The following is a 63961-nucleotide window of genomic DNA, read 5'->3' on the forward strand; positions in this document are numbered from 1 at the left end:
ATTACTTGGTGGGGTTGTTTTGCTTGGTACACCTTGTAAGCCCATGTGAGTAGTAGTATTTCCATGCCTTTCTTTGTTCTTCTATCTTTTTTTTTTTTTTTTATTGGTTTTTGGTTAAATGTTAATAATAATTTTCATATGGTTTACTTAATCATCATGGAATGGCAATGGAAATGGATAGAAAGCTTGAAAACAGAAGACTGTAGCAGAAAAAGTGTACCGGAGCACGCAATCGGTTGACATTCCACCTATGTACTGGAGCACGCAAACGAATATTTCTAGTTTTGCTGTAGAACTCATAAATGTGTGAATTTAAATATATGTATGAATCATGATATGTTCTGAATTGAATAAGAACTATAAGATTAAGAAGGTCACTAACCCAAAAAATAGTAACAATAATAAGAGAGAAAAGGTTAGGAAAAGGAAACTTTCATTCATTCATTCCCTAATTTGATACATTCTCAAATCCCATTTAAAGGCAACCTCCTCATTCTTAGCTAGTGGAAGCTAGAAAATAGAAACTGCTATTAACTGTTACAATAATGGGCAAAATAAATATGACTAAGTAAATAACATATGCTCTTAGAGGTGGCATGCTTGGTCCGTTAAGAGGACCATATCAATGTAATCCCTTGAAGATGTGTTAACGGATTATATACAAACTATAGAATATATATCAGTGACTATTTGTATTTTGATGTGCTCGCCCTCAATAGCATAGGGCAGTGTATGTTTTTTATAACAAAATTATTGTTAAAAAATATGACTTTAATACCATAATTAATGATTTCTAAGGTTTCCAATGAAATTGATTTTATAACAATGGTTTTGAAAAAAAAATTAATTTTGTAGCAGCCAAAATGGCTATTAAATTGGGTGTTATATATTTATTATTGTTTGACTTGATTTTTGTAATTAAATTTTGTAACCATTTGGGATTAAAGTCAAGTTTGAAACTCCCCATGGTTGAAGCCTATATATATATATATATATATATATATATGTACACCTTTCCTGTTTGTTTTGAAAGCACACAGCAGAAGCCTTAGAATATCTAATCTTGTCCTTCTTTCATACTGTATATATTTCTCTTAAAAGTTTCAAAGGTTTCTAGTATATCAGGGTTCTAGCATGGTTCAGTTAAATTTCACTTTCTATTTTAACTTTTTAATTTAAAATGGTTTATTAGATTTATAAAAAATAGATATCTATTTTAACATTTTAAGTTAAAAAGTTTATTATATGTATAAAAAATAAATATGGTGGTTGTTTAAAATAAAAAAATAAAAATTTTAAAAGCCTATTCAAATAAAAAGACATTTAACCATCGCATCTTCATATTCAAAAATTGTTATTTACATCTTATTGACAAACTCCGGTATTGTTAATAATAAAAAAATAAAAAATAAAAAGGACTCCATCATTGCCTCGAAAAATAACAGGCTTATGCCACACATATTAGAGGAAGCATTTTCTTTATTAAAAAAAATTAAAAAAAAAAAAAAACCTTATCTATTGGGGGCGTGAATCATTTTTTAAATGAAGTTGAGCAATCATTCTCTTAAAAGCTATTAGAATTTCTTATAACATGTTCCTAAAATCTAATTTGAGCAAAATTTGTGACCAGGAAAAAACTGACAGAGAGACATTCCGTGATGGACATGGGGTCATAATTTTACAAGCATGCCATGTGAATTTTTGTCGCCTAATCGATTGTTGTTTTACACCGCATTATAAGTAAACATTGCTTTTTTTTTTATTATTATTTTTTATAATTTTTGGACGAATATTGCCTGTTTTCATTAGGTCACATATGCATCTTGTCACTTCCTGGTTTGCTGTAATTTGCTTGATATTTTTAGGCCTCTAGTTTAAATTTTCTCTCCCTCTTCTTTCCCATCCACATCTTTCGTGGGTCCAATACATACATTGTAAACAATCTGACCGACATAATATTTTTAATCAAACGGCTCATATAAGTAAAGAAGGTCACTGCAATAAACATCCCCTCATTCTCTGACACATGTACGGTAGGAAGAGACCCAGAAAATTTAACTCATAAATGTGGGTCAGCTGTCAAAATTGGAGTCAAAATGGTTATCAACATCACTTGTTTGGAGGTATGCTAACAGTGTTATGCTTATAAAAATGACCATGTCATGATTGGTCCCAGTCAATTCCTTTCATATCAGCTAATGTACTTTGGTTAATGTGAGCCAATAATGTACCTCTGGTTTTTTATTGACTATGATTTTTCTACCTAATCAAAAAGAAAACCATGTAATTTCCACCCTTTTGATGTGTATGCCCTAGTAACAACACTTGATCAAGTTGCCTTTGTTTTCTTTTTAAGAATCAATATTTTAGAATTCATTATGATAGACCATTTGCTTTGAGTTTGAGGCTGGCATTAAAAACTGAAAAAGCACATCCCATTCCCGCTTCCTTTTTCTCTAGCAACATATATATATTTTGTGGGTATAAAATGCCAAAAATGTTCATGCAATTCAGAATAAAAATAATATATTTTCACATAGTTGTACTTGTATCACTAATATATTAATATTAAGTTGAAAAATTGAAATTATAAACTTGGATTATAGTAAAATAGTGATTTTGTCACTTAATATCTTTCAACAATGAAAATACTTGAGTTACTTGTCCATATCTTATTAGTAAATTCATTATTTATTGAGAACGACAATTTTGAATCTTTTTACTTTTGATATTAAAATAATAATATAATATTAACTTATAATATCAAATGTTTTTTAAATGTTAATTTCATTTCACAATAATAATAATAATAATAATAATAATAATAATATTTGAGTTAACGTCCACTCACCAAATAAGGAGTAAAATTCATTTGAAGATATATATATTTTTTTTTCTCTTAATTTTTGATAGGGAAGGTAGACACAATATCAATATCATAGTTTTTACTCATAGTATTTATTATTAAAAATAGTATTGATTGTCATTTTAGATGATGGAGCACATATCCATATATCTTTCAAAAATTTAAATTGTTATCAAAACGATTCGTTTTCCATATTAGATATTACATAAAAAATTAATACATATACAATTAAATACATTCAATTAATATTCTCATTTTAACATAGAATTTGTAGGTTTACATCGTTAATTATAACAAATAATAAATTTTTTATTGTTAATATATTTATTTGGGTTTTGAAGATGACTGTTGGCGACACTAGGAAAGAGTGAAGTTGTCTGTATCATAGGTAGAATATGAGCGGCTTTATGTGGGCAAGGTTCGTGGACCGTTGATGCATGAAGTGGTGGACCTGACGAGGCCCGGTGGCTTATGGGGCCCACTAAAATATCATGTGGGCAGTACTAGGAAAGAGTGACGTTGTCTGTATCACAGGTACAATATGAGCGGCTTCATGTGGGCAAGGTTCGTGGACCGTTGATGCATGAAGTGGTGGACCCGACGAGATCCGGTGGCTTATGGGGCCCACTAAAATATCAACTTGATGGGCCTCTCTACACTTAATAAGAACCGTCCAATGCTGTTAGGTGTGTATGTAGGACAATTCAGAGATGATCAGCACTATTACCAACGTGATTGAGGAATCTACTTGCTGGAACAAGCCTCCTCAGTTGGTCCCACTAATTTATCTTTCGAACATATTTCCAAAAAATAAAAAGCTGCTTTGAGAAAATAATTTTAATTATAATAAATTTCATACAGGGAGTTCTTCTATGTTTGTTTTTCTTTTAATGTAGTAGATTTTGGGCGCAACAAGTTTGTGGTTGAAGTTTATAATTATTTACTTTTTTGTTTGATACATATCTGTAGAATGTTTAGGTAATGACAACTTAGTGGTAATTTAAAATTTATTAAAAAAGTAAATTTTTTTTATTTGAATAATTTTTTAAAAAAAAAATTTGTGAATTTCAGTAAAAAATAAATATTATAATGTGAAAAATTAAGATGAAAAATGTATTAATATGTCATTTTAAAATTTATTAAAAAATTAATTTTATGTATTTTTTTAAATATAATTTTATTTTTTAATTTTAATATATAAACTTATTTAATTATTTATAAGTCATATTTTATTCTATAATCAATCAAACACTTAAAAAAAATTCTAAAAAAATTTATTTTTGAAAAACTGAATCCTAAAATATTAATTTTTTAAAATCGATTTCCTTTAATATTTTTTCTTTTACCAAACAGGCCACTAAATGAAATTAATTTTTGGGAATCAAGTTTTTTTTTTTTTTTTTTTTTGGGGATTTTGCTCTCTTATATGTATATGTTTCAAATAAAGCTATTAGTAAAATAGAAACAAATTTTATTTTTACCTATTAGCAAAATTAAAAATAAATTTTTTCCTAATTTTTTGTGATCATTGTGTTTCTCATTCTGCATGTTGAGAACTAAGGCCTAGTCCCCACCAGTGTGATTACCTAATTTTCCAGAAAATAAATAACCAAAATAAAACAATCCATTTTTGGTTCCAAAGCATTCAAGAACTCCTTCATGTATATATATATATATATATATATATATTTTTTTTTTTTTTCAAAAAAAATTTATGTTGTTCTCAAGCCAAGAGAAAGAAAAAGCATGAATAATTCCGAACCGATCATAGGATAAATATAATGATATTCCTTGCTTCTAATAAAAACAAATAATAACTTAATGATACTCCTCTATAAAGCTAGAACTGTAAAAAAAGTATAGGAATATCACCTAACTCATGAAAAACCAAATTGTATAGGCAACCTAGTTTTACAATTCAAGGGCCTTTTTCTTTACCGAAAATAAAAAAGTCATTTTTAATTTTATTTTTTTTTCCTATATATATATATATATATTTTATGAATGAACAGATTATTACTCAAAAACAAACTCCAACTACCATTTTGAAGCCTGAAAAACAAGTACATACAGATACAGGACTTGTTATATGCACAAATTATCACTTCCAAAAAAAGCAAAAAAAAACCTAGACCAATCATGTAGTACATACCTTTTCCATTTTCGGTAAGATGATCAAACTACTACTTATTATGATTTTTTGTTTTTTTAATAGAAAGTACTTATTAGGTTCAGTCGAACACTAAATAAGCTAGATTCATGAACACAAAATTTTCCATGACATAACTTTGCAATACATGGAGGTTTTAACTCATGGAAAATATTTTTTTTTTTTTTCCTTTTTATGATATATGAAAATTTAACTCACATTTAAAACCAAACAATACGAGCTATTATAAATTTTGTGAATTCATAGTAAAAAAACGTCCCACACCAACTGCAATAAGAAGAAATTCTAATCATTTTTACATTAAAAAAAAAAGTTAATTAAATTAAATTTTTTTTTATTATTCCTTTTTTATCTTCTTAATTTTCCCTAATTCTAACAGCTAATTATCTCCCTTTTTTCCACTGACTAAACAACACATTATTTCCATGCCAATACTAATAAAGTATTTTGTTTTATTTTTCTTTTTCTTCCCAAGTTGTGAGAACATGATAATTTTGCTACTTGATGAAAAAGAGATTCATAATTTGATCAACTTGCAACAAATAAAAAAGGTGGTTTGAGGAATGAATCTAACTAAATTATAATCAACATTTTGAAATTTTGTTAGCAGTCTTCGTCAATTAATACAGGGTTAAAACACAATTTGTCCACAATTTGTCCAAGTTGCAAGCAAAATCTGCAATTCCAGCCGTCAAAACAAGAGACTACAAACAAACTACAATGATATTTAGACAAATCAATTTCTTTTTCTCTATTCTTATTAATCAAACTACAATGATATTTAGACAAATCAATTTCTTTTTCTCTATTCTTATTAATCAAACAACTAAATTGTCTTCTCAGCAATAATAGTATTAGTTCTAATAATTAATAATTAATGTATGGTTTGGCATGAAATGAACAGGTGTTTGGCTGCTAAATGGTCATCTCTGATTGCAACAAGGAGGAGCCTAGAAACTTGGACTGTGGAAGGAAGCGGGTGATGGAGTCGGATATGCGATGATGAACTGTGGCAAGGCCACGTGAATTCATGCCACTAAAAATAAAAAAAATAAAGATTTTTTTTACTCTCTCTCTCTCTCTCATACTCATTGTATAATTATAAATACGCAACACCTAAATTGCAGGATTTCCCGTGAGGCTCTCAAAAGCCAATAAAGTTGTCAACTTTTTTATCAAATCATTCACGCATTTCACCCCATCATCTTTCTACGTCAATCGAAATATATCGGCTCCCGTGTGGACTGCCACTACTCTGTCTCTCCCATATTCTTTGAAGCTTTCCACCACCTTATTTGGTGTGTTATTTCTTCTACTCTGGTTCTGATTCATCTTTCAAAATATTTTTTTCTTGGGGCTTGTTGTTAGTGATATTTCTGATCTGGGTCTTTGAATTTCATCAAGATCTTTCATCAGCAACTGCCTTTAGATTTGGCTTTGTTTTGGGTTGCTTGTTTATTATTTTAAGTTTTTATTTTTTATTATTGAACGTTTTCTTAACTTTGAGCATGTGACACAACTGAGAATCACTTTGTGTGATCTGTACTTAACTTGGTTGCTTAGACTAGAATTCTGCTTTACTGGGATTCGGTTTCTATAAGTACTCATTTGGTTGTAAAAATTTTGAACCATTACCATTCTAAGCAGCAAGGTAGCTGGAATGGATTTCTGCTGTGTGTCCTTGAAACCCAATAGCCATTTGGCAAAAGCTAGCCAAGGTGATCTCAGTAATGGAGAAAATCGGTTTCTTGGAGAGAAGATCAGAGGAGGAAGCCTAAATAACAGTATTTGGGGCAAGCAGATGCCAAATGCTTGGAGAACTGAGAAGAGGGTCAAGAGGGTTAATCCTGGTGTTGCTTTCTCTGTTCTTACATCAAACACCCCCAAGGAAACTCTGGTAAGTTTTTGCATTCTCTCCATGATCCATTTGAAATTTCTGAAAAGGAGTGTATTTTTCTGTATCCACCATTATAGAAGTTCTAGGAAATATGGAATTGTTTCAGTTCCTGCTTACGAAGTTAATTTGATGTCGTTGTTTGGTAAATGGTTTCTTAATTTTGGATTCAATTTCAGACTCTGCAAGTTCCACAGTTTCATAGACGAAGAATGGACCCCAAAAATGTCGCTTCAATCATTTTGGGAGGAGGTGCTGGGCCTCAACTATTTCCTCTTACCAGGAGAGCAGCAACACCTGCTGTAAGATATTATTTCTTGTTTGGGATTTTTGCTGGCTGGAAAAAATGGGATTCTACTTCTTGAATTCTTCAATTTGCTTCTGCTGGTCATCCATATCATGGATCATACATGAAGTAGAGCTATTGAAGTATGTGAGTTTACATATAAAATCCTTGAGGTTATACCATTTGAGTATGTGGTTTGATATGCAGGTACCAGTTGGAGGATGCTACCGTCTCATAGACATTCCAATGAGCAATTGCATCAATAGTGGCATAAACAAGATTTTTGTGTTGACCCAGTTTAATTCTGCTTCACTCAATCGTCATCTTGCTCGCACATATTTTGGAAATGGTGTTAACTTCGGAGATGGGTTCGTGGAGGTAATGGATTGTTAAAGGCATATGGATATTTGATATGTTTGTTAGTTCCTTGTACTTAAAATTCCCAATATTACAAGACATATTATTTTAAAATCTATGTTATTGACAGAGGAACCTAATGCCTAATCATCATATATTTTCTCATTTGTTGAAATTAAAAGGCAGTAAAAATAACTAGCATGTATGTATCTTGTTAGCATGTTGCAGTTTCTTGATTATTGGGTGCTAAAGTAAAAATCATTTCATTAACAGGTTCTGGCAGCCACTCAAACATCTGGAGAAAGAGGAATGAATTGGTTTCAAGGGACAGCAGATGCTGTGAGGCAATTTATATGGGTATTTGAGGTGAGGATGAAGTTTCCAAATGTACTAATATCATCTTGAAATGGGAATTCAAATGATAGGGGTCCCTTCTGATTTCACCTATAAGTAGAGTTTTGAATATGATAATTTTTATTAATTCTTGAAGGATGCCAAGAACCGGAACATTGAGAACATTCTGATTTTGTCGGGTGATCATCTTTACCGAATGGATTATACGGAATTTTTGCAGGTATACATTTATATCCTATAAATTATAGACCTTTTTTAGTTCTTGCATTATGCTTACACGTTTGCAATAATGTAACAGAGTCATGTTGATAGAAATGCCGACATTACGCTTTCATGTGCAACAGCGAATGAGAGGTCTGTTCAGTTTTCTTATTTCATGTTTTTACATCTTCTACTTCTAAACTAAGGTGTTTAAATGACATCTAAATTTGGATGGGTGCTTTCCAGCCGTGCATCAGATTATGGATTGGTGAAGATTGACAGCAGAGGCCGAATTGCGCAGTTTTCTGAGAAACCAAAGGGTGCTGATCTGAAAGCAATGGTGAGAAACACATAGCAGATGTCGTCCTTAAATCTCTTTTGTGATTTTAGTTGCAAGATTGTTTTCATCCCCAGTTCAATTGTACTTGAATTCTCTCAATCCTCATACATCAATCTAGTTCTGTATATTGTGTCGATGAAATACTGCATTAGAGCCGGCCTTGTTTATATCTTTATGAACAACATTATGGACTGGCCTTCACAAAATTGAGGAGTTGTTCTTTTCCTTGCTGATCTTTTATACAAACTAATAAGATGGAGATGCAAGACTTTATTATTATTTTATTTTATATTTTGGTGTGCTGGACTTGATGGTTAGGAAGACCAAAAGTTGCATTTTTATATCATTAATCCTTTCTTTTAAGCGAACTGCATACATCAGGACCATATTGATTTTGAAGGTTTACCTTCTGAATCATTCAAACAAGCCATTATGACGGGATTTGAGATTCATGTAATAAAGTTTTCTTTTCTGTAGTCTTAATAAATTTATATCTAATATGAGCTAGTTTGTTGTTATTTCTGCAGAGAACAGATACCAGTCTTCTAGGTCTTTCTGCAATAGAAGCCATGGAATCTCCGTACATTGCATCAATGGGAGTTTATGCATTTAAGACAGACATTTTATTAAAGCTCCTGAGGTGGAGGTACCCTACATCAAATGACTTTGGATCTGAAATCATTCCTGCAGCTGTTAAAGAGCATGATGTTCAAGTAAGATAACTGTAGTTCCTTTAGTAGATTCATCTTGCAAATTGTTTCTCCATGGTTTTTGGTATAAGTAAGACGGTTAGTCTTCTAGGCCTGACTAGTATTATGTAATATGATTAGAAATAGAAACAAGAGATGAATAATCAAAATTTAATACATTTTATCAATTCATGTTAAATTCTCAATCATGTTCATTAAGAAAATGTGATACTAATATGTATATTTTGCTTTTTCTTTGACAGGCATATATATTCAGAGACTACTGGGAGGATATTGGAACCATAAAGACCTTTTATGATGCTAACATAGCTCTCACTGAAGAGGTAGGTTTATGTTGTTATAGATATCAACCTTGGGAGTAAGATATTTTGGATGAATTGTTTGAGTTCCGATTCTTATCTCAATTTAATACCAAGAAAAGTTGAGATTTCTTCTTGTCAGTTCTTTTGCCTTGTCATTTCATGCATGTATTTCCATACACCATGTTGCAGACCTCAATGCTTTTGCCAATGCTAACATGAAATTCGTAGGCAGAAGAATTTTTGCAATGCTGACTTTAACATCTATATGTGAACCTGACAGCATTCTTTTCTTTTCCTTAAAATTAGATAAATTCTTGAAATAAGAGCACTTATATCTTGCAGAAACCGAAGTTTGAGTTCTACGACTCAAAGACACCTTTCTTCACATCACCTCGGTTCTTGCCACCAACAAAGATGGATAAATGCCGGGTACACTTGCAAAGTTTGGCTAATATTTGTCACTGCATTGAGAGGGGTATGGCTTCTAATACTTCAGTTTTTTGTTGTGCAGATTGTGGATGCAATAATCTCACACGGGTGTTTCCTGCGAGAATGTATTGTCCAACATTCAATAGTGGGTGAACGGTCTCGATTAGATTACGGTGTTGAGCTTCAGGTGAATCATCATGGTTTCCAGAAAGAATCCAATTTATACATCTTTTTCCTAATGAATGATGACTTTGTTGATTTAAGCGTTTATCTATCTTTTACAGGATACTATAATGTTGGGTGCAGACTATTACCAAACTGAATCTGAGATTGCATCCCTCCTGGCAGAAGGGAAGGTTCCTATTGGGATTGGAGAGAATACAAAGATTAGGTAATTACACTTGAACATTCTCTGATGGGATTTCAGAATATCATGTAGTACTGACCATGGCTTTTTGGTTTTCATTTGAAGGAATTGTATAATCGATAAGAATGTAAAGATAGGGAAGGACGTGGTGATCGTGAACAAAGATGTAAGCACAGCTTCATGCTCTTATCATTTCCTGGTGGGAATGATAAGTTCTTCATTTCCCTTTACCTTTCATGGAAATCTGAATGCTCTGGCTTTTTGCAGGGTGTTGAAGAAGCAGACAGACCAGAAGAAGGATTCTATATCCGTTCAGGGATCACCATTATACCAGAGAAGGTAACCATTAAAGATGGCACTGTCATATAGAAAAAGAGGAATTAGATGGGCAGCTGAAGAGGAAAGTTTTTTCCGGGATTTTGTCTTTTAGAAGAGGGAAGCGGAGCTTTTGTCAATGTATGTAAAACTGGAAGATCCCTCAGGTTACTTATCCTATAAGAGATGGTCCACGCGGAATGTATATAGATAAAAATCAGAGGGGGCTTGTTTAGCTGGTACTTTTTTTTTTTTTTTTTTTTTTTGCCCTTTCATATATCTATAATAAAAAAAAACCTGGAGAATCATGTATTATATTGTCATCAATAAATGCTTACTTTTCAATCTTCTCAGAACAATTAGCAACTTCCAAATTTCAACTTCCGTTCAGTTGCTCTTTTGGGATTGTTAGATTCTGTCATATATCAATTATTGTAATCCAGCAACTTGTTTTTCAAATTTAAACTTCAACCTTTGCAAGCCTTTTGTCCCTAGGATTTTGTTTAACAAATTCTATACCAAGAAGAAAATTCCAGGGGTTCTCTCGGTACAATAACTTTTTTTTTTTCTTTTAAAAATGAAACTAACAAGTTCTTTATATTGTTCTTGTTGGGTTTACACGTTGTAAACAAATCAGACAACCTTGGAAGAAAATCCTAAAAAAACACCCAGTTTTCCTTTTGAATCCATATACCAAACAAAGATGGTAAATTCCCAGATTAGATAGTTCTAGGATCCGGAGATAAAGCCATTTCAAACGACAGAGAAAGGACATAGTAGTCAAAGGGGAAAATACATTTTATGTACAGAAATATGTGCAACCGGGTCTTTTGCTGCTATATGGCACTTGATGCTTCACCATTCTCCAAAAAAAAAAAAAGAAAAAAAAAGAACCGCCACGTGGAGTTCTTGGACATTGACACCTCTCCCATGCACGCCGCTGCGGGTGTTTTGGGAGAGAAAAGAGCAAAACAAACGAGGATCAGAGAAGATATCACAGGCAGAGAATTTTTGTCAACAAAGAAAACAAAGGTGTTGATTTAAAGGAAAATGGAGAACATTATGAAGAAAGACACACCCAGTTCTACTATCAGCACTCATCAAAGCAACCAAAATTTTGATTCAGGCACTGCTCTCCAGCTCTTCTTTGATCACATTCCCATCAGTTCAATCCCCGGCATCAGAAACTCACCTGGTATACTACTACACTATCTTTTTGTCCAATTTTGGTTGAAGTTTCTATGTAATATATATATATATCTATATATATATATATATATATTTTTTTTTTTTCTGATTTTTTCGTTTTGTTTTAATTAAAGTATTGGAATTGAAAACTGGTGATTGTGTAAGAGATGCCATCAGTTTGCTGTATGAGAAGAATGCATTTGGTGCACTGGTTGCAGATAATGCAACAGATGAATTTTCAGAATGTTATATTGGTTTCATTGATTTTGCAAGCATGGTTCTCTGGTGTCTTGAGGTAAATTTTTTTTTTATTTTTTTTATTAGTATTATTATTTTTTATCTTATTTTATGTCTCTAGCATTTTCCAAACAATCAAACCAACCCATAAAACTTTTATTTTTATTTTTATTTTTTACTTCTATCTTAAATGGATGCAAAAAGCTTCTCATGAGAATTTCACTTCAGGAATTTGAAAAGGTGAGATACCATAACAGACACAGACACAAAGGAACTGAAGAGACTGACCACATTGCTCCATTTTTCTCAATACTTGAACGGTACCCACATATTGGGCATACTAAGGTCATGTTTCTTTTTTCTTTTCCCTTATTTTTTTCAGATATCAAACTTCATAAGCAAAAAGGGTGATTCTTTAAGTTCAATACTGTTAGGACTAATATAAATGAAATAACTTCCCCGAAAAAACAAAAAATTTGTTTAGTGTTTTTGTGTATGAAAGAATTACTACTTTATTATACACTTCCAAGGTTTTTACATTTTCGATAAACTACTTCCACATTGATTATTACAGATTGGAGAGCTGGCTAAATCATTCTTATTGGATCCATTTTTCCCTGTTAACTTAGATGACACACTCTTCCATGTTCTGCTGCTTCTTTCAAAGCATCGGCTGCAAGTTGTTCCGGTCATAGAGCAACCCAATTCTCAGGTCATTGGTTTTATTACACAGGTATTCTGGTAGCTTTAATTTCTGCTTAGTAAATTGCATTGGCAACTGCAGATACCAATTAAATTACTAACATGCAGCTAGAATATCAAAATGCATATCTATCAGCTTAACATGAATATTTGTATCATTTTTATTAAATTAAAAAAAAAAAAAAGAGAAAAAAAAAAAGAAGGAAGGAAAAAATGAACGTTTGTATCATCATCTTCATCATCTGACCAATGAATAGAATAATTGTTGCTTGTCTCTCTGGTAGAATGCAGTTATGCAGTTCCTTCTTCAATCAAGTGGTTTAGACTGGTTTGATCGCATTGCTGACAAAGCTTTGACAGACTTCTGGTATGTATTTATTGTATATTTTATACATCAATACAATAATATATTCCAAATTTACGACTACTTGGTTAATCTCCACCCATTTTTTTCATACAGGTTTGAGCACAAAGAACATGCTGTACATGTATATGGAGACCAAAGCATAACGGAAGCTCTACATACATTGTGGAAAAATCGAACAGGTGTAATTGCTGTAACAGATCGAGAAAGCAAGAGGCTCATTGGCAGTGTGAGAAACAGTGATGTCTACCTTCTTCTTGAGAGTGAAAATCTCCTTCACGATAAAAAGTAAGTTACCTTTTTTTCTTCTCTTTTTTCTTTTTTTTTTTTTTTTTTTGGGTGGGGGGGTCAAAACATGATAATGCAAGTTTGCAGGACTACCGTGGAGGAATTCATTCACATGGAGAGTCATAACGGAGCCTCTGATCTGAATGTTGAACAAGACCTTGGGATTCTTCTCTCAAAAGAGATTCTTCTTCTAAGGAAATACTTCCTTCCGAAAATGACCTTGCCGGTCACCAACAAAGAAACAGATACACTGAGGCAAGCCATGAAGAACATGTCAGATACAAAAAGCAGCTTCAGCCTTCTAGTTGATGATACACAACAAGCCACGGGGCTGCTCACATTGAGAGATATAATCATTCAGTTTGCTCCTCCTTGCATAGACTCGGGCATCCATGGAGTTGGTTTTTTTGAATTTGCTCTGGAACAAGCTGGGTGTCATGTAAACAATGGACATGTAATTTGTGATCGATAACTTCATTTATATAGCCATTAATTAATGTATTTCTACTCCATAACAAGATATAAACTAAATCTTAAATGAAAGATGGGGCAGTCAATAAGGTTGGGCATGGGTGGAGAGGTTTCATGTAAGTTATAGCAGGGTCTTGGAGGGTCATCTGCAAAGGAGAAGATCTATCTGACTTCAACCAACCTCCTTTTGGAGATCCATGAGTTTGTCTAAAGAGATTGCAACAAGAAGGAATAATCAAACCACACTAGGAAAATATATGCAACCAAAAATTTTTACTTCGGGTGACGAAGTTTATAATACAATAGGCAATTGAAAATTAGCCACACTTGCACATCATATAACAAAAATGTATACATCAAGATCATGCACATCATATAACAAAAATGCATACATCGAGACCACCTTAAAGATCGTAAGTAAAGAAAGGCTAACGATTCTCAGCATGATTCTTTTTCACCCTTCTGTATTTGTCCTTGACATTTTCAGTTCATTAAATAACTTCTTCAGCTCCAGAGCACTCTCCTCTTAAGGGCCATAACCACATGCATAGTTCCTGTCAAATTGGAACATTCTCCAGCAGCTCCAGTATTGCAGGCATAATGTATGGTGTTAGCACAGTAAGTTCGCTTTCTCACTTTCTCATTATGCCTAAGACATGATAGAGAGAGTATACAAAGGTTTGTGTCTTCAGCTCAGGTAGAGAGAGAGAGAGAGTACAAACTATTGCGTATTTAGCTGAACTTTTGAGAGTATACCAATATGCAGGCCAGATGCATACCTATGCAACACTCAGGGTTTATAGAGCTCACATTCTGCTCACTGATTAATTTTGATGAATGACCAAAAAGCATTGTTTGTCCTCGAAAAAAACAATGCTGGCCAGCTAGAACCGTCATGATCCCATTTTGACCATTTAGCTCACTTTCCATTCTAAAACCTGACTTGTTCACTTGCAATTCCAAACTACTAAACCCCCCTTTTTAGTAAATTCGCAAGGTCTGAACCCAGTCATGGCCTTTCCCATTAATGCCATAGCAGCAAGGCTTGGAAAATGCTTCTGTTGAACTTCATTCGACATTACCTTCAAACATTGTGGTTCAAAGAACTCCACTGCTTTAGACTTCTTTGGGGGAGCCACAGCAACATTACGGCGCCACCTTTGGATCCAAGGATGTGAAATTTTTATATCTTGATTTTCCCTCTTTGATTCAATAGGTGAGGATTCACTGTTTCTTAATAAGAAAGCAGTTTGATTGCGGATCGTCTGTTCTTTACCTTCACATGTACCCATAGGGGGTTCTGAATTGTTTATGCTGCGGTTCATAATTTTGCTGAAGAACTTATTAACCTTTTCATGGGAAGAGGCTTCTGCCATTTCTGAGCTCTTAGTACCACAGGCAGAAGTAGGACTCAACTTTAGGCGCTTAACCCATATGCTGCTTGGCTCTTGTTCCAGATAACTATCTGAGCGTGCAGAGGATTTTAATCTTTTTGGCTGCACAGCATGGGAAAGGAGGTGTTCAACATCCAAACTCTGGGTTTTTGATGTACTTGTCTCTTTGTCATCTCCATAAGCTGCGAGATCAGGAAGCTCTTGATTTATATCAGGTAAGTTTGTTTTTACCCGGTTGTTTCTAGTTTCTTCTTCAGTTGAAGGGAATACAGGTTGAGACGTTGGTGACTGTGGGTCCAATTCAATGCACTACAAAATTCATATCGTGTAATGATTTCACAACTATTTCAAGACTAAATATAACACAAAATATGTTTATACACTTGATCCTGCATAGCATCACCACTACAAGTCCAATTTAATTAAAAACTTAATTATACTTATGACCTATACAATAGTCCAATTTAATTAAAAACTTAATTATGCTTATGACCTATACACTAGTCCAATTTAATTAAAAACTTAATTATGCTTATGACCTATACACTCAATATATCTTAACCTATTTTAATTGAATAAAACATTTATAGGTTCTAGGCTTCATTTTACCTGCAGTAATTAATACATAAAGGTGAATGTATTTATGACTGTCCATGTATGCAATAAATAGCTAACAATGACAATAATAACAAAAAAATAATAATAGAATGAACAGCAGCAATAATGACAATACCAAACAAGAACACTGGTAAAATCAGTACTTATAACAAAATAGCTAGGATCAATAATGTCCAACAAAATAGAGCTTGGAGCTATGATGGAAACTAATGTACAATGCTTCATAACTTGGGGTTCATGGATTGACCTCTAATAAGTAACAGTAATGAGCTATGGAAAAAAAATATAAACCAACAAATTCATTGTCTATGAAAAAATAAGGACAGCATTTTACATCTAGCAGTAAATGTACAGCGTTTGAGCAAGCAAGTAGATACCCAAATTGATGATTATAACACATTATCAAGGACAAAAAATATGAAGGCTTACCTTATTTGGTGGCGAAGAAGCCATACCTACAAGCAAACAGCCAGAACCCTCAGTTAAAAACAAATCAAAGCAAGGGTAAAAGTTAACAAATGTATAAATAGTAAATGACACTGACAAAAAGCTGCCAATGAAATCCAGTGGTCACCCCTTTCTAAAAAAACATCTTAAAGACTTATTTACTGAAAACCTAAAAAATCCATATAGCATGGAATAAAATTTCAATCAACTCATGACTCATGGAAAACATGAAACTATGTAAATACCAGAAACACGATTCTCCCGGAAAATATCCATGTCCATGGTATCAGTGTCAGCTGATGATTCATTATTTAAATTTGCTGCTGAAGTGTTGAAATCTTTGGCATCTTTCTCTCCCTCACTACTTGCGGAACTTCCTAGAAGTTGTAGCTTCACTCCAGGCTGAACTGGGAATTCATTATCTGGACATAAGCTGAAGAGCTCAGTAAAAGTGCTTCCTTTCAACTTGGTTGGCAGTGACGACTCTTTCAACATTGGACCTCCTTCACAGAGATCAAAATTGGTTTTTTTTGCAAACATAAAATGATGAGTTGTTTGAGAAAACTTGGTTTGACCTCTAGCTGAATCTTCCATGGAGTTGACAGTGGAGCAAATTCTCAAATCCTCCATGTTATACAGATCACATGGCAAGCTTGGTAGTGAAGAACGTCCAAGATATAATTTTTTGGCGCCATGCAGCCCAGAAGATATGCTCCGGCTAGGAAACAATCCATTACCTGAACAATCTGGTATCCTTTGCCTCTGCTTACCAAGAAAATGAGGTTGCTGAATGCTTTTTGAGATATCATGTGGTAAAGCCACATCATTATGCCTCGATAATGAGTTTGTAGATCTTCTAGCCATATTGATTGTCTTCTCATGAACCAAAATCATAGAATTGCTAGGGTAGTTAGTATTTGTGGCTTCATCTTCAGATACTAAAATGGAGTTTATTTTATTAATTTTCTCCTGTGACTGCATCGGAGCTCTGTGGTTACATCCATGTGGCACAATTTTTGAAGTTGATCCCACAAAATCATCCTCGAGGACCTTTCTCTTACTTTCAATAAACTTATCATATTTCGCCAGCTGCTCAGGCTGAAAATGACACTCTCTTGATGATGTATCTGGATCAGGTGGAGACCTTGCGAGCATTGAGAATGGGTACCTGTCACCCCTACTGAGAGAAAAAGGATAATATCTGGAATCAAGATCAATTTGAGACCTTAGATGAGAAATAGAAGCCTGTCCAATCTTTTCAGCCACAAAACTCTCTCCCTTTTGAGGAAGGCCGCACACTGGAAGGGGCTGGAAATCCGATCTGTCACTCCTTAACCTTTCTGAACTCGACATTGGACTTTCATTGCTGATATTGACTGTTTTTCCTTTATTAACTTCACTAAATCCTTTTGCATATTTAGAACTACTATCCACTATCTCTGTCCCACTAAGGAGGTGATGCTGCCTTGCATCATGATTGTCTTCATGGGATTCATAGCAAACTGATAATTGACTACAACCTCGGTTTGCTGATTTGCAGCTTGTGCGCATCCAATGAGCCATCCAAGCAGATTGGTAAGGATGCGCAGCTTTCCCAGTCATTCGATTGCTATTATCATAAGATTGTACAACACGATCAGACATGGTAGGTTATGCTCCTAAATTCAGAGTAAAAAAACTCTCTCAATAGCTTGTCAAAAGGCACCTGAAAATGTACAGTCCAAGAAAGCAGTATTTAGAGTCCATAGACCAATCATATATGGTTATTCCACTTCAACAGTTATAATTGTGAAAAAACCAAACCAATGGATTCAAGCGCTGATCATTCTATGCCTTTTATATAAAGTTAGGTTCTGACAACATAATGGATGGTTTTGAGGCCATGCATATGTATCCTTGTCCTCATAGAGAAATTATTGATCAAAGCTCTTTATTATGAAAATAAAAATTAGAAGCATCAAATACATGTGTTGACCATGTGTACAGTTTTCCAAATATCCAAGATACTGTATTGAAAAGGAAAAGAAGGATGGTACAACATCCATGGCTCTCCTTAGATAAGAAATTGTACAACAGCTTTTCAATTATTTCGATCATGTAAATTTTCTTCATTGTCTCTACTTGGAGAGAAGGGGGGCGGGGAAAAGGTAGAATTCTTGATTCTTGCCGCAGTTATCCATTAAACATACTACAGTTTGATCAATGATAAAAAAGGTCGGAGCTTTATCAACAATGGATATCGATTATTGGGAAGACAACCAAATGCACGACTACAAGGTACAACTTGGAGGCTATAGATGAATCTAAGAAGGTATCGTATCCAAATGAAGCAAAGAAATAACTAGAAAAGTTAAAGATGGTCCAATTGAAATCCACTGTAGAGATTTGTAGATGCTGTCCAATTGAAATCCACTGTAGAGATTTGTAGATGCTCATACCTTCCACCAAACTAAATACTTACTATGCTTCACCCCACCTTTTAATTTTAGATGATTCCAGTAATCACTCTAGTAAGACCTGTAAGGAAAAGCAGTGGCCAAAGCTAGTACTACTAGAGCATACCAATTCCCAGAAAAGGTTAGCATGTTAACTTTTGACTCATAAATCATTTAATTCTAGCTTAAAAAGAAAAGAAAACGGACAAAAAAAAAAAAAAAAAAAAAGGCAGTTTTCCCATTTCAGTACCAAAACGAATTGTAGGACTAGAAAGTAAGGGCCAGAAGGAAGCAAACTGGAAACAATATGAAATTACAGATATATGTGATACATCCAAACCACCCATTAGAGCAAAAGTTTCCTATATCCGAGCAACAAGCTGAAAACTATGGAGTGCCATTACAACAATCACTAAAACAGAGTTTACACCACAGAAGATATAGAGTATTATACAGAATTCCAAACACAGCAATACCCATAAAGCAGAAGTTAAAAAAGAAAGCTTAAATATACAAAAACAAATAAATAAATAATTGGAAACCCACTGAAATCTTACCTCCAAAGGCAAGAACTTTGAAGCCCCAGTGTCAAAGAAAAAAAAAATCTGGGTCTTTTACAAAGTAGTTGTAAGAGCGAGGATTGGTGTTTGAAGAAGCGGATCGAGATGCAGATATGGAGATCAGAGAGAGAGAGCGGAAACACGAAGCATAATGCAAGAAGCAGACTTGAAAAAGAAGCAGAAGTTGAAAGAGAGAAAAAGCCGGAAAGGGAAGGTGAAAGGGAGAGCATCTAAAAGCCGAGCTTAGAGGCTGCTCGCTACCCACTCAGCCACATACTCAAATTCTACTCTCAGCCACCCAGACAGAAATGGCTGCGACTCCCGGGACCCACTCCCCTGCACTTTTTCAATTCCACTTCATTTTTTTTTTCCTCTCTTTTTTTATTATGTTAATTTTTTAAAATTTTAAAATTTTCTAAATTGAAAAGTATATGATTTTCTATTTGATTGTAAGAGGTATATATCAATTGTATTTACCAAAAAAATTTAAAAAAAAGAAAGATATATGTCAATCGTGGCAATAGTTAATATGGTAAAGATCCAATGTTTTTCTTCTTTTTTTTTTTTTTTTCTCCCCCCCCCCCCAAAAAAAAAAAACAACAACCAATACTCTTATTAGTGTGTTTGAATCAACGTTCCTTATCAAAAAAGCTTTTGCACTAGCCAAATGGAATAATCAATGTGAGCAATAAGAGAGCTAAATTTGCTTTTGGTTATATAACTTTGTAGCATTACTCCATTCTTAAACAATTTTGTTATATTGAAATATATATATATATATATATATATATATATTTATATATATATATTGAGTATATTCATATTTTAAAAAGTAAATGTTGGACACAATAATATATATCTCTTTGCCTAGTGAATAAATTTGAACAACCTTTTTATTTTTTTAATAAACAAGTGTTGGAAGTCATCTAGATTAACGATTTTTAAAATTAAAGTATAATTGAAGAAATAGCAAACTTTAATAAGTTGATAAATTTCCATCACAAAATAAAAACTATGTTCCCAATAGCCTACGACACGTTGTCACGAAAAGGTATCATTTGGTAATAAGCTATGCATACATAAAATGTGCAATGTCATCTATTAAAAGAAGAAAGAGTTACCTTTTGATGGAAATTTACCAATATAACAAGCGAAAAATATGACACTTTAATTAATAGATTAAGTTTTAATATCTATTTGGACAAATGCCAATTCCAATAGATTTTCATCATAAAATTATTAATCAAATTACAAGATATCAAAAATTATTAAAAAAAAAAATAGTTATATATAATGTACACGCACATGGAGTGCATTACATTGAAAGAACCTTAAAACGTGATGTCTATGGAATTGTGGAATGCATGAGTGTTACTCTTTTTCTTTTTTTTCTTTTTTTTAATTCCTGATTTCTACGCAGCTCAAAGGCATAGATATTTTCTACAATTTGAGCAAATTGGAAACTTGGACACCATAAATATCTTCTTCCTTTATCTTTTCCCATCCAAAAAAAAAAAAATCTTCTTCTATCTTTGTTTCCTTTTTTGATTTATTAATATATTTGAATGTGATTGTCTCTCACTTTCTGCAAGAAAATATCTTAGGCAGCCCACTTACAAGTTGCAGTACTAGCATATATATATATATAATCTGAGTTTCCCAAATATCTCGGAATTTGTGCAACTCGGTCGGCCGGGAGTATCAGGCCAATGCAACGCAATGGCCCATGTGGAAAATGGGCTCCTCTTGCGGGCCCTGCTTTTCTGGTCAACATTTACGTTTTGATAAGCATTTAAATTTGGAACACACTTTTTTCTTTTTTTTTTTCTAATCTTAAAAAATAAAAATAAAAATTGGAACACACTCTGAAAAACAAAAGTTTGAAAAAAATTATTAAATAGATAAATTAAAAATAAATAAACAAAATAAAGAGGCTGCTGGTAGTTCAGACTTCAAATTGTACTAATAGTAGACATAAGGAGGACCAATGATATCCTTTTAAGATCAGAATTCAGGATATGATATATGCATCATTATCCTTCCTCATACCACTCAAAATAAAATTTTACTATTTAACTGTTCTTTTCATTTTCCGGCTTATGGTAAAATTAGTTTTCAGATAATCGCTTTCTAGAGAATTTATACATATCTATGTATATAACAATAATAATAATAATGCGAAAATACATGATTTGAATATAATTGATAGATTAACACATATTAGGACAATTACCAAACAAATGTGGAACTCTTTTTATTTTTGGTTAAGGTTTTCATAATTTCATTGTATACCAACCAATTAAGACTACAATTCTTTATATCTAAGAGAAAATGCTAGTTTCCCTTATCCATAATATTAGAAAACAAAAAAAAAAAAAGGTTTTTTTAATCATAAAAAAATGTTTTAAATGTAGCATATCCCGGATATTTTTTCAAAATAGAGCCATGAAAAAAAACAAAAGCAAAAGGATGAATTTTTTTAGTGTTATATTTTGGAAGTCTTCCCGAATGAAATTAATCAACAAACTTCATTAACCTCATATTTTCAAGACTAAAGAGTAAGTGCTGTGAGGTGGTCGAGTCAAGGTCAAACGTCCAACTTGGACCACCAAATAAAGCCTATTAATTAAGCAAAACTTAAAATTTTAGATTATGTGGACATGATTTAAAGAATAAAGTACCATCTAGTTGAGCAAAAACAATAAACTAAACATGTTATCTCAACAAAACAAAGACTACACAGACAATGTTAATTAAAGATACATATTAAATGGACAACGAATTAATAGAGAAGTTTCACGATTAATGCTGATCTTTATACCTTATATGACTAAGAAAACTATAGTTAGGATCATACGTGGACATTTATTTGAACAAACACTCATCAAGGCAACCACATGAATATATTTAATTTATATTTTAGAAAATATTCATAACCACAAATTGTGACATTGCCTTATTATGTTTCATGCATGAAATTAAAAGCACAAGATCCTCATGCAAGACAGAGAGAGTACCGAATTTTTGTTGCTTAGCATTAAATATTCTATATTGGAAAATTTGAAACCACAGGAAAGAAAGAACAAATATCTATATGGTATTGGTTAGAAAAAAATAGAATCACTCCAATTGAAAGACCCAACTAATAAAGTCATTATACTATATTGCCATGCAATTACAAGTCTCTCATTTGGCAATAATCACATGCAATTTCAAGTCTCTCATTTGGCTTTTCCTTATGAAACATTTGTTTAAATTACTGTTTGGCACGGCTTTTAAAATGATATTTTTGACTTCTAAAGACTAAACACAATTTTTTATAGTGTTTCGACAGATTCCTATAAAGCTTCACGTTTCATGAAAATATTCCAATCAAAACCAATAAAGTATATTTTTTACTATGAAACTCTTATTTCAAAAGCTGAAGTTTTGAGCAAAGCAAAAAAAAAAAAAAAAAAAGAAGTTAGTCTATACTATATTTCAAAAATTATTTTGGAGTTAGAGGGCATAGATTTGAGTTTTTTTTTTTATTTTTTTAATTTTCCCCTCAAAGGCACATAAAGACACACTACCATAAAAAAAAATAAAAGACAAAGAGAAACAGTAGTACAGTACCATGTTTTAGTCACATCCAAAAGCAGGCTATGGACTGCCACATTCTAAATAAACCGGACCACGGGTTCATTAAAGAACGCCTGTTCAACTGTCGGCGGCTCGGCTTCGGCTTGCAAGAGAGTTGAGCCGATGGAAAGATGGGAAGCTCGGAATGTAAATAGAATTAGAATTTAGAAGGGAAAAAACAATAAAAAAAAAGAAGAATACGTGTACACCCACCGTGTTTGGCCACACAACCTAAGAAAACTTGTGGCCATGGTTTGGACACGTCATCCTATTTTGGGTTTTTATGGAGGTGCTTAGTGCAAATTAAAAATTGGATATGAATGGTTGTGATTGCCTTAAATTTACAAAATTTGATAATTTCGTAGGATTTCCTTCTTATTAGGGACTTAATTGGCATCTTGTTTTTGACACTGACTTCTACCTACTTTAATCCCTACAACTCTAATAATTCCATAATGGTACCAAGAAAAATTTATATACTACCTAAAAATGATTAATAAATTGACAATTTTCATTCACACTTGTTACTATCATTAGTTTATATATGTGTGTATATATATATATATATATATATATAATGAGAGAGAGAGAAGAGAGAGAGAGTGAGAGAGATATTGTCGTTTATCAATTTTTGCGAAAATTTAAATTATGCCATTTCAATTTTATTGCTATTTCATTAAGACACATTTTTTAAAATTTTTTATTTATCTCTTTTTAGTATTCTAAAATTATTAAAAAATAATTTATCAAATTTTATTAATTTTTACAAGTTAATTTTTACAATTAAAAGTCAAAATTATATTTTAACAATGTTATTAATCATCATATATAAATTTTAAATTTATTTTTAATCTTTAATTGCTAAAATTAACTTGAGTATGTTTTGACATCAATAAAAATAAATTTTTAAAAAAATATGAGATTTAAATGAAATAATGATAATATTAAAAAGGAATAATTAAAATTTTTGTTTAATTTTAATAATTAAAGATCATACATAAGTTCAAAATCTATGTTCTATGTTTAAAGAACATTACAACATTATAATTTTGATCTTTGATTTAAAAATAACTAGTAAAAACTGATAAGTTAATCTTTTTTTGAATAATTTAAAAAACTAAAAAACATAAATGAGAATTTTAAAAAAATATAATATCTAAATGAAATAATAGCATGTAAAATAAAATTTTTCCATAACAAATTAATTTAAATAAATTTAGCATGAAGTTTACCGGAAAACGGGCCTAAAACTATTTGAGTTTGAATTAAGTCTTTGAATTGGGCCTGTCAAGTTACTCCTTCTAATATTGGGGTGACCCTTTCCGGTCCGGGGCATGTCTCGGGGCATGTCTCTGGTTTGGATATTTGATGATGTTTTTCTTTAAGAAGAGAGAGGGCAAACCAAGACACAGTGGATAGTTTAGAAGGTTATTGATAATAACGGGCCGTTTAGAAGTGATTTTGAAGCGACTAAAATCATATATAACATTTAATTAAAAATTATAAAATTATTTCTTAGTAATTTTGTTATTAAAAAGTTACCTATTTAATAATTTTAAGAAAAAAAAAATACTATTTGAGAAATTCTTAAAACATTAGTAAATCCTCTAATCACTTTCAAACGGACTCTAAACCTATGAAAAAAATAAAAAATTAAGTCAGTTGTACTTTCTGTATGTGACACTTTCTGTTTCATATATAAAATTCGTTACTAATCAATTTTGTTTTAATTCTATGGAATATATTTTATTATTTTTTTTCCATGCAAAAGGAAAGAAAGATATCTGATTTTCTGGTCCTGCCGATAGGATATATATATGATAATAAACTAAAAAAAAAAAAAAAAAAAAACAAAAAAGGCTATATACGAAATTACAAAAATGGACAAGGACAAAGAGCATAAATACGAGGCATATTCTTTTCAAACGCGTGGCACATGAGGAACAGCCTTTCACACGGCCACGGTGACTCACTGAGTCGCTTCATCTTCTTCTTCAACCCGTATTCAACCGCATCGCAGTCAAAAATAATAAATAAAAACTCTTCTCGCTCACATTGTGGTTTTGTACCTTCTTTTCTTCCATTTCAAACCACCAAAATACAACAAAGGCCCAAAACCCCGCGTAGATCTATCTGCTCCTGTTGTCTCTCATTCTCAGCCCCCTCCTTCAATCAATTTTCTTCCATACCTCTAAGCTTTGCAGTCGGACAAGGTCAGCTCTCGTTTTCTTTTAACTCTTTTCTTACCCATTTTTGGATCTGGGTCTCTTCGATTCCTGCAGTTTTTTTAGTTAGCTTGCATATGATTTTCTGGGAAAATTCATCCAATTTGTTGTTTGTGAATCTGGGTTTTTGTTTTTTCTTTTCTGGAAATGTCTGTCTGCAATTTTAGATCTGCCTTTTGAATCATTCACCGACATTTTTGAGGTCATTGTTATTTTGTGCAAGACCCTAACTAATCGATGTATCGGTTTTGGTTGACGGGAAAATAATGGTCGGAAAAAGGGAAATAAAAGAAAAAAAGGATGGAAGATTCAGATAGTGAATATTTCTTTGTTTGATGCAGTTCTAATTTACCTTAAAGAGGCTGTTGGTTGCATTTTGTTATCATCATTATTATTGTTATTAAAATTTCAGTTTTGAATTTTAGTGGGTCCCAAGCTCCAAATCGTAATGTCCTTTGCAAGACGGCAATTCTAGGGTTTTCTTTCCTTCTTAGAGTAATCTACTAACTTGGGGTTTAGAAGTTTCATCTCGTTTGCTTTGCTAAATAGAACCATTAGTAATCATGCATATATGTTTCTGTGAGCACATGCTTAGAGTACACGCACACCCATTTGCACAGATGGATGTATGTAGTTTATGCTTTTTGTGGTTTAGTATGGTTGATTTGATTGGATCACACTATATATTGGCAGATTGTGAAGCTTCAAATTGAATGGAGGGAGCTGGGGGCGATAATGCTGCCGCGGCAGCACCAATGAACCAATGGGTGCATGACATCTCAAGGCTCTATCAGCATTATTTGGATAAGAGCACTCCTCACACAACGTATAGATGGGTTGGATCCTTTGTTGCGGTGGTGATTTATGCATTGAGGGTCTATTATGTTCAGGGATTTTACATTGTTTCATATGGACTGGGGATCTATCTGCTGAATTTATTGATTGGGTTTTTGTCACCATTGGTTGATCCGGAGATGGGTGTTTCAGATGGGCCTTTGCTTCCAACAAAAGGTTCAGATGAGTTCAAGCCATTCATTCGCCGGCTTCCTGAATTTAAGTTCTGGTAACTAATCATTCATTATTTGTCTTGGTATTTTGTCTGATTTTTTTTCTCATCATTGAATTAATTAAATTTCTTCACGGGTTTTGTTTTATATGGATTGGGTTTTGTTTTGGATTCTTTATCCTTTATTTATTTGTAGTGCAAAACATTTGTGTCACTTGGGGAAAGAGTGGATAAGTTATCGATGAAAATGAAAAGGGTCAAACCTACCCATTTAATTTGGTATAAATTGGAATGTTCTAGAAATATGTGAGTGAATCAAGTATGCGAATTACAAGATATTGCAGCTGTGAATTCTAGGGCGACTACTTTTCATTATTATTTGGAAATACGCAAATAGGTCTAACTTTAATGTAATAATCAATTTTAGTTTTCCAAAGTTTCATTAATGTTTAAGTGGCTTCTAGAAGTAGGAACTTTATTTTAATCTCTGCAATCTTAACTTTATTGTTATGGCTTGTGTGCATGGATAAAATGAGTCATTCTGCTTGAATGTTACGTGAAGAATATAATCTAGATGAAGGATCTTTGTAAGACCTATTATCTGCCTTGAGCACCTGCTCTCTCCCTCACCAATGTAAGCTAGATGAAGGACCTTCATAAGACCTATGATCTGCCTTGAGCACCAGCTCTCTCTGACACTCCCTTATTCCTTCCTCCACATTCTGCGACCCCTTAATGAAAAGAGCCTTGCTAGACATGTTAACATCTTTAATCTGAAGGCCTACCCGAGCAAAAGGTTTCTAATCCTACCAAGTAAAACTTGGACCCCTCTTTTCTGCCACGTCGCTGGAATGCTGGGTTTTCTCAACCCTATTTATGGCTGTTATTAAAATAAGAAAATCAGAAATGAGGTATGCTAGAAGGCTAGAAAGAATGCTTTTCCCTTGGACAAAACCTGGCTCTACTGGTGCAAACATGTTTATTAAACTTCTCCGGTCCATAATTGTAGTACATTAGAAGAGTTGCCTAAGACTCAGGTGAGTAGAGCCAGCCACCCAGATAGAAAAAGGGATTTGTTGCTGGTTTCCTGTCACTTAGCCCTTTGAAGGAAACCTTACATAGACATATTACTGCCGTCCTGCATCATGATTATCATATGGCAGCCAAAAAAACTTATGGAAATTTTAAGGCCAGTTGACAGTAATATTTTTTGGATGAGCAACCGGTTCACATGTTTGCGTGCAATTATGCAATTGTTAATTAACTTTCTTTTAACTGTCTCAGTGGATTAGTTGTGCCGAAATGTTCGTTTTTCATTTCTCTTATATGGACATGTCGAAATTTGAATAACTAATCCCATATCCCTCTCTCTCTCTCTCTCTCTCTCCCCCCCTCCCCCCCTTCCCTGGATGCGTTCTAGCTTTAGTTATGTGTGTGCTTTAAGGCATATTTGATTTTGAGCTTATTTCCAGTCTCATTTGGATATTCATTAAGCTTAATGTATCTGAATCTGTTTGCTCTTACCTTCTCAATCGTCATTTTAACTACGAAATTTCTTAACATCTTTAAATATTATCTGAATTCTGAACTTAGTTCTCGCTCTATGAGCTGTGATTCTTAGAGTAGAGTTGCCCTTTTGGGACTTTAAAAACAAAATGCAGGACTTGCTGTTTAGGAGTTGTGAATTATTCATTCTTTTCTTTGTCGGAATTGAAGATAAAGAATGTCTTGTCCCATGTTGTTTTTCAGTGAATTAAACCATTTTTTGGCTCTTTGTGCTTATTTTTCTTCCAGTTACCCATGAATAAATTGTAATTATTGGTTTTCATTATGAATGTTAAAACTCCAGTAGCCCCAAAATATTGTAAATGTGATTGGGTGATTATGTAAATCACCTCTGTATGATGTTGGTCCAATCACATGGGTTGGCATTCCATTTTTTGTAATCTCCAATCCCATCGGCCCTGTTTCTTTATTGTTCCTTTCCTTTCATGTGTATTCAAGAGATGATATTTTTATTTCTCCTCTATGGTTCCAGGTACTCCTTCACAAAGGCGTTCTGCATAGCATTTTTCATGACCTTCTTTTCTATGTTTGATGTTCCTGTCTTTTGGCCTATTCTACTTTGTTACTGGATTGTTCTGTTTGTCCTCACAATGAGACGCCAAATTGCACACATGATGAAATACAAATATGTTCCGTTCAACTTTGGGAAGCAGGTGAATTTCAAGCACTCTATTTTTTTCCCCCCTATGTGCCGCAACATTTTTTTGGACCATAATTTGTTAATAATATCGGTTGGTGTTTCACTGAAGTGGGAATCTGTTTCTCTATGTTATTTCACCTGTGCTTGAAAAATGAAAATTTGTTTTGTTCTTTTCATTTTTGACAGAGGTATGGTGGTAAGAAACCTTCTGCAAGTAGCAGTGACGGCCGTGCCGACTGAATGCTTCACTGTTTCTTGAGTAAAGCTTATACAAAAGTGCCCTATGAGGGGAAAAAGTTAGGCACTGTGAAAAATTAATGACAGTAGAAGTTTTCTTTCGAGGACGTGATTTATGCTTATGAATTTTCACATGCACGCACAAAATATTAGTTTGGTTTTGTGCAGTCTTCTATTATATTCAGATTCAGATTCAGTGGTTTTTAGATATACATTTTGGGGGGGAGGAAGTGGGTTGATCTGATTTGGAAACTTGATTCAAAAATGTATTTTGTCTAATTAAATACCAATTTATGTGGCTGTCTAATGTCTATATGTGGTTGCGACAACGACAACGACCAGTGAAGTTCCATATCAAAGCGAAAAATTCTAATGCCAATGAAGCAGAATATTTTGCTGCTTTCCTTTTTTAATGTTAATCATAATAATAATAAAAGAAATAATGGATTGGAAATGACTCATTAACCCTATTTATTGTCGTCCACGAACAATGTTTACATTTTTTTTTTTTTTTTGTTTGGAAAAAGTAAAATATCCTTTATCCGATTAAATTTTAACGGTGTATTAGTTGGTCAAATCTCCCCGCTCCCAATGTTAAAAAAAAGAAAAATAAAAAAGGCATTAGTTGGTTATTTGTTTAGTTATTGTTGTTTACGTCAACACTTACAAAAAAATAAAAATAATAATAATAAAATTACAATCTGAGCCTGGTTTCTACTATTCTAACATAAAAAAGGGTTAAGGAATTATTTTAATTAGTAAAAAGAGTATTAGAAAAAAAGAAGAAGAAAAAAATAAGAAATAATTAGTAAAAAGAATTAATATATACTTTATATATTCTTTATTTTATTTATAAAATAAAATAAACTGCATTTGTTGGAAATTACCTGTGGGCCTACCAAAGGCCCATGAGTGGGGGATGAGTCGGCAATTCGGCATACCTAATGGATCATCTCCTAAAACCCTAACAAAACCCCAAGCTCGACCCGACCCGAAATTCTCCACCTTCACGTTCGTTCTCTCTGAGCCACCGATAGGGGCTTGGGAGATTCTAGTTTCAGAAACCCTAATTTTAGAGAGCAAAAAGACACAACCAATCCTAGAGGCAAAACCTTTAGGCAATGGGGAAGGTAAAGGGTAAGCATCGTTTGGACAAGTACTACCATTTAGCCAAAGAGCACGGCTATCGATCCCGAGCTTCATGGAAGCTGGTTCAGCTCGACACCAAGTACAGCTTCCTTCGCTCATCCCGAGCGGTTCTCGACCTCTGCGCCGCACCTGGTGGTTGGATGCAGGTTGCAGTCCAGCGAGTTCCCGTCGGCAGCCTCGTCGTCGGCATCGACTTGGAGAAAATTACCCCAATCCGCGGTGCCATAGCCCTACAGCAGGACATCACAAAGCCTGAATGTAGGGCGAAGATCAAGCGGCTTATGAGCGAGCATGGATGTGTAGCTTTCGATTTGGTGCTCCATGACGGGTCGCCCCATGTTGGTGGTGCTTGGGCGCAGGAAGCCATGAGTCAGAACGCCTTGGTCATCGATGCTGTGAAGTTGGCTACTCAGTTCTTGGCTCCTAAGGGCACTTTTGTTACAAAAGTATGAAACTTTCTGATTAATCCCTTTTGGTTTTACGACTATCGAATTTGATATCCATTTTCCTGTATGGTACATTTTATTATATTTCCAGGATAATTACTGGTTTTTACGATTGGATTTTATGCTCTCTTTTTATACTACGTACTTATTTGTGAAATCTTTAGCATTCACTAAAATTAGTCATCTCCTTAAAAAGTTTAAAATTAGAAAAAAAGAAAAAGAAAAGAAAAACATAAATTTTAGTGGTCCTTTTGTTCACCTTTACATTTGGATGTTTATGGTCGAACGAATAAGATGGTGAATCTATTGAAAAATTCCACGTTCTTGAAAATATTTTGATATTCTTGTTTATGTGCATATATTGTTTCATTAAGTAGTCTTCATTCAATTTCTATCCCTCCCAACACCCTCAAAATTATTAATTTTAGCAAACATTATGGTGGAAATAACTATTAGTGGTTCTGCATTTATATCTTGTTGCCTTTCCCTTGTGTCTATCTTTTGGGGATTAATCACTTTGATTTATCTACCAGTTGGTATAATTTTTCAAGAATGTGATGTCTTCCTCTAGCAAGTTCAGAGGGAATCTGCCGTTATTTTCTGTTGCTTTTGACTTGATCAAATCGAAGAAAAATCCTATACTCTGCACTTTGCAAGTATCATTCTTAAGAAATAGTGCATTTTTTTAATGGTTTTGGCAAACCATTTCATTTTCAATAAATTACAAGAATAAAACTTTTTATATATGGGATAATTATTTTACTCTGCATATGATATCTTTGTAACATTTTTTATTCTTGTGTTGCTATTTGAATCTGAGGTATAGTTGTGGACATATTATTCAAAAGTTCTTTTATTTTTTTTATACACTTCTTTAAATGCTGGGTACAATTTGAGTTCTGAGTGCTTTTGACTATCTTGTATCAGGTCTTCAGGTCACAGGACTATGATTCTGTCAAATATTGCATGAGCAAGGTGATTTTCTCTTATCAAGATTATCTTATTCTGCTTATATTTATGTCTGCGTTTCTCTTATTGTGTTAATTCCTATACAGTTATTTGAGAAGGTTGTGGTGGATAAACCAGCAGCCAGTCGTTCTGCATCCGCTGAGATATATATTTTGGGTTTTAAGTACACAGCCCCTGCAAAGATTGATCCACGCCTTCTTGATGTGAAGCATCTATTTCAAGGATCTATAGAGCCCCCAAGAAAGGTAATTTATATAACTAGCAAAAAAATGACTTCGCTCCTGTCACACTTATATGCTAGAAGCATAATTATGTAATATATTCATTCTCTTACACTTATAAATCCTTGACAGGTGGTGGATGTACTTAGAGGAACAAAGCAAAAAAGGCATCGTGATGGGTAACCTTCTCCCGTTGAGGAATTTCATCAAGTGTACTAATTTTGTTATATAGGCACATAAGTCATGAACAAACAAACTATATGAGCATCAGCTATATAATTATGGGACAGTGTGGTTGCATGTGCTTATTTATGTAGATTATTTCATTTTAAGTTCTCATGTTGCTTTTAGTGTGGATGGTCATACATGTGCCAAATGACTAATAATTTTTCTAATGTATGATAGTTGCAAATAAGGTTACTACCTGTAGTAACATAGTCTGTTTGTAGAAGTGAAACTTTAATGTAGAATCGTGTTGATGCTGGTTGTGAGTTGATTAAAGTGGATTCATGATTGTCTCTGATTAGAATATACGTGCAGCTATGAAGATGGAGACACAACTTTGAGGAAAGTGTCCACAGCTGCAGAATTCGTTTGGTCTGGTACTCCTCTTGACATCCTTGGTTCTGTTACTTCTATCATGTTTGATGATCAGGATTCTTTGCCCTTAAAAGATCATGATTCAACGACAGAAGAGGTAGCTTTTTGTTGTGCTGCCAATGTATTCAGTCTCATTGCCATTTAGAAGAGATACAACTTACACGTATTTGACTTTCTACTTTATTGAACACCTTCATCTGGCAGATTAAAACTCTTTGTGATGATCTCCGTGTTCTGGGGAAGCAAGACTTTAAGCATCTTCTAAAGTAAGATATATTTTGTTTTATAATCACTTATTTTTGATAATTTTTGCGTATTTTTCAAATTCGTGTTCTTAAGCATTATAATGTGCTTCTTTCTGCCATGGTAGCATTACTTCTGCTGCCTTCATTGTTGTTATTATTATTTTTTTCAGTGAGGAGAGGCACTTTTATAATGGATTTTATTCTCCTGGGCAACACATATATATCCCACCAACTCTGGTGGGATGTGTATTTTTTATTTTTTTTAATTATTATTATTATTATTTTCTACATCCCACCGATGCTGTTGGGATGTGTGTCACCCAGTAGAAAATTACCACCTCTTGAATAATATCTTTTAAGGCTCTTCATTTAACGAATGTCAATTTATTCCTAGTGCTAATGGATGGCATTGGTTTAACAAGTTGGGGCTATTGAATTGCATTTAGAGCTGCAGTTTATTGTTTGACTCTAGTTGGTTCGAGTGGATCTGGTAAATTGTTTTTCATGTTAGTTAATGCAAGTACTCTAAGTCAGCAGTATCTGTTTCCTCCACCCATGGGAATGTGGTGTGATGATAACTGTCTATTATTATATCTGTATTCGTTTTCTACCATATTTGGTTCTGCATCTTGTCAGTTAGGTATTCAACTGGACAGGTTGGGACCATCCTTGTCCAGCTATAATGCTGTCCTTTTTGTAGGGGTGGTTAAAGAAACATGGGGAAGCAAGTTTTAGTACTCCTGAAGATTTAGGATTTGTAAAATTTACCAGCTATGAAACCCAGTGGATTATGCTTTTTTTTTTTTTTTTTTTTGGTTCATTAAACTCTTAACATCAAGGCCTATGATTGTAATGTTACAGCATACAAGAAAGTAAATGCTTGAATTTTTAATATATCATTTATGTTAGAGGGAAATGTGAGAAAATTGGCGTAACACTATGCATCTCTATATGTTTGACTCTGGAGTATTTATTAACTGAAGCTTTTTCTTTGCATGTTTCATACTAACACTATTTGTCCTTCTTTTTGGGTCATATAGGTGGCGGATACAGATAAGAAAGGCATTGTCTTCTTCACAGAAGGTTGAATCTACCACTGCTAGAGATGTTGAAGATGAGGATAAGGTGGATGAAGATGATCGAATACTAAATGAAATGGAAGAGATGGCAAATGCCATGCAGCGCAAGAGTAAACGAGAAAAAAAGCTAATTGCAAAGAGAAGAGCCAAGGTTTGTTGTCTTTCTCTCCCTCTCTTCTCATGTGAAATGCAGTGGAGATATCTGTCATAATTTTTAATGAGATAATTAAAAGAGAGGATTTCTTACATTATAAACATCAGCAGCATAAAAGATGTATTTCACAATATACAAAAGCCACTGCCATCTTTGTAAATTTATGCATTTAAATAATTATTTAGAAAATGATTAAAAGGGGATAAATAATAACCATATCTATTAGAAAATAAAGTCTAAACCTTTGGTAGTCTGATTGAGGTAGTCAATGTCATTGACTCGATGCTGCATTTTGTGTTCGGAGATCCTCTTCACCTTGTTTATGCATTTATGCGTTAAGCTTTTCCTATGAAATTAAAACATGTGATCCCACATTGTTTCTAGTTATTTTGCAAGGAAGAGATATAAGGATGTCTTAATTTTCAGATGATCATTTTCCTCTGATCAGAAAAAAAACTGTCATTTTGAACTCCAGATAAATGATGCGCATATTTTTGCCCTTATATTATTCAGCATTTTTAACTGCTAATTTACAGGACAAGGCACGGAAGGCGACAGGGATGCAAACAGATGCAACAGATGATGGGTATATTGACCATGAGCTGTTTTCTTTATCTTCCATCAAGGTGTGGTGCTTGTACATATTATCATGCATCTATGCTTTCTTTTTATAACTCTTGGTAAGATAGTTACATAGAAACAGCTTCGCTAATCATGATAGGTTGTGCACACAGCACTCACACCCCACGATATATATGTCCTACTGTTGTAGATCTTGGTTTCTTTTCTCTAACATCTTTGGAAGTTAAAAAATCTCGTCTTTTCTGCCCTTTGATAAGGTTTTCTATCTGGTATATATTATTTACTGTACGAAGGAAAAGAAAAATTGAGTACATGAAAACAACATATTGGTAATACTTTTTCATCTCAACTTCTGTTTGGTGGTTGTAACTTGTATGATGGTTCTTCAGGGTAAGAAAGATCTTATAGCTGTTGATTCCAATGAATATGATGATGAGAATGGTCACCTGGGTGATAGTGAAAATGAAGAAACCCACAGGGCAACAGAAGAAGATTCATCTAGTGATTTAGACTCGGATGAAGAACGTAGAAGGTAATTCCTCCCTAACCTATGTTGGAGATGAACTCTGTTAACATGAGGATTTTTTCTCATCCTTATATGCATGTGTAATCAAACGTTGTATTCTTTTGTCAGATATGATGAAAAAATAGAAGAGTTTCTTGATACGGCTTATGAACATTTTGTGACAAAAAAGGAAGGAAGTACTAAACAGCGGAAGCGTGCAAAACAATTGCGATCTGAAGATGACCAACTACTAGAGGTATAGCACTCATCTGATTGTGTAGAACCCTGTAGTTGCAGAGTAAACATCATGAAATTAACTTTCTTTGTGTTTTTTTTGTGTATTTTCCCCAGTGTCCTATTTTTATTTCTAGGCTTTCTCAGCAGATGCTTTTCTTTCAAAGTTTGTCATGTAAAAAATTTGACAATTATAATTGCATATTCTTTGTGCTTGTTACAATAACAATTTTGCACAATTTTTAATTCTTTTGGATTGTACAGGGTGGCAGCGATGATGAGATAATGCAGTCTGAATATGAATCAGACAAAGACCATGGTGATGAGGAAGGGAATCCTCTCATGGTACCACTTGATGATGGGGAAAAGCCAACAGAAGATGAGATTACAAACAAGTGGTTTAGTCAGGACATTTTTGCTGAAGCTGTGGAGGATGGGGATTTGGATAAGTTCAACAGCGAAGATGAAATGGAAATTGACAGGAAACAGGAGAAACATCAATTGCCAGAAAAGGCCAAGGAAAAGGCAGCAAACCATGCTGTGGTACCAAATCAGCTTCGACAACAAACTTCCAAGGCAGATGAAGATTTTGAGGTTGTCCCTGCTCCGGATACAGATTCAAGTGACTCATCCTCAGATGAAGATGTGGAGACAAAAGCTGAAATACTTGCTTGTGCGAAGAAAATGCTGAGGAAAAAGCAGAGGGAGCAGATACTTGATGATGCCTATAATAGGTACATGTTTGATGATGATGGATTACCACAGTGGTTTTTGGAGGAAGAAAAGAGACATCGCCAGCCAATTAAGCCTGTGACCAAAGAAGAGGTTGCCGCTATGAGAGCACAGTTTAAAGAAATTAACGCCCGGCCTGCAAAGAAAGTGGCTGAGGCAAAGGCTAGGAAAAAGCGGGTTGCCATGAAGAAGCTCGAGAAAATTCGGAAGAAGGCAAACATAATAGCAGACCAGACAGACATTTCTGATCGATCAAAGAGCAAGCAAATTGAACAGCTATATAAGAAGGCTACACCTAAAAGGCCTCAAAAGGAGTATGTGGTTGCAAAGAAGGGAGTCAAAGTGAGGGTTGGCAAGGGCAAAGTCCTTGTTGATCGGCGAATGAAAAAGGATGCGAGGACTCACGGTGGTGCAGGTAAACCAGGAAAAGGAAATTCAAAGAAGGGAAAGAATGCCAAGGCTCAGAAAGGTAAAGGATCTGCAAAAGCTTCAGCAAAGGGAAAAAAAGGTCGCAGAGGAAAGATGGGCATGAACGAATAAACCCATTGATGAGTTCAAAGATTAGATGTTAATTTATGGATTTATTATCTATTGTGATTCACCACAATACGGCTTTTTTATGAGGCAAAATTTGCTATGAATTTTGAGTTGCGTTTTAAGGAATTCTGATTCTGAACAGTTTTATTTGTTTTTCTTTCGCGTGTGTATGTGTATGTGTGTGTGAGAGAGAGAGAGAGAGAGAGAGAGAGAGAGAGAGAGAGAGTGTGTGTTATATTCGTTTTTAGCTAGACTGCGTTTTAAGTTTAGTATCACCAGGAAAATAAATAGTCAATACAGAAAGATTTTAATTTCTATTAGGTGGTCTTGAAAGAAAAGAAAATTATAAGGATAAGAAAATGTAAAGATAAAAATAAAATTAAATATACAAATTTTAAATGTTATTATTAAAGAAAAGAAATTAAGAAAATGAAAAAAAAAATTTAAATGTGATGAGAAAGTATTTTCAATAACGAGTCTGTCATTCAAAACAAATAAATAAATAAAAATAACCATTGTCTCTCTTGATTAATCCGTTGAGAAGAATTATATAGAAAAACAAAAGAAATACTTTTTCTGTGTTATCTTGTCTAGTATATTTTTCAGTTTATTCAGCAATCGTTAAAAACGAGCCACTATTTTAAAAAAAAAAAAAAAAAGGAAAAAAAAAAAAAAAAGACTGAAAGAATTTGTTCGAACAGAAAAATAGAAGCAGGGCCTGAATCATAGCATAGGCAAAAAGAAAAAAAAGAAATAAAAAAAAGGAAAATAGATTTGATTAATCTGAATGTATATTTGCATAGAATTGCATTATTAATCCTTCACCAAGGTAACACAGAGATCAACAAAGATGGAGATAATCAAGGATATCATCTTATTAGCCCAATCTCTCTGTTACATACTATATTTTATTCATCACTTGAAAACAGTGCAGGTTTACATGCGAAAATTTGAGCAAGAAGTCCTATGGACCCATGACTACCCATTTCCTATACATAATTTTGTATGAAACCCATAATATGGGATCCATATAATGTGACATTCTTTTGTGTCTAGGGACTCGATAATTCTGGGACAAGGCAATGTTTGTTCGAGAACATAGTAGCAAATATCTCAGACAAACAATTTTCAGGTAGTGGTCTATGGTAGTGTAATCAACGGGTGTACACATTGTCTATATTTTAATTTATAACGGTATTAACCTACCAAGAAATTCTTTAAAAATAAAATAAAAAACTTATTAGGACATCAATTTTCTGTTTGTTTGGGGATTCGAAAGCTAATTTAGCGTTGTCCATAGACCATATTGTCCATTTGAGAATAAACAATTCAATGTCATTCCAAAAAAAAAAAAAAAAAAAAAAATTGACAATAAGCAGTTCAATGTAGAGATATTATTTAATAAAGAAATAGAGGACAGGGAAAACAAGACCTTTAAAAAAAAAAGAATGAGACAAAAAGGAAAATAAGGCAAACAGCTCATCTCTAAACTTCCACTGCATAATTTAATGAGGTAACAAAAGGGGTAGTTGAATAAAGGACGAACACATTCTCTCATTGATCTGTTTGTAAAAGCTAGACTACATTTTTTGTTTATTCATTAAAATTATATAAATCACATCTACTTTCTGAAGAAGCTGGCAACCATTTAATCTTATACAAATTGGTTTAGGTACTCATCCACGGTTGTGTATTTAATATCTGGATAAAGCTCCGAAGCTTCAAGACCAAATGAAGGCTGGATCACAAAATTAGTTTGATCTCCCTTTACAAAAACTGAGTGACCAATTGATAATATCGCATCGTTTGGAGCCGAGGCCTCTGCAAAAATAAATAAAAACCCAAAATTTAGAGTTTGGATAGCATGAAAAACATTCAAATTTAAGCCACAAAAAAAAAAAAAAAAAAAAGAAAAAAAAAAAGAAAAAAAAAAGAAAGCAGGTAGTTTAATTTTGGCTGAGAATTTCCATAAAAAGTGTGAACCTTGAATATTTTCAAGTAGTTTGTCCTCGGGAACATAGACCTTTTCTAGGGTTTTGCCAATTTTTTTCTCCCACAAAGACACGAGCTCATTAAACGAGTAGATATTAGCAGGAGGCTTAATGTAGAGGATTTTATTCAAGGTTCTTGGGTCATCCACTGTCCTAATTGTATAGGTTGCAACGTCCTCTTCCTTGTTAAAAATACCTTTACGACAAATATAATAAAATAAAGTTAAAAAAAAAAAATAACAAATTGTGAACACCAATTGGCAATATGGGAAAATGTGGAGCTTATTTATATTTACCTTTAAGGTTTCCATCGCCAAAGACCATGAGTTGATCTCTAGGGGGAGCTGTGGCTCCTGGCTGCAACATTGTGTGAAGGAAGCGGCCCGCAAAGAAGTTGCAGCACACATAGGTGTATGGTATCCCGCTGGCTTCGATAGCCCGACGGATTTTAGCTTTACTACCAAATGCTGATTCTTCTGGCTCAACTGCATGCACTCTATCCGCATCCATTCCAAATTCAGCAGGGAAGAATCTTTGAATCTCACCATTGAAAAATAGTTACAATTGTTAATAACTAACATATATATAATGAGGTAATATAAGGGTTTAATAAAATTTATATATATATATATATATACTTGAGAACAAATACTTTATCATGTTAGGTCCATATAGTATGGACTTATTCATTATAAAATAAAATTAGTTTTTCGAAAATAATATTTAGTATTAAATTCTTACCTAATTCTATAAACTCTGTGAATCCGATATTTTCTATGACAAAATTGATATCAAAATTTGTTATAATGTGCGTGCATGTTTATGGTATTTAGTGGTGTGCACATCATAGGACATCTTATTTAGGATGACTAACACCACTATAGTAAGCTATTATACTCATCAAGCTAGCAACATTCGTAAAATTTTATTTGGTACTATATTTTGAAAGAGTACTTTTCAAAATGTGATATACATAATCGATAATTGGTACCTTGACATTTGTGACTTGTTTGATGGCAGATATAATGTGAAGCTGATGGTCATATTGTTCAAGACCAACCGTGGATATCACCACGTCCACCTGCTTTAATACCTTTACCAGGCTCTCATTGTCAAACAAATCCCCCAGCACAATTTTCACGCCCAACTTCTTGAAGCTGTTGATCATATTAGCCTTGGTTGGATTTTTCAGCGTTGCTTCTCGAACCAAAGCAAAGGTCTCATGGCCTGCCTTGGCACTCGCTTCTACTATGAATTTTCCCATGTGTCCTGTCCCACCGATTACCAAGATCTTGCTCTTTGCCGCCATTAATGGAGTCGGAGTGATAAGCAAATGGAAGTGCATATACCGAAAGATGTAAGAGAGCTGGGGCATGCAAAAGGTTATTAATGTATAAATCATCATCTACTTGGTATGCCATACATGCCGAATACATGTATACCTAAATTGATTTCAGTTTCCCGTCACCATTTGATTGCTCTTTTTGGCTAATCAAAACAAATATCTACAAAATCATAAATTTTATGGCTTTTTTTATTTATTGATATCAAATCTAAACATACTCAATCCGACCTATTGAAATTGGATTGGACAATTCATTATTATATGTAAATGTACAAGTTAGGTTGATTGCTTTAAATGCACCAAAAAAAAAAAAAAGAAAAAAAAAATTGTCTAGGCCTACATGTTTATGTGCAAAAAATAACTAAGCCAATTTGATAATAAGGCCAAGCGTGTCAAGGGTATTAATATTATAGACAGCTACCTGAAAATTAAGCATGCACATAGTTAAGTTTATTAGAATGATAATACGTCGTCATGTCCATGTGTCCATATTATATCATCATATCATAACTACCGGTAATTGTTGATGTCAATTTATTAAATCTCTGTCTCTACTGAACACAGCTAGTAGGAAAACCACTATTTCCTTAAATTTCGAGTTTGAATCCACTAATTTCCAAAATAAAAAATTAAGAATTAAATCCATAAGAAACAAGTTATAATGCACATGGTAGAGCTGACAACGTACATGACCATATCATATTGCTAATATGATCATTGTTAATTTGTAGTGTTTATTTGTTTTTTAATTTTTTTTAAACTAATAAATTTAATATGAAAAAGTGAACTTATAAAGATAATTAATTGAATTTTTACATAAGCATGTGAATTCTATTTGTGATGGTCATAGCCTTAGCCTTGATGAATAACATTTTTCTTTCTTTTAATGTTTGAAAATATGCCTTAAATTACAATATCATGTCCATGGTATTGTATAGGGAGAGTGGGAGATGCATGTACAATGGCACAATAGAGATCAGCCTCCGTCCTCTTATTTGAATACTGAAAAAATTTAAGTGTCCTTTATTCTCCTTTTCCATCTTTAGCATAATAAAATTCACTTCAATATGTCCATTACTTGGCACTTGCTCACATTCAGTAAGTTTGACAACACCCCCACGTCACCCCCCCCCCCCCCCCCCCCCCCCCCCCGGACAAAAAAAAAAAAAAAAAAAAAACTTGGATTTATTTTGTATCATACATATTTAAGTAAAACACGTTAAAAAAATGAAAATGTAAAGGAAAATAAAATGACCCTTGTATAAAGAATTACATATGGTTAAAATGTTGTTCAAATTTTGTCTGTCATGATATCGTTTGGCTTGTTGCCAGACGATATAATATCTGAACCAAGTTGGACTGGGTCCTTTAGAAATGAAACTCTTTTGTAAAAATGATCATATCTTATAATTAAGCAGAGGACTAAGGCTAGAGAACTCTAATCAAGAAGCAGAGAACTCTCTGTTTTCGTAAAGACTATTAAGTTCATATAATTTATTTAGTTATTCATTAAATTAAGGATGTAAGATGGTACAAATTTAGTCACTTCTCACAAGAACAACGGTCTTGAATATCATTCATACAAACTGGTTGAGGTACTCGTCCACGGTTGTGTACTTAATATCTGGATAAATCTCCGAAGCTTCCACTCCAAATGAGGGCTCGATCTCAAAGTTAGTCTGATCTCCTTTCACAAAAACTGAGTGACCAACTGATAATATAATATCCAATGGGGCCGAAGCTTCTGAAAACACATGGAAAAAAACCAAAAAAAAAAAAAAAAAAAAAAAAAAAAAACCACAAAATTTAGAGTTGAAACAAAACAAGAATATAAACTAGCTAGCAAAAGTCAAACATTGAAACTTAAATTTTCAAAATATTAACAAAATAGTACTTGCTGACCTTGAATATTGTGGAGTAGTTGGTCCTCTGGAATGTAGACCCTCTCAAAGGATTTGGCAATCTTTGCCTCCCACAAAGACACAAGCTCATTGAATGAGTAGATGTTGGCGGGGGGTTTGACGTAGAGGATTTTGTTCAAGGTTCTTGGATCCTCTACTGCTCTAATTATATAAGTTGCAATGTCCTCTTCCTTGTTAAAAATTGCTGTAAAAAAAAAAAAATGTATATAACATAGAACAAAAAGAATTCAGAGAAAAAAAAAAAAGAATAAAAATTAGAAGGGGTATTTTTAAGTTATAAGATTTTATTAGTAACCTTTTGGGTTTCCATCACCTAAAATGACCACTTTGTCTCCAGGCTGAGATGGAATGGGAAGGACACAACCAGCAAAGTAATTGGAGCAAACGTAGGTGTAGGGAATTCCTTGCCCTTCAACAGCACGCCTGATTTTAGCTTTGGACTCAAATGCTGATTTTGCTGGCTCTACTGCTTCCCCATGAACCCGATCCGCATCGTTTCCGAATTCTGCTGGGAAGAACCTCTGCATATATCAAATATGTGTTAAATTACTATCTATCCAAAAGCTTTTAAGTTGTTAGAAAATGAGTTTTATATTTGTATCACGCATATGTCAAACAATATAAATGCATTATGTAAATATTTTTTTGTGATTGTGTGGTACATATTAAATATATATACCATCTAATAAGTTACTTCAGTCCTAGAGTATTTTTGCATGTGTGACAATTATATATAATAAGTATAGTTGAAAATTGATTTTTGGTTGTTTCTTTTTTGATAATTAATTGTACCTTGACATTGCCTGCTTGTTTAATGGCAGAAATAATATGAATCTGATCGGCTAATTGAGGGATACCAACGGCGGATATAACCACATCCACCTGCTTTATAGCATTCACCAAGCTCTCAATGTCGTATAAATCCCCCAACACAAGCTTGATACCTAATGCCTGGAATTTATGGACCATCTTCAACTTGTCTGGGTTAGAGACCGTTGTTTCACGTACCAGAGCAGATGTCTCATGCCCTGCCTTTGCGCTCGCTTCAACTATAAACTTTCCTATGTATCCCATCCCACCAATAACCAGGATCTTACTCTTTGCTGACATTGTTAATGGGAATGAGGATGCCAATGCCTACTGATCAACCCTACCTTTACTTTTAAAGGGAAACCATTTAAGCAGAAGATAGCAAATATTTCTGAGCTTTCATGTCATCAACTCAAACTGTTTGATATTTTTGCTGATCATAAGAAAATACACACCCACACACCCACACACACCCACACACATAAAAGAAAAAGACAACAACCTTACACGATCACCACCATTAAGCTGGTTTTTACTTGGTATTTATTAGATTGAGTACATACAGTGCAGCTGTTTGAAGGTCACCAGTTTTCTTCTAATAATGTGAATGGTATTTATTTGTCACGTCAACAGTGACTCCTAATGAGACAATCTTAATGAACAATTTATTAAGTGTAAGATACTGTCACTATCCACGTACTCTTCTCTTTCCGACCCTGACTCCTCGTTCTCTTTTGTTTTGCTAAGATATCTCCAATATCTTTAGCCAGGCTAATGCAACATCATTGTCAAAGCATTGCCGATCCATTACTAAATTAGTTCTATCCATTACAAAATGTTGTTTGTCATTGTTAGGCACAAATACTAATCCAATCTATATTTATATTTTAATTGCTAATAGATTTATGTCAAGGAATTCATTTTTTCATTTAGTATTTTAGTTTGAAAAAAGTTAAAATTGATTTAAATGCATCTAACTATTAATTGTTTCATTGATAATGATCAACAACAATAGTAATATTATTAAAAAAAATTTAAAACAAACAATTATAAATATTCCATAATATGTATATTTTTTTAGTTCTGTATATTTCCCTTCAAATTCAATCATCTTCCTAACTTATCCAATTTTTGCATTGATTAACAAAATAAGTAAAGTTTACAAGAGAAAAGACAGGTATCTAACTAGTTTGGTTTGAAATGTTCGGCTTTCATTGGAAAAAAAATTACCCACTACACGTCCCATCTAAAAGTAATGGGGTAACATTGCAGATTTGAATATATATATATATATATATATTTTTTTTTTTTTGGAGTAAATTTCATTTATTCTTCTTAACTTTATAATAATTATATTTATAATTTATAATTATAAAAATTAATTATATTAAAATTGATAGATAAATTTCAGAGTATATTTTTTAAAGTCGTAAATTTAATTGGAATTAAATCAAAAATTGAAAAGGTGTAAATGAAATATTCAATATTCAAATGAAATATTCCGATTTTAGTTTACAGTTATCTTGAGGAAAGCCGGCATGGCCGGATCTTTTCACCGCTTTGTGCAGAGGCAAGCCCAAAATTTTGCCATGTTGCAACTCAGATTTTTAAAACAGCTTAGCACCAGACTCTTCACATTTTCAGCAACTAATGAATAAGAAAGTAATCGAAATATCAGGGTCCCAGAGAACCTTTAGATACTTGAAACTTCTTACTTTTTTTCTCCTTGTTATTTTTACCATTTTTCAATTCTAAGCATTATATTAACCCACTTCATAAATGAAGCTTTTAACTTTGAAAATCAATTTTATTATTTTTACAATGAAAAATAGACCAAATCATAAGGGATTAAACTAGACGAAATGAGCCCAAGCAAAATATTAAATAAAAAGAAAAAAAAAAAATACCCAATAAGAGGAGCTAAATCTTAAAGTTGCAAAACCCATTAGAAAACTTATACTTGAGAAGCAGAGGGAATGTTTTCTCATTTCCGAAACAAGTAGTCTTTGCCAGAGCTAAATCATTCTGGGTGCATAACCGAAAACAAACCAGAGCAAAATAATCCACCAAAATTCTAACATGAAACAAATCCATATATTATAATAACTCAGATGCTCAAAACCAATGACATTTGCTTGAAATCTACAATAATAACCACCATTTACAAGAAAGAAAAGGAAAATTAAGGGAAAAACATAGAACCAGTTGCATGATGTGATCAGGACACAAAGATGGACACAATCAAAGTATAGCCCCAATTCTGTTTGTAATTAAGACACTGCAGATTTACTTAAGAAACAAGCAACACCATCGGGGCGTCACTACAATCCCATACAAACTGAACAAGGTAGGTGATTCTCATACAAACTGATTGAGGTACTCATCCACCGTTGTGTATTTAACATCCGGATAAAGCTCGGAAGCTTCCACTCCAAATGAGGGCTCGATCTCAAAGTTAGAGTGATCTCCTTTCACGAATATAGAGTAACCAACTGATAATACCAAACTGTCTAGAATAGGTGCCTCTGCAAAAACAGTGGAACAAAGAAAACCAGGAATTTTAATGAACTGCCCCAAAACTTAGAATTTGAATGAAACCAAGAATTACAAAAGTTAAAATTTCCATAAGTGCTTGACAACACTCACAGACCTTCAATGTTCTTTAGAAGTTGCTCTTCTGAAACATAGACCCTTTCAAGAGTATTGCCAATTTTTTTCACCCATAAAGACATAAGATCGTTACATGAGTAGATGTTAGCAGGGGGCTTGATGTAGAGGATTTTGTTCAAGGTTCTTGGGTCATCCACTGCCCTAATAGTATAGGTTGCAATGTCTTCTTCCTTGTTGAAAACAGCTGTACAAGAAAGTCAAATGAAAAAAAAAAAAAAAAAAAAGAGAACAAAATCGATGACTAAAACAATGCTTCAAAGATGTACAAACAGAGATTATCCTGTTAAATAAATTAATAATTGTGGACTTAGCATTATCATTTACTCACTTACAGGGAATATTTATACTATTAATGGGACTGATTTATTTTAATATTTTATAGTAGGGCTCTTGGTCACACATTCTCTATAAGACTCCAGTTGGCCAATTGGACTAGAAGACCAACTTTCTTTATAACCCTATTGACTTACCCATATTTTTTCTAGTCTTATTATATTATTAAATTATTAGTATTTTGTGTGTGTTAAAATTAATGGATAAGTGTGACTTGCAGAGACTATAAAAGGTCTAGGGCAAGCAAACAAACATATGTCATACGGTATTTTGATATTAGGGTTTTTCAGAGATCTGAGAGTGGTTTGAGAGTAGTGTGTCCATAGATACTACTTTACATTGTTTTCTATTTTGTAGGATTAAAGATTTAATTTATCAATTAGTGCATTTGGAGGTTAGTAATTTATGATTAATGGAATTTATTATGTATATTTAGATCCATAAAATCTAACAATTGGTATCAGAGCATGGTTAATATGCATAATAAATTTCTTTATGATTAGTCTTCGTTGTATCTATGATGTTCGGATTGAACAGCATATATTCAGCCATTGATGATCTGTACATTGATTACATGATATTTATTTTATTATTGTTTGCTCTTCCTTTATTAATCGGATATTATATGTTGATTGTCTGTGAAATATAATCCGACTGTTATATACTCAATAATAATAATAATAATAATAATAATAAATTGTAAAATTTTCGGCCGTATATTGCTTTTGCAAAATATTGAGAAAATTGTGTTTTGTACGAATTTTTGATCTGGGTATTGTGGTTCTTTGTGGAATTTCTTTTCTGGATCGAATGGAATATTTTTGAGTTAGTTTACGTTTAAAAAAAAAAAAAAAACTGGAGTTCGGCGGCCGAATTTCATTACGATTGGGTGTTAAAATTTCTAGGCCTTTAGGCCAAATTGATCTATGAATAATATTTTCCACACTGAAAGGAATCTATAGACACAGGAATTGAAGAAAACGGTGGGCGTTTTTGTGGTTTTTCGGTCGGGTTGGGGAAGCGGGTCGTGCGACCCGTTAACCAGGAATTGCGACCCGGCTCAGTGAAGAAGACGCTGACATCAGCATCCCTCTTGCTGACATCAGCAACCTAAAAAAAAAATTCTTTATTTTATTTTATTTGATATATCTTTATATCATTTTATCACTTATTTATTGTTGATTATTTATTCATCTATTGTTTTATTATTATTTTTTTTTTAAAAAATTGTTATTTCTTTATTTATTTGTTTGTTTATTGTTTATTGGTTTATTTATTCCATTCCAAATTTTTGAATTAAATTAAATATCTATGTTAAAAAAAAATGGATTGCGTTTGGAGCTTTCCCTAAAGAGGCTTTGTACCTAGTTGGTATAGTAGTGTGGAATTTTAAATACTCACCTGTCGTGAGACTTATTTTATCTGCATTATGTGTACCAATGTAATGTATGTTGGCATAGTGGATGAGATGTTTTAATATTTGCCTATTTCATGAAATTGCCAATATGTTATTTTTCTCCCACTTATTAATCAGGGTCTATACGGGTAACTAGGCTACCCTGTCGGTGATTTTAATTACTTAGTATGATGCCTGGATTGGCAGTGGAAGTTGATTGAATGCCATGAATCGCAAGTTCTAAGTTACCCTGTCGGTAATTCAGTTCAATGCCTTTGATTGTGGTTATTTGGTTGACTGTCCCTGGCCCGCGAAAGGGTATCTTTAGTGCTACAAAGACCCTAGCATATTGATATTTTATGTTTTGTATTAAGGGGCTGGAAAATAGTTGTTGTTTTATATATATTAAATGTTTTATTGTGTTTACTATTTTCACAGTTAGTAGCACCCCGAATGTTCTACCTATGACTGCCATGATGAAATTGGATGTGATAAATTATTAGAAGTAATAAAAAAAAAAAAAGACCTTGGTTATGAATTTGACATTTATGAAATTGGATTTGCCTTTGGAGATAGATTCACCCAAGATACCAACTAATGATAGTAGTGCAGTAATTAGGAAACTTTATGAGGATTGGAAGCATTTTAATAAGTGCTGCATAATGATGATGGAGAATTACATGGATGAAACTATATATGCTAGTATTCTTAAGGTTGATATAGCAAAAGAACTTCTTGAGGAGATAGGAAAGAAATTTATCAAGTTTGATATGAATGAGAAGCATCATTATTTGGACCTTTTGAATAATACTAAATATGATGGAATTAAAGAAGTAAGGGACCATATTATGTTACTTTCTTCTTATTATAATAAGTTAAAAGACCTTAAGATGGACATTGGAGAGGAGTTCTTGACCTATTCGATAATGAAGAGTCTTCCATCTCAGTTTGATAATATAAGGTCTAGTTTGAATACTAAGAAAGAAGGATGTAGTTTGGAGGAATTAACTGCTATTCTTGTAAAAGAGGAAGATGATATTAAGCTCAGTAGGTCAAGATCTATTGCTATAGTTTCACATCAGGTAGATAAGTCCAAGAGGGTTTTCCAAAAGAAAGGACAAAGATTTAAGCCTGGACAAGGATTTACGTCTGGACAAAGATTTAAGTCCAACAAGAAGAAGTTTTCTGGTATGAAGGCAAAAGTGCCTAGGGATGGAGCTCATCACATAGAGGAAAGGAAAGCTTACTTCAATGGAAAGTGTGGCTACTGCAATAAAGTTAGACACAAAAAGATAGATTGTTGGCATTTGAAGGGAAAGCAAGAAAAGAAAGGGGATGATAAGGCAAAGAGGGCCAACCAATCTTGATCAGCATGTTTATATGGGAGATAACTTGAGAGTGAAGGTGAATATCATGGGAACAATCAATTTAAAACTTGCCACTGGATATGTTTTAGAATTACAAGAAGTTTCATATGTACCCTCAATTAGGAGGAATTTGTTATCTATTTCACTTTTGGATAATCAAGGTTTTAGTTTTTTGTTTGGGAATAATAAAGTTGAGATGTATAAGGATGATAAAGTTGTTGGTTTTGGAACTTTATGTGGCAATTTATATAGACTTGATTTATTTAGTAATGGTCTCAATTCTTCTATTAATTTTGTTGTTGACCCTGTTATTGCTTTTAAACGTCCAAGAGTTAATGATAATTCCTCAATATTGTGGCATATGCGTTTGGGACATATTTCTAGGCACAGGATGAAAAGGTTAGTGAATGATGGAATACTTGCTAATCTTGATTTCTTCGATCTGTCGACTTGTGTAGAATGTGTGAAAGGGAAGCTACCTTCCAAGGTTAGAAATGATAAGAAAGTAAGGTGTGGAGATGTTTTGGAATTAATCCATACTGATGTATGTGGACCTTTCACTCCAACTGCTTTGGGTGGTTATAGGTATTTTATTACCTTTATTGATGATTTTTCTTGTTATGGACATGTTGAGCTTATCCGTGAGAAGTCAAATTCTTTAGTTGCTTTTAAGGAGTTTAAGGTAACGATGGAGTTTCAAAAGAATAAGAATATAAAAGCTGTGAGGTCTAATAGAGGTAGTGAATTTTATGTCAGATATGATGAGACTGAGCGGAACCCAGGGCCATTCGCAATTTATTTACGTAAATGTGACATTGATGCGCAATATACAATGCCTGGTACACCTCAGCAGAATGGCATAGTTGAGAGGAGAAATCGCACTTTGTTGGACATGATGTGATCTATGTTGGCAAATTCTAACTTGCCAGATTACTTGTGGGGAGAGGTTTTAATGACGGCTGCTTATATTTTGAATCAAGTTCCAAGTAAATCTGTTCCTAAGACTCCTTTTGAGTTGTGGTAAGGGAGAAAGTCTAATTTGCATCATTTTCGAATATGGAGTTGCAAAGCTGAAGTAATGATTTATAATCTCCAAGTTAAGAAGTTGGATCCTAAAACTATAAGTGGATATTTTGTTGGCTATTGTATAGGATCTAGGGGTTTAAGATTTTTTTGTCCATCTCACACCACGAGAATTGTTGAATCAGACAGGGCTGTTTATTTTGAAGATGATTTTGGATTTGATGATAGTAATGGTCCAAGGAAGCCTTAATTTAGAGAAGAAAATGTATTCATTCCCAGTGTTGTAGTTCCTGATAGAAATATTATTAATCTAGTAATTGACGAACAAGTAGTTGATCAGGATGAACCTATCATTGAATAGCAGAATACCCAAGCTATTGTAGATGCTGATGTGCCTTTGAGAAGGTCACAAAGGACTAGGAGGTCAGCTATTCCTGATGACTATGAGGTTTACTTGCAGGAGCATGATATTGACATAAGTGATGATTCAGATCCAGTCACTTATGAGGAAGCCATAAGCAGTTCGCACTCAAACTTTTGGTTGGATGCAATGGAAGATGAAATGAAATCCATAGCATCAAATGGTGTTTGGGATTTGGTTGAGTTACCATTGGGTAGCAAGCCTATAGGGTGCAAATGGGTCTTTAAGACTAAAAAGACTCTAATGGTCAAGTAGAGAGGTATAAGGCTAGACTTGTAGCCAAAGGGTTTAGCCAGAAGGAAGGAATTGATTACACAGAGACGTTCTCTCCTGTATCCACAAAGGATTCTTTTAGAATCATTATGGCAATTGTGGCACATTATGACCTAGAGTTGCATCAGATGGATGCCAGAACTGCTTTTCTGAATGGTGATTTATTTGAAGATGTGTATATGGTTCAACCAGTTGGCTTCCAGCAAACAGGGAATGGTAATTTGGTTTGTAACCTTAAGAAGCCAATTTATGGTCTTAAGCAGGCTTCGAGGCAATGGTATCTTAAGTTTGATGAGGTTGTCATCCAAAATGGCTTTAAGGAGAATGTTGTTGATAGATGCATATATAAAAAGGTCAGTGGGAGCAGTTTTATATTTTTGGTGTTGTATGTTGATGACATACTTCTTGCTACTAATGACATTGACCTGTTGGCTGAGACAAAGCAGATATTGTGCAACCATTTTGATATGAAAGATCTTGGAGAGGCTTCTTTTGTTTTGGGCATCAAGATTGTTCTAGATAGGACTAATTATGTGTTGCAATTGTCTCAAAGAGCCTATATTGATAGAATCCTTAAGAGATTTGATATACATAATTGTTCTCCTGAAAGTGTACCGATCACAAAGGGTGAAAGATTTTCTAAGGATCAATGTCCCAAGAATGATAAAGAGAGGATGGCGATGAGAAATGTTCGCTATTCTTCAGCAGTGGGTAGTTTGATGTATGCTCAAGTATGTACACGGCCTGATATAGCTTTTGCTATGGGTGTGCTTGGTAGATTTATGAGCAATCCTGATCCTATTCATTACCAAGTAGTTAAGATGGTTTTTAGGTATCTTCAGAGTACTAAAGATCATATGTTGATATATCGACGTACCAACTCCCTAAATGTTGTTGGTTATAGTGATGCAAATTATAAAGGCTGTGTGGATGATAAGAAATTTACCACTGGATATATATTTATCATGGCAGGAGGTGCTGTATCTTGGCGCAGTGCCAAACAGTTAGTGACAGCATCCTCGACTATGAAGGTAGAGTATGTGGTGTGTTATGAGGCTACTCGTCATGCTGTTTGGCTTCGGAATTTTATTCGTGATTTGGGAGTGGTTGACTCCATTGAGAGGTCTATTATGATATATTGTGACAATACTGCAGCAATATTTTTCTTTAATAATTTAAAAGGTACCTCTGGTGCGAGGTACATTGATGTTAAATATTTTGTGGTTAAGGAGAAAGTTGAAGAAAGCCTCATTACTGTAGTTCACACGCCTACTTACAGCATGGTGGCAGATCCACTGACCAAGGCCTTAGCTGTAAGCATATTTGAGGAGCATGCATGTGTCCCATATGGGATTGTTAGGCAGCTGAAACTGCTGTGGGTCAGTAGGAGTTTGTTATATTTTCTGTAGTAACATCCATATTAAGTATTATTTATTATTTTGATACATTGATGTATGTGGGTCATTATATATTTATGAGATATTTTATTACACATATTATGGCTCCTTATATTTACAGGCCTGTTGAGACTATTAGTCTATGTATATGTGTATTGATTCACAGATGCCATGGTGAGTCCCTACTATCTAGTTTGGGTATATTGTTGTATCCCGTCGATACACAATGTGCTCGGATGAAATGGTATTTGTGTGTTGGGGGATTGCACATGGTTAGGTAAATCTCTACTACCTAGACTGAGTTTATGGCATGCAAAGTGCTCAGTTGAAATGGTATCATGTTTTGGGAGATTTACTGAGAGAATCTCTACTGCCTAGTTTAGTATATTGTTATGCCCTGTCGGTATGCTATATATTTAGATGAAATGACATTATGGTTCAGGAGATTCTGTAGTAAGTGAGTTTGGATTATATATATGATGATGATTATGCAGTCCAAGTGGGAGAATGTTAAATAAATTAATAATTGTGGACTTAGTATAATCAATTACTCACTTACAGGGTCTATTTATGCCATTAATGGGACTGACTTATTTTAATATTTTGTAGTAGGGCCCATGGTCACACACTCTCTATAAGACTCCAGTTGGTCCATTGGACTGGAAGACCAACTCTCTTTATAAGCCTATTGACTTACCCATATTTTTTTTAATATTATTATATTATTAAATTATTAGTATTTGTTGTATGTTAAAATTAATGGGTAAGTGTGATTTGCAGAGACTATAAAAGGTCTAGGGCAAGCAAACAAATATCTGCATTACGGTACTTTGATATTAAGGTTTTTCAGAGATCTGAGAGTGGTTTGAGAGTAGTGTATCCATAGGTACTATTTTATATTGTTTTTTATTTTGCAGGATTAAAAATTTAATTTATTAATTACTGCATTTGAAGGTTAGTAATTTATGATTAATGGAATTTATTATGTATATTTAGATACATAAATCTAACAGATCCATCATTCTCGAAGTACAAATTTGTAACACCCATCTCCTTTTTTATCTTAATTTCAGTGATCCAATCATGCAAATGAATCAAGATATTCAAGGGAAAAAAAATGCAAAGATTTGAAGGAAAAATGGGTTATGTAACTTTTGGGTTTCCATCGCCTAAGATGACGACCTTGTCTCTTGGGGGAACTGTAAGCCCAGACAGAGGCTGAGCCGGTGTTAAGGTGGTATCTAGCAAAGAAGTGGGATGAGACATAGGTGTATGGAATTCCTGCAGCTTCGATCTCACGTCGAATTTCAGCTCTGCTAGCAAACGCTGATTTAGCCGGCTCAACTGCATGAACACGATCCACATCGTTCCCATATTCCGAAGGAATAAATCTCTGCATCACATCCACCAAAAACCCACCATTTTCAACACCAAATTAAGCATTTAGGCAGTTTCATTTCTCACAAAATAACCAAAAATGAAATAAAATAAAAAATTAGGGGGTTGTAAAAGGGTTTTGACACCTTGATATTGCAGGCTTCTTTGATAGCAGCAATAATCGAACCCTGATACTGACCGTGACCCACCGCCGAAATAACCACGTCGACCTGCTTAATCGCATTCAGCAAGCTCTCTTTGTCGTACAAATCTCCGATCAAAAATTTGACACCAAGAGACTTGAAGTTGTCGATGATCTGAGTCTTGTCTGGGTTTGAGAGAGTGGCTTCTCGCACAAGAGCCAAGGTTTCGTGTCCAGCCTTTACGCTCGCCGCCACGATGAACTTTCCGATGTAACCTGTTCCTCCGATGAAGAGGATCTTGCTCTTGGAAGCCATGGGACAAGGGAAAGTAGTGCCAATTGACGGGTTGGTAATACCATTAAGCGAAGACTCATCAAACCCACCTCCATGGACGAATCAGTGGGAGCCAATACCACTTACAGACACACCGGTTTTTTCACTCTCTCTGTTATTGGCTGACTGGGTTTTGAATATTCTGCAGAGGTGACTTCACACGTTCTGGGTTTTGAATATTCTGGTTTTGAATATTCTGCAGAGGTGACTTCACACGGACTGGGTTTTGAATATTCTGCAGCGGTGACTTCACACGGACCCTCTGTTATTGGCTGACTGGGTTTTGAATATTCTGCAGAGGTGACTTCACACAGACCCTCTATCCAGATTCATCCTTCGGTGAGAATTTTATATGATTTGAACGTTTTTGGACCATGAATCCATTATATTATTAATGGTGATACAAGTTGGTAATACCATTAAGCGAAGACTCACCAAACACACCTCCGTGGGCGAATCAGTGGGAGCAATACCATTTACAGAGACTCGCTTTTTTCACTCTCTGTTATTGGCTGACTGGGTTTTAAATATTCTCCAGAGGTGATTTCATACGGACCCTCTATGCAGGTTCTTCTTTCGGCGAGAATTTTATACGATTTGAACGTTTTTGGACCATGAATCCATTATATTATTAATAGATCCCACCCAAAAAAACAAAAAAATAAAGAAGGGTAATATTTACATAAAAAAAATGGAAGTAAATATTTTATTTTGAAAAAAATTCAAAGTGAAGATTCTTAACTTTATAAGGTTTACATGTTTGCACACTGCTAGAGAATCAGTGAATTTAGACGTGATAGTATTTTATTATTATTATTATTATTATTATTATTATTGTGCATTCAACGATTTTCTATTTTTATTTTTAATTTTAATTTGGGTTATTAGTGAATGAACAACTACATTATTCAGAAATTGACCAAAGACTATATTATTACGAAAGAACAATCCTATAAACATTGGTTTTTTTTTTTTTTTTTTTAAAATATATGTAAAAGATTTCTATTTGATTTTATTTATTTATTTTTTTTGCTAATGGATCTTATAAATTATTTTAATAAAATCAAGTTTTTATTTAGTTATTACTTAATATCGCGATTTGGATAGGTTTGAAATTGACATTACATGAGAAAAATAAATTGTATCATCCAATTTCATCGATGAAACTTTAAATGCGTCACTAACTGCAGCTAAATCTTAAAAGTTGCAAAACCCATTAGAAAACTCTACTTGATAAGAAAAGGGAATGTTTTCTCATTTCTGAAACAAGTAGTCTGCCAGCGCAACTCCTACTAAATTATTCCCAATGCATAATTGAAAACAAACCGAAGCAAACTAGGAAACTAAATTCTAAATTAAACAACCCCAACCAGTCTGAAAACAAATCCATATATCATAAAAACTCAGATGCTTAAAGACCAATGACATTTGCTTGAAATCTAAAATAAAAACCAACATGAACAAGAAAGATAAGGAAAAGTAAGGCAAATAGGTATATCCATATAATTTGATCAGGACACAAAGAGTACACAAAGATCGACACAATCAAGGTATAGCCCCAATCCTGTTTGTAACCTTTAGAAAATAACATTCTTATTTAGTTATAATTAAGACAGCGCAGAACTACTTAAGAGACAAGCAACACCACTAGGGCTTCACTTCACTTCAGTTCTCCATGAAAACTGAATAAGTTAGGTGATTCTCATACAAACTGATTGAGGTACTCATCCACTGTTGTGTATTTAACATCTGGATAAAGCTCGGAAGCTTCCACTCCAAATGAGGGCTCGATCTCAAAGTTGGTGTGATCCCCACTCACAAATACAGAGTGGAGAATTGCTAATACCTCATTGACTGGAACAGGGGACTCTGCAAAAACAGGGGGGAAAAAAAAACAGGAATTTTTAAAGAACTGCCCCAAAAACTAAGAATTTGAATAAAACCAGGACATAGTAAAGCTACAATTTCCTAAAGTGCTAGACAAAACTCACTGACCTTCAATTTTCTTGAGAAGTTCGTCTTCAAGAACATAGGTCTTTTCAAGGGTTTTGCCAATCTTTTTCTCCCACAAAGCCACAAGATCATTAAATGAGTAAATGTTAGCAGGGGGCTTGATGTAGAGGATTTTGTTCAAGGTTCTTGGGTCATCCACTGCTCTAATAGTATAGGTACCAATATCTTCTTCCTTGTTAAAAACAACTGTACAAGAAAATCAAAGAAAAAAATAAACATCAATACCAAAACTTTGCTTCAAAGATGTACAAATAGAGTTGATCAATCATTCTCCAAGCACAAATTTCTAATACCCATCTCTTTTGTTTTTTTTGTTTTTTTTTTTTTTTTTTTGTCCTTCGAATTACAGAGATCCGATCATGCAAATGAACAACATATAGATACAAAAAAGGAAGAAAATACAAGATTTGAAGGACAAAAGCGTTATACACCTTTTGGGTTTCCATCACCCAAGATCACGACCTTGTCTCTTGGGGGAGCTGTAACTCCAGTCTGACCCAGAGTGGGAAGGAAGTATCCCGCAAAGCAGTTGGATGAGACATAGGTGTAGGAAATCCCCGCAGCTTCAATATCACGTCGAATTTTAGCTTTAGTAGCAAAAGTTGATTTTCCTGGCTCAACTGCATGAACACGATCCACATCGTTCCCAAATTCCGAAGGGAAAAATCTCTGAACCACATCCACCAAAAACCCACAATTTTCAACACAAATTAAGCACTTGGGCAGTTTCAAATTCTCACAGAATAACCAAAAATAGAAGGGAAAAAAAAAAAAAAGAGTTTTGGAAGGGTTTAAGAGGGGTTTAATACCTTGACATTGCCGGCTTCTTTAATAGCATTGATGATCAAACCCTGATCGGCTAACTGACCGTGACCCACCGTCGAAATCACCACGTCGACCTGTTTAATCGCCTTCACCAAGCTCTCTTTGTCGTACAGATCTCCGATCGCAAATTTGACACCCAAAGACTTGAAGTTGTTGATGACAGGACTCTTGGCTGGGTTTGAGAGAGTGGCCTCTCGCACGAGAGCGACGGTTTCATGTCCGGCCTTCGCGCTTGCCGCCACGATGAACTTTCCGATGTATCCGGTCCCTCCGATGAAGAGGATCTTGCTCTTGGAAGCCATGAGATTGGAGCAAATGGGAGAAGAGTGAGAGAGAGAGCGATACAGAGAAAGAGAAGGGAAAGCACTAGATGATGGGTTGGTAATACCATAAGCGAGGACTCACCAAACCCATCTCCAGTTTATATGGTAGTGGAGGAATCAATGAGAGCCAATACCATTCAAAGAGGCGCTATTTTGACTCTGTTGTTGGCCAACCTTTTGCTGAGGTGATTGCAAACGCCGGTCCGTTCAGGTTCATCTTTTGGTTTGTTTAGAATTTTTTTTTTCTTTTTTTTTTTTTTACAATACTTTTTTATTTTTGGTTTTTTATTTTTTATTTTAACTAGTATAAACTGAATTTGTTTAGTAAAGTAAATAAGTGAAGTTTTAGTAAGAAATGAAACTTATGAATTGATTTTGAACAATAAATTAAGTTAGTGAGTAATTAATGAATAGTTTGGATTTACCATTTATATATATTTAAATAAAAATTATATTATTAATTTAAATATATTAAATATTTATAATGTATAAATAATATCTTTTTTATATTTTAAATTTATAAATTTTTTAATTTAAATTAATTGTATAATAAAATTAATAAAATAAATAAAATTTATTAATATTAATGTTAAAATTTTTATTTTTAAAAAGAAATATTTAAGTTTTGAAATTTATATAATAAAAGGAATTAAGCCAAACTTAAGTAAGAAATTTTTAAAATTTTGTGACTTTTGTCGGATTTGAGCACTTATAAAATCGAGATGAGCTTAAAAATATTAATGCGGGATTCAATTTAGTTCATTTAATCCTAATTTTATATCAAATATTTTTTATCTGAATATCAAAAAAGTTTTATTTAGTTTGATTTTTTTTTTCTTTTATGCTAATGGTTCTTATATATTATTTTAATAAAATTGCCATCCAGAATTATTTTAATAGATCTTGTTCGCTTTCTCGGATAATCTATTATTATTATTATTATTATTGTTTTAATAACATTAAGTTTTTATTTAATTATTTTAATATCCAGAATTGGATAGATTTGACATTATAACAAAAATGCGTGAGATATTAGAAAATCTGATAATTTTACTTGATTAGTTGATGACCTTTCTTAACAAACTCTGACACGCAAGAGTTTAAGATCATAATAGTCAAAAACAACAAAGAGGGTTAGTACAAAAGTGCGTCCAGATTCATCAGCGGAGATTTAATTATTTATTTTGTGAAAAAAAAAAAAAAAAAGGCATGGCCTGTGGACTTGCAATTACTTTCATGGCCTTGGAACAGAAACGTATATATATATATATGTATATATATATATATATGTATATATATATATATATATGTATATATATATATATATTTGTTTTTTTAAATGAGACAGGAGCTCGAATCCTCAATAAAGCAATAATTTTATTTATTCATAAAATCTGTGTCCCCTTAAACAGCCAATTTACTTTTGTCATTTTTAGATAGAGGGGTGAATTATCTAGTTCATTAACATTAAAATTCTTCATTGCTTTCATAAGTAATTAAATCACATGATAAACATTTTATCAATTTTCAAAAAAGAAAAAAAAGAGCATTTTACCAAAATCAACACATAATGAACAATTTTGTAATATAATCACACGTATCAGGATTATTATGGTAGAGGTGTAAAATGGCCCATGTCGTGCTTGCCACTCTATTTAAAAGTTGAGTCTATTTAAAAGTTGATTCATGTGTATTTGTGTTTGTATCATGGTGCATCAATCCAATTCATTTTTCATATCATATTCATATCAGATTATTTAATTTTTATGTTTTATTAGACATGCAATAGTTGAAACATATATATCGAAACATATATATGCCTATATGGCTCGAGTTAAGCATGGTGTGTGGTTGTGTCCATACCAAATATATTTTATATATTTTTAATAATATAAATTATAGTTGAATAAAAATTATCTAAAATAAATTAAATTACTATAAAAACAATAGATTTTATTATTTAATTGGTAGATAACAAAATAAGTATTTATAAAAAAAATATTAATAATTATTAGCAAATTTATATATAATAAATAAATAAATGAATGTTTTATATGTCTAAAATAAATGTTATGAATTTGCAATAATGATAAATAAATGATATATTATATAAATTAAATAGATTAAATGAAAACTTAACTACTAAGCTTAATAAATGAATAAAATTAGATTGTTATAGCAATTTAGCAAGAAAATTATATTAAATAAAAAATGAATATAAATGGAAAAACAAATAAAAATTAAAAATATCCAAATAGCACAATTGAAAACAATTTTATATGTTTACATATCGTAAAGGTGGACCTAGATTTTTTTAAAATTTTTTTTAACATAATTAATTTTAATTAAATAGCCAAATTGTTAATGTTTGCATTCTTCTCTCACTTTACTCCTACACCCTAAATTCGTTTTTTTTTTTTCTTCTTTCTTTCTCTTTTTGTTTTTTTATTTTTTATTGGTTTTAATTCATTTTTTACCCATTTATCTTTTTTATTAATCTATTATTAATTTATAATCATAGTCATTAAAATAGTTATAATCTACTCATTTTTAACAATATAATAGTTAATAATTAATAATTTTAAAAATAATAACTATTTAAAATTATATAATTTAATTATATTATTGCATTTTGACCAATCATGGACTTATGCCGTACTTAACTCATAAATTAATTTTAATAGTATCATAAATATCAGGTCATAATCCTACACCATCTGATATTGCGGTATGGGACTATCCGAAGCAATAACGGGGCTTGTTAGGATTCAAATCTCAACTCCCAAACTCACAGATTGAATACCTTCCATTCACTAAGCTGACTGAAATTGTTAATGGAGTTTCTATACGTACAATTGAAAAACATCCTCTACAGGTTTTTTTTTTATAATTTTGTTTAAAACATACTCTTTAAAATCTAAACATTTTAGATAAATTTAATACTTTATAATTGCACCTCCAAAAAACAAAAAAAAAAACAAAACAACTTGATAATTGCCCTTTAATTAAATAAAAAATATTATTTTTTTGCGTAAACCATTCACTAATCCCAGGAGAAATTATTATGTAGGATTGCCTTACCATATCATCTGTAGATGTGGTAGCCCTTCCAATTAATTGATGACAAGTGGTTGGCTTATTAAACCAATTCCATGCTGTCCATCTATTTTTTTTTTCCTACAAACAGTAAAGTTAACAAACGCTAACACCTATTCACCCCCCCACTCCCTCTTGCCCCAACCACACCTGCAGCAAAATACTTTTCCATATCTAAAAGGAAAGCAAATTAGTTTTGCCCCAACGCAAAGATGGATAGAATTGCCAAAGGCATTAATTTTCAAGGAACAGGTTCTTTTGCCAGCCACTTTACAAGATTGGGATCATAGCGAGCAAGAGGGATAAAAAGTTACAACTCTTTCTCTTGGAGATGATTTTTCATCATTGGAAAATAGCACTGTTTGGTCCTAATAAGACTTGCACATGCCGTTATCAGGGATAAGTATTGGTGGGTTTTCCTTTTCTTTTGGTTGGTAATAAGGGTTTAATGGTTGTAAGGTTGGATTAATAAAGGTGGGTTTGTGGATTCTATCAAACTTATATCTCCTTCCAGAATAACATCGATTTTTTTGATAGTATTGTGGTTTTGGTGTTCTTGTTTATGGCAATAGACTCTTTGTCAGGACCCGTCCAAAATTGCTCATCGGAATCCTAAACAAGTCCTGATCCCAGGGAAACCTTACTGGACCTTCCAATGGAAAATCCGGCAGAACCTCCCCTAAGGGTTGGACGTACCCCCAATTTCCTACACTGAAAACACACTTCTATATACATCCCCTTATTCCTCCCACATTACTACAATTTAATTCCACAAATTTGCAGCATTCCAAATGATAACAGTAAATTAGTGCATAATTAATAACTAAATGTCTAATACAGTATACAGAGCATTATGCAAGTAAATATAACTTTAATACAATGTCAGATAAAGCACTACATGATGGAGAGGAAAAAGGAAGGAAATGCTTCTTGGACTTTCGGCAATGAACTGAGACGTCGGGCTCGCTCCGGACGATCAACGTCTCCCAACCCTTGACCTAGGGGAACGAAATTTAAAAATATGAGATACTAATCATCTTAGTGAGTGACCCTATCTACTGTACAATTAATAAGCAACGATAATTATCATACATTGGATTAATTAAGAATAAATAAATAAATAATAATTAATTGACAATAATATTTTCTCTCAAAACCCTCACGGTTCACTCGATTGGAAAAGTTCCCATTTTAAAACATTTTCGTAAAACCCAATATTTTATGCCCCACAAATCAAGTAATAATTAATTTAATAAATAATTAAATATTCCAAATATCAATAAAATGTAATGAAATATAATAAAATAAATTTGGAATACTTGCATGAAAGAAATATAACATAAAAGAAAATTTCAATATATAATTCATATAATTTGATTAAATAAATTAAGATAAACAGTATGAAAAATATAATTTAAATAATTATAAATAGATGATAAAACAAATTAAATGCACTTAATTTAAAAACGATTTTAAAACCTTTAGGGTTTGAAATTTCTATCTGAAAATTTATACTTGACGCACCACACTATATACCAGTGATGCTCTCCGATACCCAGAGTCCTGAGTACCGTCCGGCGGGAGGTTAAAGAGAGAAACTTGCATACTGTCGCTTCGGCGTCCCAACAGCGCCGCTGCTTAAATCGTCATCCCGGCCATGGAGGGGGGCGGCTTATGTGCACCACATAAAACTTGCCTGCCCTCGGTCCGATGGCAACTTACGGGAGACATTATAACTTGCACGCTCATCAACATATACAGTACAGAACACCAGTACTGTATGAGTGCGTCTAAAACAAATAACCAAATTTATTATTAAAATACGTAATTTTTTCCAAAATTCACCATGGGAATTATACCATTTTTCAAACTCACCTTCCCATATTTTTTTCTTTAACATTTCTAGTATAAATCCACCGATAGTAATATACAATTAATTTTTTTCCAGATCATAAAATCAATCAAATAATATTCCAAGGTATAATTATACAATTTGAAACCACCAAACTTAAACCAATATTTCCTTGAAATATTTAAAATTAAATCATGCCCAAAAATAATATTAAAACCACATGAATTTCATACATAATTTAATTCCACAAATCCTCAATACCATAAAATAATTTTCATAATGCATAAATTTATATAAATGCATTTTTTCTTTAATCAAAATAAATTCACAAATAAATTTCACAATAAATCAAATAATATTACCTTTACAATTCCTTTAAATATCAAATTGTCATAAAATTTGGATTTCCATAATTTATCAAAAATCATATATTTCAATTTATTCAAATATGGGCATCAAAATTTCCACATATAAATCCACTAAATATTTGAAACATAAAATATAAATTTCAAATATTCAATTCGCACAAAATATTCACAAATTTAATTTCCAAAATTAATTTGAAGGTGGGTCACTCACCTGGAGCACGCAATTAATCCAAGATCCTCCATGGGATCAATTCCACAACGCACACGTGCTCCTAGAACAACAATATTATACAATTCAAATAAATTAATATTTTATTCGGATAAATAATATCCGGTACCCGGGGGTTTAATACAAACGTTAACCAAAATTGACGAGTAATATACCGAATCGAAGCTTGTGGAACGAGGATCGTATTACAGGACTCCATTGACCCCAATTCCGCTGGTGGTGGTCGAAATTTGCCCGGGAAGTACCGACTGAACTTCACCTCTTCATAACTCGTGAACCACTTCGAATTTAAACAATTGGAGACCATATTTGAACTTAGAGGACCCAAAATAGGGGGAAAAGGGTGGAACACCGGACTGGGTTGGCCGGAAACGGCGAGAATCGCCAGAAAACTCAACCTGCCGCCGTCGACTTCACCGGCCCAATCTGGGCGCGTCTGGCCGCGTCTGGCAGGGAAATTTGGAGGTCGGGGTCGTCGGGAACTGGGCTTCATCGGTGGCCGGCGCGTGTGGCCGTCCGGTGGCCGGAATCTGAGAAACGGCAAGGACCCGAGAGGAGGAAAAGGAAAGGAAAGGAAGAAGGAAGAAGAATAAGGAAGAAGAAGAAGAAAGCTTCCGGGGGGCAGGGGTGTTTTCCCACATGGGGGAAGGAAAAAAAAGAAAAAAGAAAAAAAGAAAAAAAAATAAAATAATTAAATAATAATAAAATAATATTATTGTATAAAATAATAATAAAATAATATAGTATTTAATCATGGTTGACATGTGGCATCTCACCATTGTGACACATGGCACCTTTTATTAAGTCACACGTGGCACACTGTTCACATATTTAAAAATAATATTAAAATAATACTGTATTTGAAAAACTCTACAGATCCATAACTTTCAAACCACATGTCCAAATCGGACGTGCCGCTAGTCTACGGACTCGTATCGACGAGTACTTCACAACCACGTATGAGCCAAAGCTCAACTTTGCATGTATAAAAGTCAACTCGGGCACCCCTTGGATAGTTTGGATCTCAATTTCTTTTGCTCATAACTTTTAAATCGTAGCTCCGTTTTCGACGTGCTACTAGTCTATGAACTCGTGAAAACGTGTACTTCGTAACGGTATCTCGGTCAATGTGAAATTCCAACAGGAATAAAAAGTCAACATTTGACCCCTTCTCGGTCAACGACGGTCAAATCCGGTCAACCTTGGTCAAATTTGAGAAATTTCCGGTGTACTTCGAGACGGGGTGTTACACTTTTGTCCAGTAAGGAGAAGAGGAAAGCTTGAGTAACAATTGCCTAACAAATCTTCAAATGTGGACCATCTTCATTTGGATCTGTAAAATTTGCTTTCCAAAGTGGTAATTGTCTCCTAACGTTGATTGTGTTAACATTTGTTAACATTCCCGTTAGTAGGCAAATAAAGAAGATTGACAGCATTGAATCGGTTTAATAAACCAACCAACTGTCATCAATTAATTAGGGGGGCTTACCACATCTCCAGATGACTGTGGTAAGACTATCGTATTGAATAATCTTTCCAACCAAAGACCCAGACTTAGAACCGACCTAAAACCCATCCATCTGTTACTTGTACAGTTTCACTTCCTAGAATCAGAGTTATCAATTCAATATACACCAACCCCATCATCATCCACCTTATATCTCTGCACCTACACGACATTAATTGAAGTGATTTATCTATTTCCCTAAACCTACATTTGTGTTTATTAGAGACTTTGATGCAAGCATTATTGTCCTTTCATTCAATTCTAAAAAAGCAAGTTAAGTAGGAAAATATTCTGTCTTTGGTTTTATTATGTTTATAGGAAAAGAACTACGAGACATAAAGAGGCAAAGAAGAGAAAAGAAAGAAGTTTGCTTCCAAAACCTTCCCTTTAACCCAAATGCAGTGTAAAAATTGTCAGGATCCAGATTGTAGTTACGCCAATTTGTTAATATGCAAGTATTTGCAGAGAAAAGAAATACTATTTATTATTTAAAATACTTTGGTAAAATAGCAACAAGTAATTAGAAGGTTGGAAAAGAAACTTCTTTTTTCTGGTTTTTAAGGGGAAAAAAAAAGTCTCATTGACCAGTCCATTTCAATTCTCCAACAACTTAGTGAAAAGATCAATTAAAAAGTCCTACAATAAGGTATCTAAATACTCACTAACTGTAGTATAATTCACTTCTGTATACAGTTTCATCCCGTCTACACCACCAGATGCCTCAATGTCAAAGTATATTTGGTCACCCTTTATGAACGCACAATTAGAGTATCAGTTACATAAGATACGATTTTCTTTATATTCCTGTAATTAGTTGTAATATCTTTGTAATTAGCTGTCATTCCTTGATTCTTGTAATTAATTGTTATTCCCTACTTTTAGGGTAGCTTCTTAATTTTATGTT

The 63961-nt window shown here is 33.3% G+C and overlaps 10 protein-coding genes across 11 annotated transcripts; 4 read left to right on the forward strand and 6 right to left on the reverse strand.

Moving 5' to 3' along the window:
• Nucleotides 1-5947: 5947 nt before the first annotated feature.
• On the forward strand, nt 5948-10948 carry LOC107409332 (glucose-1-phosphate adenylyltransferase large subunit 1). The gene is made up of 15 exons (XM_048480174.2): nt 5948-6334; nt 6684-6933; nt 7110-7232; nt 7424-7594; nt 7847-7939; nt 8064-8147; nt 8226-8281; nt 8375-8468; nt 8996-9181; nt 9421-9501; nt 9823-9909; nt 9992-10096; nt 10194-10300; nt 10382-10442; nt 10544-10948. The coding sequence occupies exons 2-15, from the start codon at nt 6697-6699 to the stop codon at nt 10643-10645; spliced, it is 1587 nt and encodes a 528-aa protein (XP_048336131.1). The 5' UTR covers nt 5948-6334; nt 6684-6696; the 3' UTR covers nt 10646-10948.
• A 146-nt stretch (nt 10949-11094) lies between these two features.
• On the forward strand, nt 11095-13871 carry LOC107406791 (SNF1-related protein kinase regulatory subunit gamma-1). Of its 2 annotated transcripts, XM_048480177.2 has the most exons (7): nt 11095-11786; nt 11914-12074; nt 12245-12361; nt 12591-12749; nt 13003-13085; nt 13179-13370; nt 13458-13871. In XM_048480177.2, the coding sequence occupies exons 1-7, from the start codon at nt 11642-11644 to the stop codon at nt 13840-13842; spliced, it is 1242 nt and encodes a 413-aa protein (XP_048336134.2). In that variant the 5' UTR covers nt 11095-11641; the 3' UTR covers nt 13843-13871. The 2 variants fall into 2 exon arrangements, with proteins under 2 accessions (XP_048336134.2, XP_048336133.2); XM_048480176.2 differs by having other exon boundaries at nt 13003-13370.
• Nucleotides 13872-14073: 202 nt separating this feature from the next.
• LOC125424029 (uncharacterized) lies at nt 14074-19551 on the reverse strand. The gene is made up of 4 exons (XM_048480173.2): nt 19293-19551; nt 16546-18005; nt 16283-16308; nt 14074-15544 (listed from the first exon to the last, which is right to left on the reverse strand). The coding sequence occupies exons 2-4, from the start codon at nt 17942-17944 to the stop codon at nt 14789-14791; spliced, it is 2181 nt and encodes a 726-aa protein (XP_048336130.2). The 5' UTR covers nt 17945-18005; nt 19293-19551; the 3' UTR covers nt 14074-14788.
• A 5312-nt stretch (nt 19552-24863) lies between these two features.
• On the forward strand, nt 24864-28903 carry LOC107404013 (protein RER1A). Its single transcript, XM_016010947.4, has 4 exons — nt 24864-25129; nt 25835-26204; nt 28186-28366; nt 28540-28903. The coding sequence occupies exons 2-4, from the start codon at nt 25855-25857 to the stop codon at nt 28591-28593; spliced, it is 585 nt and encodes a 194-aa protein (XP_015866433.1). The 5' UTR covers nt 24864-25129; nt 25835-25854; the 3' UTR covers nt 28594-28903.
• Nucleotides 28904-29554: 651 nt separating this feature from the next.
• On the forward strand, nt 29555-36184 carry LOC107404012 (adoMet-dependent rRNA methyltransferase spb1). Its single transcript, XM_016010945.4, has 11 exons — nt 29555-30185; nt 31113-31160; nt 31241-31399; nt 31508-31554; nt 31916-32072; nt 32180-32241; nt 33261-33450; nt 33990-34079; nt 34425-34567; nt 34670-34796; nt 35039-36184. The coding sequence occupies exons 1-11, from the start codon at nt 29712-29714 to the stop codon at nt 36044-36046; spliced, it is 2505 nt and encodes an 834-aa protein (XP_015866431.3). The 5' UTR covers nt 29555-29711; the 3' UTR covers nt 36047-36184.
• A 1224-nt stretch (nt 36185-37408) lies between these two features.
• LOC107404009 (phenylcoumaran benzylic ether reductase POP1-like) lies at nt 37409-39439 on the reverse strand. Its single transcript, XM_060820445.1, has 4 exons — nt 39026-39439; nt 38331-38574; nt 38027-38230; nt 37409-37864 (listed from the first exon to the last, which is right to left on the reverse strand). Exons 1-4 carry the CDS (start codon nt 39437-39439, stop codon nt 37698-37700), a joined length of 1029 nt encoding a protein of 342 aa, XP_060676428.1. The 3' UTR covers nt 37409-37697.
• A 1424-nt stretch (nt 39440-40863) lies between these two features.
• Nucleotides 40864-42636, reverse strand: LOC107404007 (phenylcoumaran benzylic ether reductase Pyrc5-like). Its single transcript, XM_016010938.4, has 4 exons — nt 42094-42636; nt 41597-41822; nt 41282-41485; nt 40864-41123 (listed from the first exon to the last, which is right to left on the reverse strand). Exons 1-4 carry the CDS (start codon nt 42409-42411, stop codon nt 40957-40959), a joined length of 915 nt encoding a protein of 304 aa, XP_015866424.3. The 5' UTR covers nt 42412-42636; the 3' UTR covers nt 40864-40956.
• A 1547-nt stretch (nt 42637-44183) lies between these two features.
• On the reverse strand, nt 44184-44982 carry LOC107404006 (phenylcoumaran benzylic ether reductase POP1-like). Its single transcript, XM_060811551.1, has 2 exons — nt 44762-44982; nt 44184-44636 (listed from the first exon to the last, which is right to left on the reverse strand). The coding sequence occupies exons 1-2, from the start codon at nt 44841-44843 to the stop codon at nt 44470-44472; spliced, it is 249 nt and encodes an 82-aa protein (XP_060667534.1). The 5' UTR covers nt 44844-44982; the 3' UTR covers nt 44184-44469.
• Nucleotides 44983-51938: 6956 nt separating this feature from the next.
• LOC107404005 (phenylcoumaran benzylic ether reductase Pyrc5-like) lies at nt 51939-53635 on the reverse strand. Its single transcript, XM_060811550.1, has 2 exons — nt 52515-53635; nt 51939-52384 (listed from the first exon to the last, which is right to left on the reverse strand). Exons 1-2 carry the CDS (start codon nt 52824-52826, stop codon nt 52073-52075), a joined length of 624 nt encoding a protein of 207 aa, XP_060667533.1. The 5' UTR covers nt 52827-53635; the 3' UTR covers nt 51939-52072.
• Nucleotides 53636-54314: 679 nt separating this feature from the next.
• Nucleotides 54315-56105, reverse strand: LOC125423991 (phenylcoumaran benzylic ether reductase Pyrc5-like). The gene is made up of 4 exons (XM_048480067.2): nt 55667-56105; nt 55289-55526; nt 54840-55043; nt 54315-54713 (listed from the first exon to the last, which is right to left on the reverse strand). Exons 1-4 carry the CDS (start codon nt 55982-55984, stop codon nt 54547-54549), a joined length of 927 nt encoding a protein of 308 aa, XP_048336024.2. The 5' UTR covers nt 55985-56105; the 3' UTR covers nt 54315-54546.
• Nucleotides 56106-63961: the final 7856 nt, after the last annotated feature.

Source organism: Ziziphus jujuba, chromosome 9 (assembly GCF_031755915.1).
Source record: "Ziziphus jujuba cultivar Dongzao chromosome 9, ASM3175591v1".
NCBI lineage: Eukaryota > Viridiplantae > Streptophyta > Magnoliopsida > Rosales > Rhamnaceae > Ziziphus > Ziziphus jujuba.

What these genes read in the sequence shown, in the direction of transcription:
- LOC107409332 (XM_048480174.2), top strand. Translation starts at nt 6,697, where the DNA reads ATGGATTTCTGCTGTGTGTCCTTGAAACCCAATAGCCATTTGGCAAAA. An exon ending in TCGGAGATGGGTTCGTGGAG is followed by an intron (nt 7,595 to 7,846) that starts GTAATGGATTGT and finishes TTTCATTAACAG; the next exon opens with GTTCTGGCAGCCACTCAAAC. An exon ending in AATTTATATGGGTATTTGAG is followed by an intron (nt 7,940 to 8,063) that starts GTGAGGATGAAG and finishes TAATTCTTGAAG; the next exon opens with GATGCCAAGAACCGGAACAT.
- LOC107406791 (XM_048480176.2), top strand. Translation starts at nt 11,642, where the DNA reads ATGGAGAACATTATGAAGAAAGACACACCCAGTTCTACTATCAGCACT. An exon ending in TCATTGGTTTTATTACACAG is followed by an intron (nt 12,750 to 13,002) that starts GTATTCTGGTAG and finishes TCTCTCTGGTAG; the next exon opens with AATGCAGTTATGCAGTTCCT. An exon ending in AATCTCCTTCACGATAAAAA is followed by an intron (nt 13,371 to 13,457) that starts GTAAGTTACCTT and finishes GCAAGTTTGCAG; the next exon opens with GACTACCGTGGAGGAATTCA.
- LOC125424029 (XM_048480173.2), bottom strand. Translation starts at nt 17,944, where the DNA reads ATGTCTGATCGTGTTGTACAATCTTATGATAATAGCAATCGAATGACT. An exon ending in CCGGGAGAATCGTGTTTCTG is followed by an intron (nt 16,309 to 16,545) that starts GTATTTACATAG and finishes GTTTGCTTGTAG; the next exon opens with GTATGGCTTCTTCGCCACCA. An exon ending in CTTCTTCGCCACCAAATAAG is followed by an intron (nt 15,545 to 16,282) that starts GTAAGCCTTCAT and finishes TGAATTTTGTAG; the next exon opens with TGCATTGAATTGGACCCACA.
- LOC107404013 (XM_016010947.4), top strand. Translation starts at nt 25,855, where the DNA reads ATGGAGGGAGCTGGGGGCGATAATGCTGCCGCGGCAGCACCAATGAAC. An exon ending in CTTCCTGAATTTAAGTTCTG is followed by an intron (nt 26,205 to 28,185) that starts GTAACTAATCAT and finishes CTATGGTTCCAG; the next exon opens with GTACTCCTTCACAAAGGCGT. An exon ending in CGTTCAACTTTGGGAAGCAG is followed by an intron (nt 28,367 to 28,539) that starts GTGAATTTCAAG and finishes CATTTTTGACAG; the next exon opens with AGGTATGGTGGTAAGAAACC.
- LOC107404012 (XM_016010945.4), top strand. Translation starts at nt 29,712, where the DNA reads ATGGGGAAGGTAAAGGGTAAGCATCGTTTGGACAAGTACTACCATTTA. An exon ending in TCAAATATTGCATGAGCAAG is followed by an intron (nt 31,161 to 31,240) that starts GTGATTTTCTCT and finishes ATTCCTATACAG; the next exon opens with TTATTTGAGAAGGTTGTGGT. An exon ending in CTATAGAGCCCCCAAGAAAG is followed by an intron (nt 31,400 to 31,507) that starts GTAATTTATATA and finishes AATCCTTGACAG; the next exon opens with GTGGTGGATGTACTTAGAGG.
- LOC107404009 (XM_060820445.1), bottom strand. Translation starts at nt 39,439, where the DNA reads ATGATGATTTATACATTAATAACCTTTTGCATGCCCCAGCTCTCTTAC. An exon ending in TGGCGATGGAAACCTTAAAG is followed by an intron (nt 38,231 to 38,330) that starts GTAAATATAAAT and finishes TTTGTCGTAAAG; the next exon opens with GTATTTTTAACAAGGAAGAG. An exon ending in ACTACTTGAAAATATTCAAG is followed by an intron (nt 37,865 to 38,026) that starts GTTCACACTTTT and finishes TTATTTTTGCAG; the next exon opens with AGGCCTCGGCTCCAAACGAT.
- LOC107404007 (XM_016010938.4), bottom strand. Translation starts at nt 42,411, where the DNA reads ATGTCAGCAAAGAGTAAGATCCTGGTTATTGGTGGGATGGGATACATA. An exon ending in AACAAGCAGGCAATGTCAAG is followed by an intron (nt 41,823 to 42,093) that starts GTACAATTAATT and finishes TGATATATGCAG; the next exon opens with AGGTTCTTCCCAGCAGAATT. An exon ending in AGGTGATGGAAACCCAAAAG is followed by an intron (nt 41,486 to 41,596) that starts GTTACTAATAAA and finishes TTTTTTTTACAG; the next exon opens with CAATTTTTAACAAGGAAGAG.
- LOC107404006 (XM_060811551.1), bottom strand. Translation starts at nt 44,843, where the DNA reads ATGTCTTTATGGGTGAAAAAAATTGGCAATACTCTTGAAAGGGTCTAT. An exon ending in ACTTCTAAAGAACATTGAAG is followed by an intron (nt 44,637 to 44,761) that starts GTCTGTGAGTGT and finishes CTGTTTTTGCAG; the next exon opens with AGGCACCTATTCTAGACAGT.
- LOC107404005 (XM_060811550.1), bottom strand. Translation starts at nt 52,826, where the DNA reads ATGGCTTCCAAGAGCAAGATCCTCTTCATCGGAGGAACAGGTTACATC. An exon ending in AAGAAGCCTGCAATATCAAG is followed by an intron (nt 52,385 to 52,514) that starts GTGTCAAAACCC and finishes GATGTGATGCAG; the next exon opens with AGATTTATTCCTTCGGAATA.
- LOC125423991 (XM_048480067.2), bottom strand. Translation starts at nt 55,984, where the DNA reads ATGGCTTCCAAGAGCAAGATCCTCTTCATCGGAGGGACCGGATACATC. An exon ending in AAGAAGCCGGCAATGTCAAG is followed by an intron (nt 55,527 to 55,666) that starts GTATTAAACCCC and finishes GATGTGGTTCAG; the next exon opens with AGATTTTTCCCTTCGGAATT. An exon ending in GGGTGATGGAAACCCAAAAG is followed by an intron (nt 55,044 to 55,288) that starts GTGTATAACGCT and finishes TTTCTTGTACAG; the next exon opens with TTGTTTTTAACAAGGAAGAA.